At 46.0% G+C, this 63,864-nt stretch overlaps 2 protein-coding genes and 1 gene segment (V, D, J or C); 2 read left to right on the forward strand and 1 right to left on the reverse strand.

The window, feature by feature from the left end:
- Window positions 1-8,082, forward strand: part of LOC102993450 (T-cell receptor alpha chain constant-like) — a 369,182-nt gene extending 361,100 nt beyond the window's left edge. The window contains 4 exon segments of the C gene segment in view: window positions 3,919-4,173; window positions 5,723-5,767; window positions 6,642-6,749; window positions 7,573-8,082. Coding sequence covers window positions 3,919-4,173; window positions 5,723-5,767; window positions 6,642-6,748 — 407 coding nt within the window.
- Window positions 8,083-20,203: 12,121 nt separating this feature from the next.
- DAD1 (defender against cell death 1) lies at window positions 20,204-45,139 on the reverse strand. The gene is made up of 3 exons (XM_007100495.4): window positions 44,822-45,139; window positions 33,158-33,332; window positions 20,204-20,445 (listed from the first exon to the last, which is right to left on the reverse strand). Exons 1-2 carry the CDS (start codon window positions 45,030-45,032, stop codon window positions 33,202-33,204), a joined length of 342 nt encoding a protein of 113 aa, XP_007100557.1. The 5' UTR covers window positions 45,033-45,139; the 3' UTR covers window positions 20,204-20,445; window positions 33,158-33,201.
- A 10,363-nt stretch (window positions 45,140-55,502) lies between these two features.
- The window catches only part of ABHD4 (abhydrolase domain containing 4, N-acyl phospholipase B), a 49,946-nt gene continuing 41,584 nt past the window's right edge, over window positions 55,503-63,864 (forward strand). For 5 of the 9 annotated variants that reach the window (XM_028495609.2, XM_028495605.2, XM_028495607.2 and 2 more), the window contains exons 1-6: window positions 55,503-55,571; window positions 59,283-59,371; window positions 60,555-60,927; window positions 61,080-61,234; window positions 61,577-61,735; window positions 63,290-63,401. In XM_028495609.2, the coding sequence (XP_028351410.1) occupies window positions 55,510-55,571; window positions 59,283-59,371; window positions 60,555-60,927; window positions 61,080-61,234; window positions 61,577-61,735; window positions 63,290-63,401 (950 nt within the window). In that variant the 5' untranslated portion in view covers window positions 55,503-55,509. The other 4 variants (XM_028495606.2, XM_007100493.4, XM_028495610.2 and 1 more) reach the window with 3 other exon arrangements.

Genomic DNA, 63,864 nt, shown 5'->3' on the forward strand with positions numbered 1-63,864 from the left:
GCTGAGCCTGCGCGTCCGGAGCCTGTGCTACGCAACGGGAGAGGCCACAGCGGTGAGAGGCCCGCTACCGCATAAAAAAAAAAAAAAAAAAAAGTTGGCCTAGATGGAGAAGGTTTGATGCAGTAGAAAGGATTCGTTGAGTCTGAAGGATAGAGTAAGATCTGTTTGGGCAAAGCAAGGAGAGGAGGGGACTTCCAGGCATAAGGAACACCAAGAAAGAAGGCATGATCTTGGGAATGAACAAGGCACATGATTTTGGCCAAGTAAACACATCTAATGATGAAGTTAGATGGAGAGAAAGCCAAAGATAACTTTATAAACAATGGAGAAAAGGAATACTAGAGCCTTCAAGAGAATACAGTATTGATCACAAAACTTGGTATATAGTAAATAATAATAGATCATATATAGTACTTTTATTATTATTTTTAAAATAGCATATATTTCTCTGAAATGGTAAACTGAATAAATACAAAGTTGCTTCAAAGCCTTAAAAAAAAAAGAGAGAGAGAGAGAGAGAGAGAGAGAGAGAGAGAGAGAGAGAGAACAGACAGTTAGGGCCAGGACCAGCCACTAGGAAACTGGGAATCCAATTCAGAAATGCAGACCAGAGGTGAAGGTGAGAGGGGCCAGCTCTTTCCATGGACGGCTTGTGGCCTAGACCTCCCCCTTCTTGCTCAGTGGGCTGTAAGAGCCCATCCCTCAGAGAAGGGGAAACCTAGGCTCTCTGTAATGGAGACATTCAGAGTGGTATGGAGGTACTGCCTCCCAGACGCAATTTGGTAAGGGGAACCAGAGTTTCCATTACTCCCGGTAAGTCTGCGCAGGCTCACTGCTTCCTGACGCTCACCAGAGCCTCAGTGGAACTCAGACTCAGAGTCAGTGCTGCTAACTCACATTTTGGGTTCCTGGTGCCGAACTACCAAGAACAGATTTAGTGGTAAAGGGAGCTTTCAGTCACTGCTCTGCCCCCTGGGGATCTAATGCAGTAGAGTCTTCGGACATGGGCTTCTGCCGTTAGTTCTGAATTTAAATGAACAGTTAGGAACTAGAATAGGTGACCTCCACACTGAAAACTTGATCCAGTCTTGCTAAGGCTGCCTTCTGAGATGTCATCAGTGGTAGGAGGCGTTTATCTTGCTAAGGTGAAACAGGATGTCTCTCCTCCCAGGGCTCTGGCAGATGGACCCCTAAGGCCCTCCAAATTAACAGTGCCTCGTTCTTTGTTTTCAGACAAAAAGGTCGCACTAGAGGTACCTGGGGTGTAAAAGTAAAAGGGGGCTTTAAAGAGTCAAGTTTAGGGATCAGTATCCAGCTTTTTTGACCAAAAGGCCTAATTAGCAGAAATTCTGCAAATCCGGTGATCACTAGGCCACTTGTTTATCCAACAATTATTTCTTGAGCCCCTAGTATATGGCAGAGACCAGGGACACAGCAGTAATCTAGGGACAGGCCTTTGCTGTCACAGAGCTTACATTCCAGGGAGCCAGTGTGAAGAGTCTGGTGTAGCTGTACTCATATAGGGAATGTAAAGGATTTGAGAGAGGAAAGTCAAGCTCTCCAGATCATGGCAGCCCCTGAATGTCATGCCAGGAAGTGTGGGCATCATCCTATAGGCAATAGGGAGTCTCTGAATTATTCTGAACAAAAGAGTGACCCGATCAGCTCCATGTTTTAGACAAGTCGTTTGGATGATGAGCTCAAATAAGAGATTGAAGGGTGGGGAGCAGGAGAGGGTGAGTAAGAGAGGAAATCAGGGGTAGGGAAGCCGGACAGGAGAAACAACAGCCAAAATGCACATAGGAAAGCCCAAAGGGTATCAACTGGTAAAAACAAGACTTGAAAGAGGCTAAAAATCACCTCAGTTCTTCTGACTTCACTAACCGCTCTTTCATTTTGATCTCTCACTAGCAAAGCTGAGCTACAATTGGCCTGGCCCGGTATCACCCCTCACAGAACTCAAGTTGGCTTTAAGTCTCACCCTCAGCCCCTGGTGCCTCTCCTCATGGTCCGTGGCATTGCTCACTCCAGACTAATGCTGTCCGATAGAACTTTCAATGACAATGGAAATATTCTGTCATTCTGCACTGTCCTATACAGTAGGCATCAGCCACATGTAGCTACTGAGCTCTTAAAATGAAGGTTTATGGTTAATTGAATTTTTAATTTTACTTGATTTTGGTTGATTTCAGTAGCCACAAGTAGCTAAAGACGATCACATTGGACAGTGTGGTCTAGACCTTCTCCAGCCTGACACCCGCCTGGCGCTAGGACTTGAGTGAGAGTTTAACCAGGACTCAAAGTTGGGCATCTGGCCCCCAGAGTAACCCCGTTCCCCCTCTAAGGCCAACCTGTGTCTGGTGGCAGCTTAGCCTCTGCCTTCTTCTTGAGGCCACGTCCTCTCAGCACCTCCACACCCTTCCATGTCCCCCTCCCCAGTCCCACCCATGACCCCCGCTGATGACTAACAAATCCACTGGCCTGTGGTATTGGTTAATGGCTTCCCGTCTCTCCCCTCCCAGGAAGAGATTTACACCATAGATCCTTAACCCACAGTGATGTCAGCCCCACAGGTAGACGGAGATTAGAGGGGAGCAGGCAGAATCCTTTGAAGCCAGAGGTTTGGAATGTCGCTCACATGTGACCATGGACCCACCCCTGCTCTGCTGCTCCAGGGACAGCCCCAGCACAGACAGCTCTGCCTTGACTCACCATCCCAAGGCCATGCCAAGGGCTGATGCCCCTGGTTTGGTGTCAAGCTGGATATCTGCATTGCCAAGGCCACCCTTGCTGGCTCAGCTAGTGGGGTGCAAAACTTTGCATGCGTGGTGAGGAGCTGGGGGAGCAGAGAACCACAGGGGCAGGAAGCTGTTGTCCCAACCCTGCTGTAAACTCTCTGGGTGGCCCCAAAGTGTTAATCCTCCAGGCAAAGCCCTGCTTCCTCCTCCAAGGGCCTGAGGTCTGAAAGAATAAACACTGAGGGTTGCGTTAAAAACACAAAATTCTATGAAAATACTGAAGAGTCATTCTCAGCACTAAAGAAAAGCCTCCAGCAACTCCTGCTTCCTGGGGGGTGAAGAGTAGAAACTGTGTATTACTCGGTAGCACATTATTATGGCAGTCTCCTGGTAGTATCAAGAGCTACAATTAATAAAATTATTTCAGTGTTTCACAGTTTATTAAATATAATTTATATGGAGAAACTCTCATGGCTTCTCAGAATAGCCTGGTTAGGAAAGTGGATGAGGCAACATCCGCATTTGACAGATGAAATCCCTGAGACTCAAGGAGCTAGTGTGAATTGCTCAAGGCCTTGTATCTCGTAAATGGTAGAGCCAGGGCTTGGATGCAGATGTTCTGATTTAGCATCTAAAACTTTTATCAGTGAGAGAAATCTCCTGGTGATGCGACCCATCTTCCAACTTCATGCCAGCCTATCATAAAGCTCACATTCCTGTCAGTGCCCAACCTTAGTGGGGGAGACCACCCCAGATCCTAAGACGTATGGTTTGCTTTGCTGGACATCTTTTCTACTCTCGCTTTGTCCTGCCAGAACTATGTTGTTGCTTACGGTGCCTACTGAGCTTCGAAGAAGTTCCCTTAAGCAGAAGAGTGGGTAGTATCCTTAAGTAGCCCTGCATTTCTGGTTGCCTTGAATGGCAGGCAGGGCCTGGCAGAGGGCATTCACTAAGAGCCTGGCCTCTTGGCCAGGACTCGTGGTTTGTGCCTGTCCCTGAGTCCCGTCTGTTGCAAGCTGCTTGGTGTCTACAATGTTCTTTCCCATCTAAAGCCTGACAAATGTGACTTGTCAGCCCTACAGAGCCCCACTCTTGCCCATCACTGGCATCTGGACTCAGGCCTGGGTTGGGGCAAGGAGGGAAACGAACGTCTCCTAACCCGTGTCTTTTGGGTCCACAGATATCCAGAACCCCGACCCTGCCGTGTACCAGCTGAGAAGCCCCAAATCCAGCAACACCTCCGTCTGCTTATACACCGATTTTGAATCTCAAGCCAACGTGTCACAAGTCACGAGGCCCGTGGTGTTCGGCTCAGACAGCACGGTGCTAGACATGGGAGCCTTGGGTTCCAAGAGCAACGGGGTCGTGGCCTGGGGCAGCGGGACCGATTTGGGATGCGCAGACACCTTCAACCAGACCTTCTACTCCAGCTTAGGTGAGTGCAGCCTTGGTGCCGGTCTAAGCTGAGTCTCCTCCTTCGAGAGGCCTGGTTGTGCTTGGGGCTCGGGTCCTTGGTATCTAAAAGCTGCTCTGATTGGTGGTCTCAGCCTCATCGATTGTCAGCAAAGCCCCCTCCCCTCTCTTCACTGAGCACCAGTGAATCCCATGCCAGCAGGCCACAGAACGTCCTGGGCAAAGAGCAGAGGGGGAGAGGCGAGGGGCACGCTGGCCCTGAGGCTCACCCACTCTGAGTCCCCATCCCCCTGGCTCCGCTCAGCCCCTTACTGCTCCTCCAGGCCCTGCCCTGATGGACTTCTCCAAGATCCCTCCCCTTATTTCTCCCTCTCTGCCAAAGGTCTCTCCCAGCTCCTAACCTCACTCATTCATTCATTCATTCACTCAGCGATCACTGATGGTGCATGTACAACATGCCAGTTGCTGCCGTGGAGGAGCAAACACATCAGATGAGGGGTCTGTCCTGAGCAAGCCCCATTCCCGCTGGGGGAGACCAACCATCAGCAGGTGGAAATCTAAAGAACTCCAGATTGTAATACGTGCTTTAACTTGGAGTTGGGGAAACAGCCACCTTCGGGACAAAAGTCGCAGAAGGGCTCTCTGGGGAAATGCTGTTTGAGCTGAGATTTCAAGGCTAAGAAGGTACCAGCCATGCCAAAGGCAGAGAAAGGACCCTATAGAGGCCTGAGCCAGGAGCTCAGTGAGAAAGGAGAAGGACAGGAGGAAATAAGATGGAAGAGGTAGGCAAGGGCCACATCACAGGGCCTCGCCCGTCATGAGAGGGAGACACTGTTCTAGGTACAAGGAGAAGCTTTTGATTGGCTATAAACAGGGGAATGACATCCAATTTACTTTTTTTAAAAATCACTGACCACTGAGTGGAAAATGGATTGTAGGAGCCAAGAGTAGAAGCAGAAAAGAAGCCCTTGCAGCAGAGAGATGATGGAGGCCAAGACGGGCTTGTGGCAGGGGAGTTAAATGCCACGCCCAACACTATTTGGGATCCAAAGGTAGAACCATGCAGGGATGAGAAGGAAAAGAGGGCATCAAGGAAGGTGGCTGGATTTTATTTCTGAGCAGCTGTGTCAATGGTAATGCTGTTTACTGAGTCAGAGAAAACAAACAAACAAATTTGGGATGCAGGGGTCAAAACTTTGTGGAACACGTGAAAGCGTCTATACCCCTCATGGCACTTGTCACTGTGTCTGTCTTACTTCCTCTATCAGACTCCAGACTGGAACTCGCCCAAGGGTAGGGTCTAACAGCTCCTTAGGGCCTTGCGTCATATAACATGCGTTTAGCACAACCAGTGTTCATTAAGTGAATAAAATGGTGCCCAGAAGCCAGGGTGTTGGTCCTTCAGGGGTCAGTGGCTCATCCCAGCAGGTGCCCATATGGGACAGGTTCTCTCCAGATCTCTGCACAAGGAAGAATGGAGAGGCTGGAGACATTCAGCAGCCCAGCTTCTGGGGTGGGAGAGTCAGCACGCTCGGGACCCTAAGAAAAATGTCTTTGTTTGTTCCTTTTAGGAATCCCCTGTGATGCCAAGATAGCAGAGAAAAGCTTTGAAACAGGTAAGGCAGGGGTCTATCCTGGCTTCTCACAGGTCTGTGGAGGCGGTGAACCCACAATTACTGGGACGGGATGGAGGTGATGAGAAGGAATGCGTGGGTCTAGCAACGAGGTTCTGAGGAACAAGAACAGCAGTCCGAGCCCTGGTCAGAGCTGCCTGGGGACGTTCTTAAATCCCTAGATTCCTCTCACCATCTCTAATTCTCTTTTCCACTCTAAGTACTTTGAGGATGAGTCTAGTTTTGCTAGACCCGTGACTCACTCCTAGGCCTCTGTATTCCTTTCAGTAGCTCCACTGTCAGCACAGCTCAAGAGAGCTTCTGGGTGGCCCAGGTGTGAAATCTCTGACCAGCTTTTGTGTAGCCCTAGACTAACCAGGTCACCCTGAAGGCATCTTCCCTCCAGAGCCAGGGGGTTTTGCCTTCTTTCAAGAAGACCAGCAGAATTCATGTAGGCGGTGACCTTGTCTCTCAAAGATCCCCACTACTCCTCACCGCCTACCCTGGGCCCATATTCATTGCCATTTGAGCCATTTGTACCGAGTCATCTGTCTTGTGGTTCAGCCACTAGATTCTCACGAAGGGGCCCAGACCCAGGGGGCTGCGTGTGATAAGTTCTGAGCACCCACCATCCCCATCCACGGAGGGGCTCAGAAATGAAACAAAGGGTAAATGCAGTCAGTGTTTCCCTTTGGAAATGAAATGCTGTTGACCCTGGAGGGAGGTACAAATATGTTCATGAGGGGATGTGCACCAAAGCTCAAAGGGAGAGGCAGATCCAGGCGCCGAAGCCCGCCCCACTCCCCACCCTGCTTTCGGTGTCACGGGGGCTGTGCAGACCTGTGCCCATGACCGCTGTGGCCCCTTGGTTTTGCAGATATGAACCTAAACTTCCAAAACTTGTCAGTGATCGGGTTCCGCGTCCTCCTCCTGAAAGTGGTCGGGTACAACCTGCTCATGACGCTGCGGCTGTGGTCCAGCTGAGGTGAGCCAGCATCTCAGCCGGGCGGTGGGGTCTGGAGGGTCTGGGGGTGGGTCCCCAAAGCTAACATCCCCCAGGCTCTTGCTTTTAGGTCCTAAGTCTGGGCCCACCAGACTCCTCCTTTTTTTTCCTGTTAGGAGTTCCCCTTGTTAATAGCAATGGCCCAAAACCCTTGATAAACACAGTACACTCCTCAGGTGACATTAGTCACCTCGCTTGAGACATGTCTCCCCTACAAAGTATGAGGAACAGTTGTTATTATCCTCATTTTGGAAATGAAGAAACTGAGGCCAAGTAATATCAAGGGCCACACAGCTAATGAGGGAAACTTAGGAGAAACTTAGGACCCAGACTCATTCATACCCACACCTTCTATCATATCCCTTTTGCTGCAGATCCTAAAAGGGCGGCCCCCAACTCCTTTCCTCGGGCCCTCTGACCCCAATATGGCGAGACGGTATTGTATTCATTATCCACCCTAATCCTGGCTAGAGTCTCCAGACCCTTCGCCCCCAGTACCCCAGGTCATCCCACTGACAAGAGCATCCCATCAGAAAGAACCCGGGGGGCTTCCCTGCTAGCACAGTGGTTAAGAATCCGCCTGCCAATGCAGGGGACACGGGTTCAAGCCCTGGTCCGGGAAGATCCCACATGCCGCGGAGCAACTAAGCCCGTGCGCCACAACTACTGAGCCCGCGCGCCACAACTACTGAAGCCAGGACCCATTTGCTCCTAGAACTCTACAAACAGAGGCATCCCCATCACATCCCTAACTGTCCTGCATCTCCTCAGTATGCAGCCTGACTTCTGTTCTTTCTCCTCCCAGGTCTCCAAGAACGTGCTCCCTCTCCCCTTGTTCCTTGTCGCCCCTCCTCTCCCTCTTCAAGCAGAGAGGTGCACTCTCTGCCCCCGTGGACAGGAAGCCTCCCTCCGCCTCTCTGGCCCCACTAGCAATACCACCAACTGGATCCTACCAGATATTCGTGATCAAGACGCTGAAGAGCTGCCCAGCACTGCTGCCACCCCCTCTGTTCCCTCACTGCTGCTTGTCACTGCCTGGCATTCTCAGCAAAGACGGAGCCCGCTGCAGCCTCTCCTGGCTGTGGGGAAACTCCCTCCCCGCCCCTCCCCTCCCAGCGACTGCCTCTGATGTCCCCCTGAAGGATGGATCCCAGTGGGTTCTCTTGGGCTCTAGCTCCTGGGCAATGTTGTGTGCTGTTTATATTTTTTACACACTGTTCATAAAGAAATACGTATCACCCTTTTTCCCAAGATGTGGGGGAGATTATCTCATGATCTAGGCCCTGCTCTGCTTGTGTATCTGAGCCACGTTGTATATTCTGCTGCCATGGCTTCATTAAAAGCAATTGGGAAGAGCAGAGGCTGTGTTCCTGTCTGATTGATTGGATTTGGTCGGGATCGTCTCCGGCCTGCTGTGGATCACTAGCTGGGCAGAAAGAAACCAAGGCGTTTGTCCATGATGACGTTCAGGGAGCCTAACTCAACAAGCTGCTTCAGTCCACCTCTTCATGGAAAAACCTCTAAAAAATTCCACTTAGAAGGCTGTACTGGGGGCCAGGTGAACCCGCTGAAAAGCTCGGGTCCCTGCTCTTCCACGGGGCCACCCGTAGCAGGAGGCCCATGTACGTGGGTGGTAATGACCTGGAGTTGAAATTTGGCAGACAGGGACCACACAGCAAGTGTCCCCAAAAGGCCACCCACTGTCTCCTGCCCTGAAGGAACATTTCCTTTGCCTTCTCTCTCAGACTGGATTCCCGTTGAAACAGTGCATTGATGGCTGGGAACCACCCACCATTCCAGTGCCTGGGTCCCAACCCAAGGCCCAGCCCATTGGAGTGCCCAGTCTAGGAGTGGGGGAAGCGGGTAGAAGATTTTGACCCTAGCACACTTTCTACTCCCACCACCCTGGATGTGAGAATGAGAAAAGCAGAGATGAGCTCTCTCCCCGCAAGCCCAGGGACTCAGCCAAGGAGAGTAGAAGTCTCAAGCCCGCACCTAGAGCACAGGTGATGGGATCCCCTGGGGCCCCTGGGGTTCTCCTGAGCCTCCTGCTGCCTGAGCATCTTTCCTGGGGTCATGGACGCTGATGGGAACACCCCTCAGAGACCACTCAGCCATCCACTTCACAATTACCGCGATCAAGACCGAAGCCCAGTGCTTAACAATTCCCAGGGCAGTGGTGTGTGTGTGTGGTGGGGGGTGCCCATCCTCAAATACCTGTACAGTTCACCTGTGTGTCTCTGACCACACAGCCAGCAACATGCAAATCCTTCCAGCTACAATTCAGGCCTGCTTCTTATCACAGGGATGGAGCCACCAGCTCGATAGGTAACCTAGGCATGTCCCTCCCCTCTGTGAGCTCCAGGGTCACCACCTGTAAAACCTGTGTCACATAGGACTGGAGGCTGCCTCAACTCCCTGCATCTCTGATTCTCTGGCTTCTATAGAAGTAAAAACCATGTCCATCTCCGGAGCCCTCCCGAGGGTAGTCACAGGAACCCCAGTTCTCTCTGAGCAGCCTCATGTGCAGCCTAAATACAAGTGCCTTTAAAGATCACTAAAGCGAAAGGTCTCAGAGGAAATCCCATCATAGCAGGTCACTCTCACACACAGGAGGACAGGCACCACCTGCGGGGAACTCAAACCTGCCTCCTCATCAGTCTAACACAGTGCTAGAGAGTCCACCATTGGGAATTTCTTTCCATTAAAGCATTCGCTTCCCCATATTAAATGAAAATGCCCCTGGAGGGGGGTTAACAGAGCAAGCCTTTATCAACTGTGAAAAACTCCCAGGCAAATTAGTCTGTCTTTTTGTTCCTCCTCCTAAAATAGTAATTCACTTTGGTCGGTACACAAAAGATCCAGGCAAGGGATGTGTAGGTGACTGGGGAGACAGGTCTGCCCCTGACAGTTGGCTGCAAAGATGCTGAGGATGAAGGGGACATGGGGCTTAGGGCAGGGGACAGGAGCAGGGACCCTGGAAAGCAGTGAAGGGGCCAAAGACAGGCCCCTCCAAGAACCTCAGAGGAGGCCCGGGGCCCTCCACCAGCCCAGGGCCCTCAGGTGGCAGGGCCCCTTGGTCACTGGACCCCTAAAGCTACCCGAGGACCTATGAGGGGATGCGGCAGCAGCGGCTAGGGATCCTCCGAGACCCACGGAGGGAGCAAGGCCTGCTCCTTCCAGGCCCAGCCCAAGCTGAGGGTGACAAGGTCTCAGTCAGGTAAGAGGCCATCTGGAAAGCAGGGTCAGCACCACCCCTGAGCAGTTTCCATCTCAAACCAGAGGCTCCTCAATCCCAGCAAGAACTTTCTCTCGAGTCTGAGGCTGTTACGCCTAAAGCCAACTGGGGCCCAGCCAGAGGGCAGAGCAGGAGCAAGCAGGTGTGTGAGGGTGGTGCAGAGTCCATTCACCTGTGTCCACTCTGTTCTCATGTCTGGCCCAGGCCCCACCGGGGGTATCAGAGTGGATTAAAGTGGCCTTTGTGAGGGGGCCTGGGGAAGGGTGCCTATGCCCACCAGGAGGGTCAGCGCTGGGCTGAGGGCCACTGTAGCAGATCCCTCGGTGCAGTAAGGGACCCGGCATCATTCAGCGTGGACGGAAGAGGCTGCTGAGGAAAACTGGAGACGTGGTCATCAAGTCCCTGAGACTTGCCCAGCCCTGAAGAACCCTAGTCCCCATGAGCAGGGGCCAGCCTCAAGGAGGGAAGGCCATGCCATCCCAGGGGGGAGTGTGTCACCAAGGCCAGCTGTAGAACACATTTCTCTGGACAGACGCCCTACTGCTCCAAAAGGCTTTAAGCACAGGCCAACCCTGGAGGCAGAAGAATGGACCAAATGACTTCTCATGACCCCAGGCCTAAGATTCTAGAACACTCTCTGACACTTCACTCAGAGACCTTCCCTCTGAGTACAACTGAAATCACAGTCCAGTCAAGAGAAGAGCAGGCTAAGCCAGTATGTGCTTCAGGAACACTTGGGTGGGGTCTTCAGCTCCACCAGAGCGACCCCTCTGCCCTGACCCACCATTGGAGAGGCAGCCATCTGAGTCTCAAAGGATTGTTTATCCTCTTGGTTTGCCCATAGAACCCAACTTCCCTGGGGTCACATGTAAAGCGTTTAACAGATATCACCTTAGTTATCAGGTAACATCTCAGCAAAAAAATCCATTCAACTATGTGCTCCTTGGGATGGAAAGTATATCTTGTTCATCTGTGTGTCTGCGACAACTCACACAGTGCCTGGCACACAACCAATGCTTAATATACACTTAAGCAGCAAGTGAACAAATAAATGATTAGTACCATCAGGCACTGGGGAAGGAGCCAAGTTGTATATGTGTGTACGGGTGTGGGGGAGCATAAGAAAAAAGAAAGTGGGGATTAATAGACGAGGTGGCCGGGTGAGCCACTATTTCACAATTTAGCCAAGAGCTAAGAGTAACCAACCTGTCAAGAACTATCAGGAAGGGGCTTCCCTGGTGGCGCAGTGGTTAAGAATCCGTCTGCCAATGCAGGGGACGCGGGTTCGAGCCCTGGTCCGGGAAGATCCCACATGTCGCAGAGCAACTAAGCCCGTGCGCCACCACTACTGAGCCTGTGCTCTAGAGCCCGCGAGCCACAACTACTGAGCCCGCGAGCCACAACTACTGAAGCCCGCGTGCCTAGAGCCCGTGCTCCACAAACAAGAGAAGTCACTGCAATGAGAAGCCCACGCACCGCAACGAAGAGTAGGTGCGCAGCCTGAGCCTGTGCTCTAGAGCCCGCGAGCCACAACTACTGAGCCCGCGAGCCACAACTACTGAAGCCCGCGTGCCTAGAGCCCGTGCTCCACAAACAAGAGAAGTCACTGCAATGAGAAGCCCACGCACCGCAACGAAGAGTAGGTGCGCAGCAAGGAAGACCCAACGCAGCCAAAAATAAATAAATAAAATAAATTTAGAAAAAAAAATAAAATAAAATAACTACCAGGAAAAGCAAAACCTGAATGATGGTCCCTTGGCCAGTGCAGCCCCAGGCGGGCACTCATCCAATAGAGCCTAGAGGATGGTTACTCTGGGAAAGCACGCAGGGTTTCCAGGCGTCAGCCCCCCAGTCACTGAGGCACCATACCAAGGTCCAGGGCTGAAGGCCACATTACCACCCACCTCACTTCCTCCAGTGTCCTATCTTAAAAGTCCTTCTCCAATCATCTACCTCCGGGAGCAATGTGTGGGGAAAAAAAACTTCTAACTGATGGATGGGTCTGGGGAAGGGGAGCAAGCCGTGTGCAGACCCAGTGCGTCACTCTGTTTAAGTACACTGATGAGCCAGGAGACTGCGGCGGCCAGTGCCCTGCCTCTGTGTAAGGCCACCTGCGATTCAGGCATAGTTTCACCCAGACACACACATGCGTAAGGTTTCCTCTGACTATCACACGGAGAGCTATATTTTGAAATTAATAAGCAGGTCAGACATTGAGTCAGTAGCCAGAAGTAGGACAGGAAGTGATAAAAAGTCTACCACTTCCGCGCAGATGTTCTGGGGGCTTGGGGCGGCCCCCCCCCTCCCATTTCCATGACGTCATGGCTGCCCCGAGGGGCAAATGGGGCACCGTTTGAAGCTCTCCCGCAGAAGCCACATCCTCTGGAAAAAAAGACTTTAAAATTCTGAGGAACAGATAGCATCACCCTAGGCCACGTGCTGCCGGGGCCCGGAGGGCTGGGCCGTTACACCACCACGACCGCAGGTGCGACAGGAAGGCCGTGGGCGAGCTGGGAGGGGCTGGCGGGGCCCTGGCAACGGCACCCACGCCCACAGCAGGCCGGGGAGGTGCTGCACACCCCACTGCGAGAAGCAGCCCCGCCCCGCCTCTCCCACCCCCCACCAACCCAGCCCTAAGATCAAAGCTTGATCTCACCCGATCACACCCTTTCGTAATACGGGACAGGCCCTCTTAGGCTATGTCCGGCCCGCCGTGCCCGGGAGCAGTGGGGTCGCATCCGCCCCCCTACACACAGCTGGGGCTGGTTCTCCGAGGAAGGCCCCCGCTCCAGGTCAGCGCTGAAGTGCAGGGTGATGGCCGTGATGGACATCTGCCTCCCAGAGGCCAAGGAGACCAGGATTCAGGAGGCCAGGAGACGGGGAGCCGCAGAAGGACACCCAGAACCTGAGACCCGAAGAACGGCGGTGCTTGGACGTCCTGCTCTGTGGTAGTGTCCCTGGCCAACCACCTGGGGGCAGCAGCACTCCACCAAAGAGGCCTCTTCTCCCTTTTCTGCTTATTTTAAGGAAGGAAAGCCCCCAATGCTTAGGAAAACCTCTTTTCAGAGGAAAATAAAAGGATAGGAGACTTCACTCCAGGAGCCGAGCCCCTGCCCTTTGCCCATCACTGCGTCGGGCTCCAGCCCACATGATCCTGTCACATCCCTTGGAGGAGAGAGGGTTTAGGGTGTCTGGCCGGGCAGACAGCAGGGGGCACTACCTGCCCAGGATCACCAGGCTCCCTCATCCAGAGCCCAAGAAAGGAGTCCCCCGGGAGGGGCTGGGGGAGCCCCCGGGATACTGGCGAGCCCTCTGGATTCCTCAGCAGAGAGCCTGGGCTGGCGGCCGGGATCCACCACTCTAACCGCCCACAGCCTCAGTTTCCCAGTGGGGTCAGTGCTCTCTCACAGGGCAGTTTAAGAACCAAGGCTCCTCTCACAGTGCAGACCTACCAAGTGCCAGACACAGGCCAGGCCCTGGGGATTCAGCCTCTGTACAAAATACATGACTCCGCACAGATGAAGCTCAAGAACAGGCAAAACTAATCACCAGAGATGGAAATGGGAACAGTGGATGACTCTGGGGTTGAAGGACTCACTGGAAAGGGGCACAAGGGAAGCTTCCAGGTGGTGGAAATGTTCTGCATCTTGATTTGGGTACACAGGTACCCAAATGACTCCAACTGCACACGTAAGATTTGCACATTTTAGCATATGTAAATTATATCTCAATAAAGTACTGTTCCCATTAACACACACACACACACTGTTTCAGCTTAGTAAACTGAAATGCAAATATAAGGGAATGCCCAGAAAGGTGAAGAGGTCCTGCGAGTTGAGCTGGATCGAACTGGACCACCACGCTGAGATGAAAGTGGGGCTGCTTCTTCGCTAGGCCGGTGCCCAGGTGAACCTAGGCCTCCCAGCCCCACCAGCGGATGGCCACCTCTCCCCTCACTATGGACCCAGGAGCTTCTGGTTACACCGTCATGTGCATTTTCTTGCTCCCTCCACGGCTTCCAGCTTCCGGGAGAGCTTGATGGAAGGGAAATTGCAGAACTGGGAGGCACTGGCAAGGCTGTAGCCAATTTTCTGACAAAAGCCAACACTCCTGGCCCCAGAGCACTCCAAGTGGCCCAGACTCCTCTCATTGCAACATCACCGAACACTCCCACTTCTTATGGCCCCTCTCACCCTCTGGGGGCCTCTCTGCCTTCAAAAGGGCCCCCTTGAGCCCTAGCTGAACATAAGGTCTGAAGGAATGAAGGCAGACCACCCTCCGGCAGGCAGTTTCTCTGGGCAGCCATCGTCCCAGGCCAGAACACCCTCCATCATTCCAGGGGGGTTTCACCACCTCTGGGAAAAGGTCAGCCCATTCTCCCTGTTTGCTTTGGAAATGCGGGTACACTCCCATTGCAGAGGCAATAGGCTCCAGAAGAGAGAGCCCTGCCATTTTCAAATTCTTTTAAAAATCCCACTGAGACGCAGAAAGGGGGCTTGTCTACCCTCTCCCTGAACCGCCCACATAAAATTCAGCCAAGGAGAAAAAAAGAAACCATTAAGGGAAGAGCATGTGAGACAAGGCTAGCAGGACTTCAGAGAGTTTAAGGAGATGAAGGACTGTGGTTCAGAGAGTGGTCAGCACCTGGTCTCCATTTCATGCTTCCAGCCTTGATGGGAAGAAACTGGGTTAACATGAAACAGGTCTTCTTTCCAGTGGAGACAGCAAGACACTATTTTTAGCAAACTCTAGGGCATCCTTGCTTCTTGCTGGCCCAAGTCATCCCAGTGATTTACCAAGGGACGGGGGTGGGCCGACATCCTTATCTGGAACCTTTATGAAGAATATCATGCATCTGTGCAACACCAAAGCAAACATGATCTGGCTTTGACCTTCACAGGAAAGCTAAGCAGTAGGCAGAGTATGATCACCCCCTTTCACAAATGGGGAAAGAGGTGAAGTGGCTCACTTGCCATCATGGTGAACGAGGCCCACATCAGCACTAGACTCGGTCCCCAGGCTTTCCACCAAGCCCTGTGGACACCCAAGTCCCAGGTGGTTCCAGATGCAGCCATCACAGAGGAAAGAGCAGGAAAAGACAAAGTCTCAGGACCCCCTCCCAAGACTGGTGTCTTATATTCTGCCTGCATAGCCCTTCCCTCTTCCATGACTCTGCCCCTCCTTGATCACTCTTTAGGATTAGAGAAGAATGGCAAAACAGAGGTCGGTACACTTAGGAGACACTCCCTCAGTAAATGTTGATGTTAGTCATCTCCTGAGGCAATACTTTCTGCACACGCAAACTCCACTACTCAATCATAGGGCAACAAGAGTTAGTAAAGTAATACCTAGATACACTCTGGCCAGCCGGTCTGATGGCTGATTCTTACTCAGCTGTCAGATTTCAGCCTAAATGTCTCCTGTTTAGAGAGGCCTTTCCTGACCACTGTGTCTGAGCAGCTCCCTCCCCATCTCCACTCATGATCACTTCGTACAGTTTATGCCCTTCATTCTACTTCATAACAACACGATTCTATTTATGTGCTAATTTGGCGCTCTTCCCAACTCGAATGTAAGGCTCAGAAAGGGAGGTGCCTTGTCTGTTCTGATCACCTCTGCATGGCCAGTGCCTGGCAGAGCAGGTGCACAAATATTTTTTAACTAAATTATGGAGTAATAGAAAGGAGGCGCTTCCCCACCAGATGTCTCTTATTAACACCCTGAAAGTAGATGGGGTAAAACGTCGATGAGGGCTTCCCTGGTGGCGCAGTGGTTAAGAATCTGCCTGCCAATGCAGGGGACATGGGTTCGAGCCCTGGTCTGGGAAGATCCCACATGCCGCGGAGCAACTAAGCCTGTGCGCCATAACTACTGAGCCTGTGCTCTAGAGCCCAAGAGCCACAACTACTGAGCCCGAGTGCCACAACTACTGAAGCCCGCGTGCCTAGAGCCCGTGCTCCGCAACAAGAGAAGCCACAGCAATGAGAAGCCCGCGCACTGCAACAAAGAGTAGCCCCCGCTCGCCGCAACTAGAGAAAAGCCCGTGGGCAGCAACGAAGACACAACGCAGCCAAAAATAAATAAAGAAAATTTTAATAAATAACTAAAACGTCAATGATTGTTGAAGCTGAATGTTGGGTATCTGCGAGTTTATCTCTTGATGTGTGTGTGTGTGTTTGTGTGTGTGTGTGTATGTGTGAAATAAAGAGTTTAAAACAAAGTTGTTCATCCCTGGGATGAAAAAAGGCAGAGCAGATCTGAATAGCAGACCCTAGGGATGTCTCTAGGGACATCTAGGGAGTCCCTCAGTATGTCTCTCTCCAGAGAAAGAGGAAGACCTGACGTTGGCCACCACAGTCCTTTAGCTGAAAGCCAGTAAAAGTGGACATGCAGCTGAGGGAGAAAAGCACTATGTGTGGACAGTTCTCCGTGTTTCTGACAACTGCTCTGAGGGTACATTTGCAGAGCAGTTGCATTAACAAGGTACTTTCACTTACGTTTTGTTGGAACAACAGTGTGAAGTATTATTATTCCCATGCTTGTTATATTATGTATCTCACTCAAAGCCTAATCCAAATGCTTTGGAATCAGACAGAAATAAGATTCAAACCCTAACACTATAGTCTGAGCTTCCATTTCCTCATCTGGAAGAGAACACCACCTCCCTCCTCACGGGATTATAGGGAAACATAAATAACAGGAAGACACTTAATACCATGCCACACATATGGTAGGCACTCAGTGGTAGCTACTCATTCCTGGACCAAGGTTGTGTCTTATCTTTGGTAATCCCACGCACTATGTAGCACGGTGCCTGGGTGCCTAATTATTGGCTAAATTTTAGAGTCAAAACAAAAGGTCCACAGACTATAAGTGGCAGAACAGGTCCTTGAATCAACACCTTCAGGGCAAGCCAAGTGCTTCCAGCAGCAACAGCAACGGGCTGCCTATCTAGAGTCTTGAAGATACACCTCTTTTTCATCCCACTGACAGAAGTTTTGCATAAGCTTGAACCCACCTATTAATTGAAACTAAGCAAATAAAATATTTTCTTTAGTTCCTCAGAAGTCCTCCTTTTTTTCTCATTCCCTTGTCTAAGAGCCTTGCTCTGTGAAGTGTTGTTTCCTCGTGCAGGAAAAAGCCATTTTTAATATGTGCTAAGTTTTTAAAAATTAACTGTAGTTAGAAAGTTATACAGCACTCAAACTTCAGAAGTCCAGAGCCGCAAGCCAAGATGGGAGGACACAGTCACACTGAGTTTGTACACGAGCTCCCCAGCCCCTGGTAACCACCAGTGCTAGTTCACTGAGCCTCCAAAACCAGACAGCAGGCCTCTCTGACCGCCCCAAGTATGTTCAACCATCATAACAAAAGTGTTTTGAAGCCTAAGATGAAAGGATGTGATCAAAGAGGGCAAAGGTATTGGCTGCTAAAAGAAGAAAACACACGAGATGGTTTCCATGTGATGGGGGCAGGAAATGTGTGGGCAGGAGGTGCTGAGGGCCAGGCTTCCAGCCACTGCAAAGAATGGCAGGGAACAGACCATGTACAGTGGTGTGGCAAATGGCCCCCGGCCCCACAAAAAAGCACAGAAAATAAACCCACCCCGTAAAGATGCTGAGCTAGAGGCAGCAGAAAATGCTAGGATATAGCTCACCCCTGTGCCGTAGTACTCAAAATCCACTCTTGCAGCATGCTACACTGGGCACCCAGGTGTAAGGCCCATGGACAGGCACCATCACAACACAGCCGGTGGGTATTAAGAAAGATCCAGACTGGAAGATGCATGGAATGAAAAGATTACCCATCCTGATTCAGTGCCTCTCATCTACCATGTCTTTAGTTACTTCAGCTAAAAATAAACAAAAAACACATAAGAATCAGAAACTCTGGGACTTCCCTGGCCGTCCAGTGGTTAAGACTCCACCCTCCCAATGCAGGGGGCGTGGGTTCGATCCCTGGTTGGGAGCTAAGACCCCGCATGCCACACAGCGCAGCCAAAAAAAAAAAAGAGAATCAGAAACTCAATTGGTGGTTGCGGGGAGGTAGTAATGCATTTTTTAAACTTGAATCGTTTCACAGGTAATTCTCCTACATGTAGAGTTGAGAACCACTGAACAAGTGAACAGAAGACTAAAAACGAGTTGTAAGGAGCTTTTAACTAAATTTAAACTCAAGACTCCAAAAGCTGTCTATAGGCTTCTGCCCTATTGCAAATGGTGAAAAATACCAAAGATGAAGGTTTCCCAGTGGCTTGGGTAAATCACCTCTGAGATAACAGCTAACCCAATTAAGTGGGAGCTTAGTATCTACCCCATGTATCTCAAGATCACTGACATACATTAAAGTTTGTATATTAAAGGCTCTGAAAATTGTAATGTCTTCCTTGACAAAATTATCACTATTATTCCCAGTTTTCCACCCATTTATCTTGAAGTTCAGATGCTTTTCTTATTCAAATTACCTGTTTATCAATCTACACTAAAAATAATTCGGAAGCCTCCTGATAAAGGTACAAATGTGTACATAAGTTTTTTTTATTTACATCTTTATTAGAGTATAACTGCTTTACAATGGTGTGTTAGTTTTCTGCTTTACAAAAAGTGAATGTTATACATATACATATGTCCCCATATCTCTTCCCTCTTGCGCCTCCCTCCCTCCCAGTGACTTTTTTGTTTTGTTTTTTCAGATTCCGTATATATGTGTTAGCAAACGGTATTTGTTTTTCTCTTTCTGACTTACTTCACTCTGTATGACAGACTCTAGGTCCATCCACCTCACTACAAATAACTCAATTTCGTTTCTTTTTATGGCTGAGAAAATGTGTACATAAAAGTTTTAAAGCATATTCAATTAGTCATAGTTTAGTGAACTAGCATCCCTCGGAATGGCAAACCATGGCCCAAGCACCAACAGCTTGCTTTTGTGAATAAAGTTTTACTGGAACACTGCCAGGCCATTCATTTAAGAAAAAGCTTGCCGACTCCTAATCTAGAGCTATTCGCAAACCTTAGTGTGTATCAGAGTTACATGGAGAGCTAAGAAACACAGAGGCCCAAGTTCCCAGGTAATTGTGAGATACACCAAAATTTGAGAACCCCTGCTCTGGATGGGTGCTTCTCAAACTTTAATATGAACATGAATCACCTGCTGACCATGTTAAAACAAAGATTCTGCTTCAGGAGGGTCTGGGGTGGGCTTGAGAGTCTCTTTTGCAAATAAGCTCCTAGGTTATGTCAATACTGCTGGTCAACAGGCTACGTTTTGCATAGCAAGAATCCAGAGCAGCACTTCTCCAATTTGACTGCACGTTAGAATCTCCCGGGTAGTGGTACAAAGTGCAGATGCCACCCCCAAAGATTTGTATTTAATTGGTCTGGGGTGTGCCCTGGGCATTGAGATTTCGTTTTTAGGTTCCCCAAGCGATTCTAACGTGCAGCCAAGTTGGGAATCCTCTAGAGCACAACTCACCATCTCGGCAGTCACAGCTAAATTTAAATAGTGGAATCCTCAACATAGCTTATTTCCTGTATATAGCACCCAAGATGGAAATAGGGCTGCTACCACAACACATATAAATATGTCTAGACTTCAGCCAGCAGACCTATTGTTCCACCCAAGTGTGTCATGAACTCTGATCTTAAGCAAGTTACAAATCGGAGCTTCAATTTCTTCATCTATCTAATGAGGACTGGAACCCCTGAGATAATGGTAAGAACAAAATGAGAGAATATTTGTGAAGGTGGTTTGGAAAGTAGTGTCTCCTATAAGTAAGCATATATACAAACCCCACTTTTGGCACTCTTCTTACACGGTCTAAGAGATACATATTTCCCTTTTCACCGCTAAATCACGTTGAAACAGATATAAATGGGGAAGCACACACTTTTCTCACAAAGTGCTTAATGATGCAGTTCCAGGAAGCATTGTGTCATAAGAGCGGAACCACCCGCAACAATTGAAGGATTAGTAAGGGATTACCAGCTCCAGGGAAAAGACAAAGGACTGTGGTTTCCCAGGGTTGTCAGCCCTGCCTTTTGTCATTAACTTCAAATACACTTAATGAAAACATGGAGGTAGATTCACAGTTGCAAGTTATCAACTCCTAAAGAGCTCTGCACAGAGGATTGAAGGAAAAAAAGGACTTTCATACCAATAAAGAATAAAAACAAAAAACAGAGCCAGAGGCAGAAGAAGGAGTGGCATGGAGCTTTTTAATTTGGAAGGCAAAAAGGTTACACTTCATGGAAGGCAGAGGCTGTTGCTAATAAATGCTCATTACCAAGTTGTTCTGACACGGAAGCCTGCGAACTCTCTGGGCTCTCCAACCGCATCCCAAATCAGTCGGTAGTAAGCATAAATCTGAAGTAAATCCGTGTGTCCAAAAAACTGCCATCTCAAGAGCTCTTCTTATCCAGGGGAAATCAAAAAGTGAACCTTTAAGAAAGAAGCAGAAAGGTAAGAAGAGATACTCAAGGTTTCTAAAAATGTTTTGTGATAAGCTACAGACAGGGTCTCGAATTCTATCTAAATTCTAAACCCGTAAAGACAAAGGCAGTTATGGGGTTCACAAATTCTGGACAGTATTTAAGCCAGGTTAGAACAACCAGAATAAAGCAAATTTTTTCACTGAACATTTTATAGAGATATCCATAAAAATTAATGCTCAAATCTGAATTCCAAGCACACGAAGGCATAACTGACTCAGAACTGTAGCCGTGGGTTCTAACGCCACCTCTGCAATTAATTAGCTGCCTGACTTTACAAAAGTCACTCTGACCTCTCTGATCCACAAACCCTCTTTGTGGTGAGAGGATTGCAACTTAGCCTAAAGAGCTTTTCTGGATTTAGAAAGCTTACAAAGCACTAACTTCCAGTTTGGGGGGCGGCGTAGGGGGAGTGGAAGAAGGCAGAATCCGAAAGAAAGTAGAGAAAGATTCCCAATCTCAGATTTAACGAAGGACCAAAACAGAAGAAATAATTTTGTTTTCATTTAACAGTAAGATTATTTTTGGCAAGAAGGAGGTGGGGAGTAACCCCAAGAGAAGAGGCCACACAGCTGCCAGAGTCAGATGGGACTGACTGTAAGCTGTGAGGTGGAGCCCAGCCCTGCCCTGTAAACACAGGACTTCCCTTCTCACACCTCTAGGAGGGCTGCCCACCTGGTGTGCTCCAACAGTGTGGCCAGAAGGTGACCCCTTGGCCCTAGGGGCCCCAATGTCTCCAACCACAAGCAGCCCATTTTCCTGCAGTGTGCCATAAAAATATTGTCATCTTCTATGTGTGAAGATGAGAAAGGTTGGGAAACACTATGTTGCAGAAGAGCTGGGCTACACCAGTAGGTGAAAGGGCACCACCTTATTTTGTGCATTGGTTCAGGTGACCTGGAGATTCTAGCATCAGAGTTTAGAGGAAAGATCTTAGACTTCTAGCCAGATTGCTTTTATTCCACTAACAATGAAAGAGAAATGCTACATAATTGCAGAACATTCCTGCATCAGTGGAATTATGAGAAATATGTAAAACAAAGAGCAAAAACAGGGAGCAAAAGTGACCACAGTGACAAATAAGAACAAACAGACCTATTAAAACGAACCTATTCACTCCATCAAATGTCTTAAAGCAAACTCTCTGACAACAGACTATGAACTAATACAACACAGTTCTAACGGCCAGGGTGAGAGAGGAATAGAGCACAGGGCCACTTCAGTGAAGAGCCTGACACGATGAGAATTATAAAAGAAATCCTCGTTCAGTACAAAAGTCAAGTTTTGAGAGTATTAGTTCAACTAATACAACACAGTTCTAACGGCCAAGGTGAGAGAGGAATAGAGCACAGGGCCACTTCAGTGAAGAGCCTGACACGATGAGAATTATAAAAGAAATCCTCGTTCAGTACAAAAGTCAAGTTTTGAGATCCTATGACAATAAAACATCTTAATCTAAGGCACTGGGATTGGTCCAACTAAAAGGCAAAAAGTGACTCATGAGAGTAAATCTCTTTGACAATGGTTTTCAGAAAATTCCTATTTACATAGATCTGCTCCTTTCTTTTAAGGCAAAAATATATCTACCAGACAGTACTCTAAAAGCAGAGGTTCTAGGAGTCTTTGAAATATTAGCTCAACACAATTGGACTATTCACCAGCTCAGAAGAATGATTTCAACCGTTAACCAGGGGATAAAGGTTTCAGGAAACTGACAAATAAAATTTCCTCCCCTGATATCAAGACATGCAAAGTGGAAGACACCTACTAAGAAGAGTTAGCATGACTTCTTCAGTCTATTCACCCAAGCAGGAAAGACAGCACCATTCGATCAGCCTGTTCTCATCATCTTAAGAGAAAGCAAGGCACAACACAAAGAACTGTTAAAAAGAATTACTCTCTGTAGAGACACAAAAGATGATGCCAGACAGGGTCATTTCTGTTTGGAATCTGCTTCCCCAGCACCATCTCTATTCAGACACCAGCACTGAGCAGATATGCTCAAATACTGATTTTCCTTAAAATCCATCTCATCCTAGATCCTGGCCACCCAATTAAAACTGCAGTTAGAGAAAATGTGAATCAAAGACCATTCTGCAGAAACTCTAGGTTCAGAACTCAATGTGAATCACTACAATTTCAGAAGGCACGGATCTGAAAATGAAAGGAGCTATAGAGATCAGCTTGTCCAATCCTCTCAGTCTTACAGATGAGGAAACCATCATCTGAGAGTTTGACAGATTTGTCCAGAGCTGTGCTGTCCAACACCACGCCACAGGTGACTATTTAAGCTGAGTTAAAAGTAAATAAAATGAAAAATGCAGTGCCTCACTTAGCCACACTTCAAATGTTCAATAACTACATGTGGCTAGTAGCTACCGTATTTGGCAGTGCAGACTTAGATTTGCAAAATGCAAAGTCCTACTGGACAGCGCCGGCCCAGGGTCACGCTCTCTGGATAAAGTCGGGTCTCCTGATCTGCATTCTCCTCCACTTCTTCCAGATCATACTAAAGATGACCAACTTTGCAGAAACATTTTAGATAGCCTGTCTTCATCCTTTCTTATCAACCTCTCCTAAGTTTTTCCCATTTAAAAAAGAGAAGCAAGTTTAATACTGTTAATGGAAACCTTCTAACAAAATGTATATATTCATCATCCAAAAGTCTTTGAACATAATAGAGAGGAAAGAATATAAAAGTGTGAAGTCAAAGTATCTGTTATTGAGTTCCCACCCAGTCACTTATTAGTTCCAGGCCCTGGACAAGTCAACTTAAAATTTCACCAAGCTTTAATTACCTCATGTACAGAACGGTAACACTACTATTTGTCTACCTCCATCACAGGGTGGGCCGTGAGGATGACGTGGGTTGATGTGTGTAAAAGTGTATGTGGGGACTTCCCTGGTGGCACAGTGGTTAAGAATCCACCCGCCAATGCAGGGGACACGGGTTCAAGCCCTGGTCCGGGAAGATCCCACATGCCGCAGAGCAACTAAGCGTGTGCGCCACAACTACCAAGCCTGCATTCTAGAGCCGCGAGCCACAACTACTGAAGCTCACGCGCCGCAACAAAAAGTAGCCCCCACTCGCCACAACTAGAGAAAGCGCGTGCACAGCAACGAAAACCCAACGCAGCCGTAAAAAAATAAATAATTTTTTTTTCTAAAAGTGCATGTGGAGTGTGAGTCCTGCAAGCCTGGTTATGTGATAACTGTAAAACATTTGATAAATGTTGTCTAATTTTGTAAAAGGCCTTATACAAACACCATGCATTTTGTTACAGACAATCGCACTTTTGATGGATGATGAAAACCTGGTAATATAGATAAAAAGCAACAACTGAAGGTAAAAAGCAAGAAGAAAAAAAAAAGCAAAGCTCAATTGAGGATCCACACAAACAGCATGATCCTCCTCAAACACAATGGGACTATCATGAATACTATTAATCAGAGGCTTTAACAGCTGCCAAGAGACTCTAATGACCATCCAGGCCAATCCCCTCCCTGTGCACATAGGGAAATTAGGGCTCAACGACAAGCTGATTTCTCCATTCAACTAGTTAACAACACAGCAAAGTCTACAACACAGGTCTTCCGACTTCTAGCCTCACGCTCGTGCCCCACTCCACCGTTCCTCGTGTGAATTGTTCCCTTGGCATCTTTCTTCCCCAGCACTTTCCTCGTATCTTAGCATCCACATCACTAATGATACAGCTATTTTATACAGCACTTTGTTGCAGCTGAAAATGATTTACTCATTCATACACTCATTCAACAAACATGCACTGTGACCGTTAGCCCTGTGCTAAGCTCTGAGGTCCCCACCCTCTGGGAATTTAACAGTCCAGTGGGAGAGACAGGAAAATGAATGGTTTCATAACCATGTGGTAAGTGCAGCGTTAGGGGCATGCACAGTGGACCATGAAGGCCCCAAGAAGAGGGTCTTATGCAACCTGGGGGCAGGATGACTTGCAGTCGGAATCATCTGAGCTGCAAGGCTAGAGAAACTAAGGCAGGGAATGAACTTCATAAATACAAATCTATGGGAATTCCCTGGCGGTCCAGTGGTTAGGACTCAGCACTTTCACTGCTGGGGCCCGGGTTCCATCCCTGGTCAAGGAACTAGGAACCTGCAAAATGCAAAGCTTGGCCAAATTAAAAAAAAAAAACAAATCTACTCGATATTCTCTTTTATTCTTTTTCTCTCTCTCTCTTTTTTTCTTTTTGGTAGTTTTAAATGAACCAAATACCAAATAGAGCACAATCACCAATTCAAGAATCATCAATTATTTGGGTTTTTTGTAAATAAAATAAACAGATTCAAGGTTTTAAGAATAAGTAAAGAATCTCACCCTCCAACCAGGAAAAAAAAGGGGGTTGAGAAAAGATTATGCTAACTCAAAATACCTTCTACAAATTTAGAGTAGTTCCCTTTTTGAGAACTTATCTGGCGGCTAAACCTAATTCAATATAAGGTGAAATGTCACAGAGAAAATGAAATGGAAACTAACCCCCCCATCCCCCAAAATTAAAGATGACTGCCAGCAGGAGGTCATGCTGAGAGCAAAAACAGGTCTACAAGAAACCGGAAAGAGAGCTCTCGAACTAACAGATCAGAAAAGGAAATAAAAGGTCAATCTCTGGGTCACCGTGCACTTGGTCTTCCCTAGGTGACAAAGGTTGCATGCCCTTTTGAGCCTGACACCGCCCACCTCTGGCCAGAATGTAAAGCAAGCCCCACCCAACACCTAGGCCCGCTTGGACCTCTGCTGCCCTCCTGTGACTGGAAAGAAACTAGGTTTTATCACAAAGGTATCTGTGGTTTCTTCCCCCAAACTCAGCTTCTCTTGGGCTTTGTAGTACCTTCTCTCAGCAATGAAATGTACAAGCCACTGGGTGGCAGTAGCACCTAAGAAATAACATTTAGATCCCCTTCCAGAGGTAACTTTCTAGATTACTACAGTACTTTACTGATGAATTCAAAAAGCCAACGGCAACTGCTTGTTTGAAATAAGTCTTTGAACATAATAGAGAGGCAAGAATATAAAAGTATGAAGTCAAAGTATCTGTTATTGAGTTCCCACCCAGTCACTTATTAGTTCCAGGCCCTGGACAAGTCAACTTAAAATTTCACCAAGCTTTAATTACCTCATGTACAGAACGGTAACACTACTATTTGTCTACCTCCATCACAGGGTGGGCCGTGAGGATGACGTGGGTTGATGTGTGTAAAAGTGTATGTGGGGACTTCCCTGGTGGCACAGTGGTTAAGAATCCACCCGCCAATGCAGGGGACACGGGTTCAAGCCCTGGTCCGGGAAGATCCCACATGCCGCAGAGCAACTAAGCGTGTGCGCCACAACTACCAAGCCTGCATTCTAGAGCCGCGAGCCACAACTACTGAAGCTCACGCGCCGCAACAAAAAGTAGCCCCCACTCGCCACAACTAGAGAAAGCGCGTGCACAGCAACGAAAACCCAACGCAGCCATAAATAAATAAATAATTTTTTTTTCTAAAAGTGCATGTGGAGTGTGAGTCCTGCAAGCCTGGTTATGTGATAACTGTAAAACATTTGATAAATGTTGTCTAATTTTGTAAAAGGCCTTATACAAACACCATGCATTTTGTTACAGACAATCGCACTTTTGATGGATGATGAAAACCTGGTAATATAGATAAAAAGCAACAACTGAAGGTAAAAAGCAAGAAGAAAAAAAAAAGCAAAGCTCAATTGAGGATCCACACAAACAGCATGATCCTCCTCAAACACAATGGGACTATCATGAATACTATTAATCAGAGGCTTTAACAGCTGCCAAGAGACTCTAATGACCATCCAGGCCAATCCCCTCCCTGTGCACATAGGGAAATTAGGGCTCAACGACAAGCTGATTTCTCCATTCAACTAGTTAACAACACAGCAAAGTCTACAACACAGGTCTTCCGACTTCTAGCCTCACGCTCGTGCCCCACTCCACCGTTCCTCGTGTGAATTGTTCCCTTGGCATCTTTCTTCCCCAGCACTTTCCTCGTATCTTAGCATCCACATCACTAATGATACAGCTATTTTATACAGCACTTTGTTGCAGCTGAAAATGATTTACTCATTCATACACTCATTCAACAAACATGCACTGTGACCGTTAGCCCTGTGCTAAGCTCTGAGGTCCCCACCCTCTGGGAATTTAACAGTCCAGTGGGAGAGACAGGAAAATGAATGGTTTCATAACCATGTGGTAAGTGCAGCGTTAGGGGCATGCACAGTGGACCATGAAGGCCCCAAGAAGAGGGTCTTATGCAACCTGGGGGCAGGATGACTTGCAGTCGGAATCATCTGAGCTGCAAGGCTAGAGAAACTAAGGCAGGGAATGAACTTCATAAATACAAATCTATGGGAATTCCCTGGCGGTCCAGTGGTTAGGACTCAGCACTTTCACTGCTGGGGCCCGGGTTCCATCCCTGGTCAAGGAACTAGGAACCTGCAAAATGCAAAGCTTGGCCAAATTTAAAAAAAAAAACAAATCTACTCGATATTCTCTTTTATTCTTTTTCTCTCTCTCTTTTTCTTTTTGGTAGTTTTAAATGAACCAAATACCAAATAGAGCACAATCACCAATTCAAGAGTCATCAATTATTTGGGTTTTTTGTAAATAAAATAAACAGATTCAAGGTTTTAAGAATAAGTAAAGAATCTCACCCGCACAATCACCAATTCAAGAATCATCAATTATTTGGGTTTTTTGTAAATAAAATAAACAGATTCAAGGTTTTAAGAATAAGTAAAGAATCTCACCCTCCAACCAGGAAAAAAAAGGGGGTTGAGAAAAGATTATGCTAACTCAAAATACCTTCTACAAATTTAGAGTAGTTCCCTTTTTGAGAACTTATCTGGCGGCTAAACCTAATTCAATATAAGGTGAAATGTCACAGAGAAAATGAAATGGAAACTAACCCCCCCATCCCCCAAAATTAAAGATGACTGCCAGCAGGAGGTCATGCTGAGAGCAAAAACAGGTCTACAAGAAACCGGAAAGAGAGCTCTCGAACTAACAGATCAGAAAAGGAAATAAAAGGTCAATCTCTGGGTCACCGTGCACTTGGTCTTCCCTAGGTGACAAAGGTTGCATGCCCTTTTGAGCCTGACACCGCCCACCTCTGGCCAGAATGTAAAGCAAGCCCCACCCAACACCTAGGCCCGCTTGGACCTCTGCTGCCCTCCTGTGACTGGAAAGAAACTAGGTTTTATCACAAAGGTATCTGTGGTTTCTTCCCCCAAACTCAGCTTCTCTTGGGCTTTGTAGTACCTTCTCTCAGCAATGAAATGTACAAGCCACTGGGTGGCAGTAGCACCTAAGAAATAACATTTAGATCCCCTTCCAGAGGTAACTTTCTAGATTACTACAGTACTTTACTGATGAATTCAAAAAGCCAACGGCAACTGCTTGTTTGAAATAGTACTGTTTGTCAGTTATGTTCTGCCCAGCCCTGTAGCGCCCTCGCTCCAGCCGGGATTAAACACTACGAATTTTTAAAGATCTGTGGGAGAACAGCCTCCACCATAAAAACAAAGCAACACTAACAAGGTTTCAGCACAACCTGGTGGCAAACAATCGCCCTCAGGCTGAGCATACTTCCAAGCTCAGGTCTGTCCCCTTGTCAAAGCCCTGTTCACTTCTCCCTCTGATCCAGGGCCCAGTCATCAGGAACTTTCCTTCCCAAGCTGTGACCCAATGTAGCTAAGTCCCTCTTTTCTTCAATTCCCTTCAGAACACCTGAGATAGGCTGACATTTTCTGAAAAGAATTTCACAAGGAGACATGAAAAAACAAAACAGGAAATATTTACAGATAGTATGTAAATCTTTAAATATTTAAACCTACTGAACTTCTATATAATGCATTCATTCAAAACAGATTACTGCCACCTAAGTGCCAAACACTGATCATCACTTTAGGTGTGCATGGATTCTCCCAACTCAGAAGCTCACTAGGAGCATTTTTCACTTTTGCATTTTCATTTTTTTTAATAAATTGATTTATTTATTTTAGTTTTGGCTGCGTTAGGTCTTTGCTGCGCACAGGCTTTCTTTAACTGCGGCAAGCAGGGGCTACTCTTCGTTGCAGTGCGTGGGCTTCTCGTTGCGGTGGCTTCTCTTGTTGCAGAGCAGCGGCTGTAGGCGCAAGGGCTTCAGTAGCTGTGGCTCACGGGCTCTAGAGCACAGGCTCAGTAGCTGTGACGCACAGGCTTTAGTTGCTCCGCGTCATGTGGGATCTTCCCGGACCAGGGCTCGAACCCGTGTCCCCTGCCTTGGCAAGCGGATTCTTTTTTTTTTTTTTTTTTTAGCTCAGCAGCCATGGCTCACGGGCCTAGCCGCTCCACGGCATGTGGGATCTTCCTGGACCGGGGAACGAACCCGTGTCCCCTGCATCGGCAGGCGGACTCTCAACCACTGCGCCACCAGGGAAGCCCTGCATTTTCATTTTTTTCTGAATTTTATTTTATTGTTTTTATACAGCAGGTTCTTATTAGTTATCTATTTGCATTTTCATTTTTATGATAATCTAAAAAACATTATGAGTCTATTCTTTTCTCTTTTTTTATTATTTATTTTTTTTGGCTATGTTGGGTCTTCGTTGCTGCACACGAGCTTTCTCTAGTTGCAGCGAGCAGGGGCTACTCTTCGTTGCAGTGCGCGGGCTTCTCATTGTGGTGGCTTCTCTTGTTGCAGAGCACGGGCTCTAGGAGTGCGGGCTTCAGTAGTTGTGGTGCACGGGCTTCAGTAGTTATGGCTCGCAGGCTCTAGAGTGCAGGCTCAGTAGTTGTGGTGCAACGGGCTTAGCTGCTCCGCGGCATGTGGGATCTTCCCGGACCAGGGCTCAAACCAGTGTCCCCTGCATTGGCAGGCAGACTCTTAACCACTGCACCACCGGGAAAGCCCCTATGAGTCTATTCTTGACCACTGGCATAGTCACTTATACCAGTGCTGCCAACTGAACAGCTAACTTTTACCACAGGTTTCTCACACTGCCATCTCTGGACACGTTTTCAGGAGGCCACAAAAGTCTGAAGTTTGGAAAAGGCTGTGTTAACAGATGTAGGTTTTACAATAGTCCTAGCTGAACAAAACTGCCATGAAGACGGTCAAGCCTTACAGCAGAGGGAAGGAATGGGGACTGGAGGGATTCAAAGGAACTTCAGCTCAATCTACAATGCTTAATCTGTTCAAAACCTGTTCATTCCAGGTGGTGGATACACGGCGGTGTTTTTTATATTCTTCTCTGTACTTTTCTGTATTTTTTAAATTGTCATACAAGCAAAGAAAGTAAGTAATAAAGGAAAGGATGGTGATAAAAATAACTGTGGTAACTTTTTTTCTTTTTTGATGTGGACCATTTTTAAAGTCTTTACTGAATTTGTTACAATATTGTTTCTGTTTTACGTTTTGGTTCTTTGGCTGCGAGGCATGTAGGATCCTAGCTCCCTGATCAGGGATCAAACCAGCACCCCCTGCATTGGAAGGCAAAGTCCTAACCACTGGACTGCCAGGGAAGTCCCTGTGGTAACTTTTTAAACACATTTCTTTAACTCTGCAATTGTCAAATACTTTATAATAAGCAACTTTAAGCAAAAACAGATATTAAAATAATTTTTTGACATCAGACTGGATTATTAGAGTTAAAAGATCTCCAGCAAGGTTCTTTGAACCTCAGTTTCTCATCTGTAAGTGGAATTACCAAGACTATCCTCATAAGGTTGTTTTGAAAATAAAATAAAACTTAAAGCCTGGCCCACGTGAGCACTATCTGTTAACTTCCTTACTTCTCCTGGAATAAATTTCTTTAACTCAGTGACATTTTCTTTTGATATGCTTTTTCACAGTAGCTGCTGGTTTTAAATGTCACCCCCAAATTCACACAAGAGCAGTAAGCTATAGATGTTTATTCTTTTTATACCTAACTCTCAACATACTTGTCAAATATGGAGACTATTCAATCTGTTTTGTTCTACCTTCTGAGTTGATATTGAAAACTCACTCGAAAACCTTTTTTTTTTTTTTTTTTTTTTTTTTTTTGCGGTACACAGGCCTCTCACTGTTGTGGCCTCTCCCGCTGCGGAGCACAGGCTCCAGATGCGCAGGCTCAGTGGCCATGGCTCACGAGCCTAGCCGCTCCGCGGCATGTGGGATCTTCCCGGACCGGGGCACGAACCCATGTCCCCTGCATCGGCAGGCGGACTCTCAACCACTGTGCCACCAGGGAAGCCCTCGAAAACCATTTTAAAAGTGTTTTAGCACACTGCACATAGAACTGAGTAAGAAGCACAGAAAAAGGGCAAATAAATGTATACTTGAAAATTGAGGGCAGGACGGTACGGTATATGTCAAATTGTGATCATTTCACAAATGATCTCTATGAAAAACCCCCGGGGAGTCCCCCACAGAAGAATTTCACTACGAATATACTCTCTATAGAATGATTTAACAATGCAATCTGAGATTGGAAGATTGTGCTATACCTTGGGCCCATAATTCCCAGTTGAGCAGGTGGCCCTAGATCGTTAATAGGGTCTGCAGTATGCAGTTTCTGCTGAGCCTGCTTTTTTGTCTCTGTTTTTGTCATGATTTTGAAATACTAGCCTCTCTGCTGCAGAGTCCTCCTCTAATCACAACAGCCCTAGGAAATTATTTTTCATGATTTGGTATCTCCCTGATCCTAGAGAACAAACATCCTTGAACCGTTTGCTCTGTCCCCTTGTTAAAGCATACAACATGACTCATCTAGAAAAAGTTAACTAAAAATTTAGAGTAGGGCAATCAGAAGACTTATGACCTTTCCAGCAAGGTTACTATCAGAGCCCAAGGGTTACTCAGGATGTTCGCAGGTCAATGCTGGTGGGTGAAATTTCTAGCTGTACTCAAGAAGCTGTCATTGGTCAGGCACGTTGTCTGCGGCCTCTGCTCCCAGATGGCATGGCGGCCCAGTTCTCTGGACCACCACAGCACTTTGTTCAGGTCTTTAGCGTGGCTCTAACTGCTGTGTTTACATGCCCTTCTCCCCTTCTAGACTGTTCACTGCTTGAAGGCAGCCACATTTTACTTTTCTTTGTGTTCCCAGGATCAAGGCATTGACTAGCACATGGGGGAACAACTCAAGTCCCGATTGGGTCTCCAAAACGTTCAACTGTATTAAGATAGTAGAAAGAAGTGGTTCACAACCTCCTTCACTGATATAAACCACCTCTGTCAACTTACTGCCAAAAATGAAACCTTACCTGAACAGTACTGTTTTTGAGACAATATCTATGGAAAGGATTTATGTAATATATTAAGTAACTGATTCATGCTAGAAACTGAAGTAAAGTCCTTGTCATATTATTGCATTCACTTTGTCCATGGTTGCTCTCTTATGTTAGATTTCTGATTAGTACAAAAATGATAGCTTTCCAAGCTGTGATAGAAAGAGGTTGGTCCTGGGATATCCTTCCCCCAAAGAGTGTAAATTTCCTAAGGTTCTCATTTCTCTACCCCAGTAATAGCAACATTTAATTTTGTAGGAGAAAGGCAAAGAATAGAGTGCATTCATTCATCAGTGAGCAACACGGGATACTGAAAGAGCACTAGGCCAAGAGCACCACTGGACTAAAGCACTACGCTGCTTCCACTTAGCTATGTGGCCAGGGAAAGCCAGTGGATTGTTCTGGACCTCTGTAATAAGTTTTAAGATAGAGTCAAGGGACTTCCCGGTGGTCCAGTAGGTAAGACTCCGCACTTCCAAGGCAGGGGACATGGGTTCCATCCTTGGTCAGGGAACTAGGATACTGCATGCCGTGCAGCACGGCCAAATAAATAAATAAATAAATAATATATATATATACATACACACACAGACAGAGAGAGAGTCAAGTACTTCTCAGAGCTTTTAGGATTCTGCTTAGGAGGGAAGGATGGAGGGGAGAGCATACCACACATGGAGAGCCCAAGCAAAGAGGGCTTTTCAACTTCTGTCAATCAGAACAACTCAGCTCCACTGCTGAGATTCTATATGAGTTTACTTAAAAAAAAAAAAAAAAGAGCTATATTGCTAAAAAAAGAAAACTGGCAAATGACCAAATGGCATCTCATCCTATATGTTAAAGTGTTCTCCCAAGCTAATCCAATTCTCCCATTAATTTTTAATTTAGTACATATATAAGCAAGCAGCCATCGTCATTCATTCAGCATATGCTGGATGTCTATCAGGTGTAAGCACTATACTAGGTACTATGGGGACAATGGCCCAGCATTTGAAGTCATCCGAGATCAAAATCAGAAAAAAAATTATAGAGCTAATCTAAAAGCAAAACCTACAATTTACGTCTCTTCCAAGATCTCAGAGTTATTTTCATGGAGTTATTGGTGCAGAAATTAATGTATTAGCTACAAGCAAACTCTCATTTTCTGTCATCTTAATGATTTGCAGAATAGTGAGAAGAGAAGGCAACGACCAAGAGCAGCAGCACTGATGAATCATTATGTTAACACATACTTTGTAGACCAATATGGAAAATTCTGCAAACATCTTATCAACAATATGGGAACTCTGACAACCATGATCAAAACCAGCCCCTCTGATTTCTGTTTCTAAAACCAACACTATGTGACAAGCACTAAGATCATCACTTACATTCTTCTAGTCTCCTACGCCTCAATTAAGTAAATGGGAATGATTCAGCCAACGAAGTTCATGACAACAAGGTGCAGGATGGTGCTGGCAAAGAGAAAATCAGCAAAGGCTCGCTCCGGGGAGATGCCTTGGAAATCCGCTTTGTTTTGTGGGTTGATCTGTATTCTCAGACAAACTGTACAAGAAGAAAAACACAAAAGTGATTATCAAGAAGTATGAAACAAGTATGACTAATGCACACACACATACCCTCTGACCCAACAATTCTGTTCCAGCAGAAATGATACGTAAGTCCATCAAAAGGCACATACAGGAATGATACCCATGGTGGCCCCCAACTTGAAGCAATCTAATGTCTATCAACAGTAAAATGGGGAGAATTCCCTGGCGGTCCAGTCGTTAGGACTCGGCGCTTTCACTGACAGGGGCCCGGGTTAATTCCTGGTTGGGGAACTGAGATCCCACAAGCCAAAAAAAACAGTAAAATGGGTAAATTATGGCATATGCATACAATAGAATACCATATAGCAATGAAAAAGAACTTCACAACATGGATGAATTCGGCAAATATCATGATGAGCAACATAATCCAGATGCCAAAAAATACATGCTTTATGATTCTACTTATATAAAGCTTAAAACTGGCCAAAACCAATCTACAGTAATACAAATCAGGACAGTGGTTTTTATCGTTCACAGGAGATGACTGGGAAGGCAGGAGGAGAGGCCTCTAGGGTACTGATAATGTTCTATATCCTAATCTGGTGGTGGCTAAAAGGGTGAATTTAAAAGTTCATCAAGTTGTACACAAATTTTATGCTGTTAATTGTTTAAGGGAACAATACGACTTCTCAGAGTTAGGCTAAAAACCAAAGGCTTACTTAGAAAAAAAAAATATTGATATAAAACCAAAAAATCTTTAGCACTCTCTTATCTCCCGAATTAAGTTTATAATTATACCTAGATCAAGATGTAGTTGAGGCAGTAACAAAGGGGCTAGGCTGAATGACCAAAAGTTATAAAATTGTGAATTATTTCCAATAGAATGTGTATATTAGACAGCAGAGATGCTTATCCATGAGGACCTCACAACTGTAGATAATCTTTGATCTCAAAGTTCTTGTCTTGAGAAAGACAAGAACTTTGTCTCAAAAAAGGCAAGAGATCTAAGTTACATGACTTTGACAGAGAACTCTCCACTACCACACTCTGTACCCTTGAAGATTCCAACCTGATACCATAGCCACAGTCACCATTTGACATGAAAAGAAAGCTCTAGGAATACACTTTTCCAAAATACCTTTATACCTGTGACAAATGATTACACTACTTAACGCGAATTTGCTTCAGGCTAGCATCCATTCCATCACTAACCAAGAAAAGGCAACAGACTGAGATCTAACCCAAAGGTCAGAGAACTACCAGACTGGGCTTCCCTGGTGGCACAGTGGTTAAGAATCCGCCTGCCAATGCAGGGGACATGGGTTCGAGCCCCGGTCCAGGAAGATCCCACATGCTGCAGAGCAACTAAACTCGTGCACCACAACTACTGAGCCTGCGCTCTAGAGCCCGCAAGCCACAACTACTGAGCCCACATGCTACAACTACTGAAGCCCGTGAACCTAGAGCCCGTGCTCTGCAACAAGAGAAGCCACCGCAATGAGAAGCCCGCGCACCACAATGAAGAGTAGCCCCCGCTCACCACTAGAAAGCCCGCACGCGACAACGAAAAACCAATGCTGCCAAAAATAAATAAATAAAAAATAAACAAATTTTTTTTTAAAAACTACCAGACTACTTCTCCAGAGTCCATCGCCATGGCAAGAGAATCTTCATTATGCTTAAACATGCAAACACTGTGGAAAAACCCTGGATCTTTTCAGGCACCTGAACCCTTCAAAATATGAAGGACACTGACTGAAGCAAGGGCGACCAGTTAAAATCCCACTGTGGTGAGTATAGCTTGCTTGGTTCACCCATTTGGGAGAGCAACTGGCAACATCTATTATATTTTAAATGTCTTTTGAGTAAAGAATTTATCTTAGAGAACAAAGGCATTCTAACAGCATGTTCGTAAAGTTGAAAAAAAAAAAGTGAAAACAGTCCAAATGACATCAAGGGGATTACTTAAATAAATTACACGACAGACATGCAATAAAATCCCATGCAATTATTCAAAAGAATGAGATTAATTCTATACACTGCTATACATTGACAGTAAAGATGTCTAAGATACATTAAGTGAAAAAAAGCCAAAAATATTATTCCCTTTCAGATTTCTCTTAAACTGCATACATACACACACACACACACACACACACACACACACACACACACACACACACACACACAGGAGAAAGGTATCAAACACGATTAACAGCAGCTATTGGGGTGGAAGATGGGAGTAGAGTAGTGCTTCGAGAAATATGAGGGGACAAAAGGAAAGAGAAGCTCCCCATGAAGGTAGACAAAGAAATGAATTGATGTGTTATCATTATCATAATCATAGTAACCCAAGTTGCTTCAATGACAACATAAGAATCAGAATCGCACAGAGATGCAAAGGACCCTGAAGGTCCTAAAGACCAACACCCCATCTAATGCACAAAATACCCAAGAGGTGGCAGATATGGGCATGCCAGGGGAGGCTGCATGAATCAGCTGGGAATAGTTCCAAAGTATACTCACCATATCCAGAATCTGGTAAGTCATCCTCAGGTGCAGAATTACAAACCATCCAGAGACTGTGTTACTGACAGTCAGCAAATCCCTCAGATGCAGGGATATGCCGCCTCTATCAGTAACACAGGCTCTGGACAGTTTGTAATTCTCAAAAAAGGCAAAGAACACCTGTTGAAAAAGCTCCTCCACAAAAGATCCTTCAGTCCTTCCTGAGCACTTCCAAAGATGGAAATGTACTACCTCCTAAGGCAGCTTGCTCCATTTTAGCAGTTCTAATTTTTCTCCTTAAATATTCACTTAGTCAGCAAAATATTTACTGAGCATCTACTATGCGCCATGCACTGTCCCAGGTGCTAGGACTATGGCACAGAACAAGGCAGACAAGAGTCTGGCTCCCAGGGAACTTACACTCTAATGGAGAGAAACATAATAAATGAGAAAACAACAAGGAAATATGAGGTAGTGATATGCACTATGAAGAAAAGCAAGGTAATAAAAGAGTGACTGGGAAGCTATTTCTTATTTGGTGGTCACAGAAGGCTTCTCTAAGAAGGTGCTATTTAAGACCAAAATTTGAAAGACAGGAGCCAACCATGCAAAGATATAGGGGCAGAGCATTCCAGATAGCAAGAACAATCTTGGTCAGACTGACCAGACTGCAGGGATCAAGGGCAAGAGGGAGACAAGGGCCAAATCAGTGGGGCTTTGTAAGCTTCAGTAAAGAGTCTGGATGTAGTTCTAAGTACAATGGAGCAATATTTCAAAGTTTTGAGCAGATGAGTAAAATAACCTGATCTAAAATTTTTAAGGATGGTAGAACTGCAATGCGGAGAATGGTTTGCAAAGTTCAAGAAGCCGAAGAGTCATGCAGGAGCCAAAGAGCTCAGGTAATGGTAGTCAAAAGGGAGAGAAGTGGGCTTCCCTGGTGGCTCAGTGGTTGAGAATCCGCCTGCCGATGCAGGGGATACGGGTTTGTGCCCCGGTCCGGGAAGATCCCACATGCCGCGGAGCAGATGGGCCCGTGAGCCATGGCCGCTGAGCCTGCGCGTCCGGAGCCTGTTAGAATCTCTGGGGCCCTGGCATCAGTAATTTTCAAGTTTCCCAGATGATTTTTATGTATAACTCTGGTTAAGAGCTATATTCTAAGACTCTGATTTGCTCAACCTCTTTGGTTTAACAAATAGGTAGGCTGCTGCTGCAGGCTTGTGACACCTAACTCCTTCCTAGAATTTGGAGATTTTTTCAGTGACATAGAGTTTCTGCAGACTGGTCATTAGGTACACACACACACACACACACACACACACAGGAGAAAGGTATCAAACACGATTAACAGCAGCTATTGGGGTGGAAGATGGGAGTAGAGTAGTGCTTCGAGAAATATGAGGGGACAAAAGGAAAGAGAAGCTCCCCATGAAGGTAGACAAAGAAATGAATTGATGTGTTATCATTATCATAATCATAGTAACCCAAGTTGCTTCAATGACAACATAAGAATCAGAATTGCACAGAGATGCAAAGGACCCTGAAGGTCCTAAAGACCAACACCCCATCTAATGCACAAAATACCCAAGAGGTGGCAGATATGGGCATGCCAGGGGAGGCTGCATGAATCAGCTGGGAATAGTTCCAAAGTATACTCACCATATCCAGAATCTGGTAAGTCATCCTCAGGTGCAGAAATACAAACCATCCAGAGACTGTGTTACTGACAGTCAGCAAATCCCTCAGATGCAGGGATATGCCGCCTCTATCAGTAACACAGGCTCTGGACAGTTTGTAATTCTCAAAAAAGGCAAAGAACACCTGTTGAAAAAGCTCCTCCACAAAAGATCCTTCAGTCCTTCCTGAGCACTTCCAAAGATGGAAATGTACTACCTCCTAAGGCAGCTTGCTCCATTTTAGCAGTTCTAATTTTTCTCCTTAAATATTCACTTAGTCAGCAAAATATTTACTGAGCATCTACTATGCGCCATGCACTGTCCCAGGTGCTAGGACTATGGCACAGAACAAGGCAGACAAGAGTCTGGCTCCCAGGGAACTTACACTCTAATGGAGAGAAACATAATAAATGAGAAAACAACAAGGAAATATGAGGCAGTGATATGCGCTATGAAGAAAAGCAAGGTAATAAAAGAGTGACTGGGAAGCTATTTCTTATTTGGTGGTCACAGAAGGCTTCTCTAAGAAGGTGCTATTTAAGACCAAAATTTGAAAGACAGGAGCCAACCATGCAAAGATATAGGGGCAGAGCATTCCAGATAGCAAGAACAATCTTGGTCAGACTGACCAGACTGCAGGGATCAAGGGCAAGAGGGAGACAAGGGCCAAATCAGTGGGACTTTGTAAGCTTCAGTAAAGAGTCTGGATGTAGTTCTAAGTACAATGGAGCAATATTTCAAAGTTTTGAGCAGATGAGTAAAATAACCTGATCTAAAATTTTTAAGGATGGTAGAACTGCAATGCGGAGAATGGTTTGCAAAGTTCAAGAAGCCGAAGAGTCATGCAGGAGCCAAAGAGCTCAGGTAATGGTAGTCAAAAGGGAGAGAAGTGGGCTTCCCTGGTGGCTCAGTGGTTGAGAATCCGCCTGCCAATGCAGGGGATATGGGTTTGTGCCCCGGTCCGGGAAGATCCCACATGCCGCGGAGCGGCTGGGCCCGTGAGGGGAGAGGCCACAACAGTGAGGGGCCCGCGTACCACAAAAAAAAAAAAGGGACAGAACTCAAGAGATACAGGCTGTATTTTGGAGAAGACAGGGCTTGCTGATGTAATGGATGTGGGAGATAAGAGAAATCAAGGAATCAAGAAAACCTTCTAGGGAATTCCCAGGCAGTCCAGTGGTTAGGACTCTGAGCTTTCACTGCCGAGGGCCCGGGTTCAATTCAATCCCTGGTCGGGGAACTAGGATCCCACGGGCCGAGCAGCCAAAAAAAACAAAACCTTCTAAATTTGTGGCTTCAACAACTTAACCGAAGTTGACACCATGTACTGACCAGTGAAGAGGCAGATGGCTAGGCCGGAAGGTTCAATCTGGAGTTGTGTGTTAGACATCAAGTGAAGATGTCAAGTAGGCAACTGGACTTACTAATTTGGAATTCAGGGAATAGGTCAAAACTGAAAATATAAATGTGGTAGTTGTAGTTATATAGACATTATTTAAATTCACATATGGGAAAGAAACACAGAGAAGAGGTCTAGAACCATGCCCTCAGACCAAAAAGCACCTAGCACAAACAGTAGGAAGGAAAAACCAATGAGGTGAGAAGGAACAAGCAGTAAAGTGTAGCGTTGCAAAAGCTTTGAGAAGAAAGTACTTCACTCACTCAGAAGGAAGCAGCCAACTATGTTAAGTGCTAAATGTTGCTGAGCATTCAGGCAAGGTGAGGTACATGGTCATTAGATCTGGCAAGATGGCAAGAGCAGTTTCACTGTAGTGGTGGGGACAGACCACCACCAAGAGGTTAAGGAATGAATGGACAGTGAGAAAGCAGAAACAGCAACTAGACAACTATTCTTTCAAGGAATTCTGTGATGATGGAGCAGAAAGACATGGAATAGTAGCTGAAGGGGTATCTGAAGTCAAATTAATTTTTTTAATTGGACGATATTAGAGCATGTATGTATGACGGGAATGATCCAGTAGAGAGAAATTAATGATGCAGAATGGAGGGATGATTACAGAAGCTGAGTCCCTGAGTGAGCAAGAGAAGACTGGATCCTCTGCACAAGTGAAGAAGCTGACCTCTGCTAGGAAAGGGATATATCATCCACCATTACAAGAAATAAGTCAAAGAGCAGGGGGTCCATGTGTAGGTGGGTTGCTATGATTCCTTGGTAGAAAGATGAAAGGATTTCTTTTTTAGCAAAAAAAAAAATAAAGCAAGATCATCAACTGAGAATAAAGGAAAAGAGAAAATATAGATAAAAGTGAAGGGAGAAAATATGAAGCATATTTTGGAAAAGCAACCATATCAGGGAAGTATTACAGGACCACTGGGCAGGGGTGAGTGCCTACTTGTGTTCCTATTCTCACCAATACTTCTCCATCACAGCACTATATCCAGGTTTACTTGTCAGCATCTCCCACTAGATTATAAACTCTGTGGGAGTAGAGATCATGTCTGCGCGTTCCACAGTTAAATCCTCAGTACCCTGGCAGGGAACCTGGCACATAATAGCTCAATATTCCTTAACTTATTATAGGTATGCTCACAATTTAACATAGTGTTAAGCACTGAGGATGCAGAGATGAAAAGAGCACTACACCACTACAGTGTAGTGAAATAGGAATACAGGAGAAAGACCTAAATCTGAAGAGCCAGGGAAGGGTTCAAATGGAAGCAGCACTTGAGCTGAGATGGCTGAGAAGTGAAGGAATTTTCTGGGCAGTCAAACAAAGGTAAAATAGCTTAAGACATCTCGGCACGTTCAGGGAATAACAAGTAACTCAATAATGCCGGAATATAAAGTACAGAGGAGGCGGAGATGAGATGAAGCTGGAGATGTGGCCGGGACCGGATTATCAAAGACCCTCTATGCCATTAAAATTTTTTTAAATTTCTCTTTGGGTACAGACAAATTTTATGTGGGGAGTAGCACAATCAGATTTGCAAGTCAAATCAAGCCTGCAAACATAGTGGAAGATGGACTGGAGGGAGAGAGATGAGAGTGTGGGAGATCAATAAGGAAGATTACTCAGGGAATAACAAGTAACTCAATAATGCTGGAATATAAAGTACAGAGGAGGCAGAGATGAGATGAAGCTGGAGATGTGGCCGGGACCGGATTATCAAAGACTCTCTATGCCATTAAAATTTTTTTAAATTTCTCTTTGGGTACAGACAAATTTTATGTGGGGAGTAGCACAATCAGATTTGCAAGTCAAACCAAGCCTGCAAACATAGTGGAAGATGGACTGGAGGGAGAGAGATGAGAGTGTGGGAGATCAATAAGGAAGATTACAGTAGTCCAGATAAGAGATATTGAGAGTCTGAGTGACAGAGAGTGTAGTGAAATAGGAATACAGGAGAAAGACCTAAATCTGAAGAGCCAGGGAAGGGTTCAAATGGAAGCAGCACTTGAGCTGAGATGGCTGAGAAGTGAAGGAATTTTCTGGGCAGTCAAACAAAGGTAAAATAGCTTAAGACATCTCGGCACGTTCAGGGAATAACAAGTAACTCAATAATGCTGGAATATAAAGTACAGAGGAGGCAGAGATGAGATGAAGCTGGAGATGTGGCCGGGACCGGATTATCAAAGACCCTCTATGCCATTAAAATTTTTTTAAATTTCTCTTTGGGTACAGACAAATTTTATGTGGGGAGTAGCACAATCAGATTTGCAAGTCAAATCAAGCCTGCAAACATAGTGGAAGATGGACTGGAGGGAGAGAGATGAGAGTGTGAGAGATCAATAAGGAAGATTACAGTAGTCCAGATAAGAGATATTGAGAGTCTGAGTGACAGAGGATGAAAAGGTAGCAATGGATATGAAAGTGGTTTAGAAACAGGACTGTCAGGCATAAGGCTGGCAAACTTCCAATCTCCTGGATAAGTTATGGGCCCAGAAATCTAATAGATAATTTCCAAAGAAATGCTGGACCCCACCCAGTCCACACAGCCCAAGATCTCCCAGGTTTAGAAACAGGACTGTCAGGCATAAGGCTGGCAAACTTCCAATCTCCTGGATAAGTTATGGGCCCAGAAATCTAATAGATAATTTCCAAAGAAATGCTGGACCCCAGTCCACACAGCCCAAGATCTCCTGTGAGATAGAAAACACTCTGAATTAGGACCCCTTGCCTTTCAGATTCAAACTGTTTTTGGATCTGTAAACTAGGGGGAACAAAACTACTTTTTTTAATCCGTAAATATTTCATACAGATTAGAAAATAGAATAGATCAAAGTTGTGAAATGACTTAAAAACTGATTTCAAGATCAAAGATTTATTCTAAGGACAGTCTTATTGTTTTCCACTCATCCCTCCAAAATAGCACTTTAAATGAGCAAAAAGAGGGATTTCAGTTAGGTAAAAAAGGAAACTAGAAGGGCTGCCAACAGTGACACGCTACTCTGAAAAGGGACAGATGTCCTCCTCTAGAGAGATTTAACCACAAGATAAACAGTCAGCTGCTGAGGATGTTTAAAATCTGTCTGAAAGAAGAAAAATATTCTACCTCTGAAGTCCTTTCAAAGCCTACTATACTGTAAACTGTTGATCCAAAAAAAAAAAAAGACTTCTCAATGGCAATTTTCTACCTCTGTCTCCTTGAAACTATGGTTAAGTTTCCTGGTCATGAGGGAAGAGAAGAAAACAGACCATTTTCATCAGGCCCAAATAACACCAGGCTTTTAAAAAAATGTGACAGTATCCTATATCGGTTTAAAAGGTACTAATCAATTTCCAAAGAACATATGCTACATAACACATGCAGAAGGAATGGAAGAGAACAGACTGCCAAAAAAGAAATTAAGAACTTTTCCCTCCAATTCATCCTACACATTAACACCAATTTAAATCGCTCCTTTACTTAAATCTAAAACTATTTAAAAAAATTTTTTAATCCTTAGATGCATTCCTATTACCTACAGGATAAAACTCCTTGGCCTGGCACTCAAAGCTCTAGCATCCAGCACTACCTAATCCTTCAACGTAATCGCCTACAATTCCCTTTCTCAGCCAAACTGGCCTCCTCCGTTCTCTTCCAATAGGAAACACAACTCGGGGAAGTTAGAAACCTCAGCACTATAAATAAGTACAAGCCTTCCCTTCCCAACAACCAGAACAAAGGATAAACTCCAAATTTAAAACTTCCCATTAAAACCAGTATCCAGGGCTTCCCTGGTGGTGCAGTGGTTAAGAATCCACCTGCCAATGCAGGGGACACAGGTTCAAGCCCTGGTCCGGGAAGATCCCACATGCCGCGGAGCAACTAGGCCCGCGCGCCACAACTACCAAAGCCCACGCACCTACAGCCCATGCTCCGCAACAAGAGAAGCCACCGCAATGAGAAGCCCACACACCACAACAAAGACCCAAAACAGCCAAAACTTTTTTAAAAAAACAGTATCCAGCTGAGCATCTGAGCTAACAAATGGCAGCAGTGGATTTAGTAAGGTCAAGTCTGTCAAAAGAAATGCAAATGATACCCTTCCACAGCAACTCTGAATTGTCTTGAATCCTGTCTTTTCCTGAAGCAACTTGCATTTCCCTGGCCCAATTACCAATTATCCAACACCTATGGACATCAGACTCCCCCAAAAGGACCTCACTATTAAAGTGCCCTTTCACTAGGCATTCTGTTCAATGACAGGCCATCAACTTCTCATTGAGGAGGAGAGTAGGGGGTCTGCCAATTCAACTTCAGCCACAACAGCCTCAAAAAAAAAGACTTGGCACTGGAAAAATTATCTGCTAAAAAAAATCTTCTGACTTTTATCACACCAATAATCTGCAACTCCAGTCCACATCCACTCTTCTGCAATCCACTCTTCCACATAGCCCTGAGAAGTCATTCTTAACCCTAGAAGCTTATGAAGCCAGGGTGACTTCAGCACAGAGAAGGCTGGTTTTTTTAATAACCTTTTAGGCCCCGCCCTATTCCTACTCTTTCCAGACCTGGAAAACAAAATCAGACATTCTCAAGATTCCTTCTCCTGGGACTTCCCTGGCAGTCCAGTGGTTAAGATGCTGTGCTTCCAATGCAGGGGGCGCGGGTTCAATCCCTGGTCAGGGAACTAAGATCCCACATGCCACATGGTAGCCAAAGAAATAAAAAATAAATAAATAGATTCCTTCTCCCGTCTGGCTAATAAAATTCTTAGTCATGAACAGTATTTTAGGGGAGGAAGGAGGAGTCTAGAGCAAAGAGGGTAGTATATCTGATGATGATAACATATAAACTCCTGCAGACCAGGATGCTGCTACAAAGAACCAGGTCTTGGTCATCTAAGCCAAAATTCAAAGATGTACAGGCTTAACTCTGCAACTCCAGGCCAGGCTTACTGAACTAGTCCTTAAGTCCTTAGACTTATCTTAACTTGAGAAACAGAGTAGAAGGCAGAGTATCTCTGGCATGAGTCTGAACTAGCAATTTGAATGTGTAATAAGCATGCTATAGGTTTCTAACTTTAAGCTGTAATTAAGACTCCACTGTAAATGAAGTCTCCAGACAATTCTAACACTGTATTTCGTCTATGCCCCAATTACACTGTAAACTCGTTGAGGACAAGAAACATATACCAGGTGTATCCCCAAAGCTTTTACCATACCTTGTATGAAATTCAAAATACAATTTACAATGTGACTGTTGATGATCACACGTGGGAAAAAAAAAAACATGAATTTTGGCATGTTTTCCAAGTCATGCAGCAGGTGATACCATGACTGGAAAAGTTCATGTGGTAGCCACCTATAAACTGTACTGGCCAACACTCCCTGGGCCAAGCCTGGACTCAGTATTCAGTGAATCCCTGTTGAGCAAGAAAGGTCAGATTCTGGCAAAAATATATGGGGACAGTCAGCTCTCGTTAAATATGGCAGTCTACAAGGTATCAAATTTGCTGGGATTCAGAATAATAAAGCTAAAATAGACCTATGTGAGTGAAAACTGACTTCAGGATAGTGAAATGACAGCTTCACAGTTGGGTTTTCCATTTTAAAAGTTTACCAACTTCAAAGTTGTGTTAAAGCTAAGTGAAAGTTGGGAGTTTTCCATGGACCAATATGAAGTGAAGTGGATCACCAGGTTGAACAGCAACATGAAGGTGTTTCCAGATTTAATCCCACCTCCTCGGCGGCTCTTTGGTATTAGGCACGACAACCTGAATGTGCCTCAATTTCCCCATTCACAAAAAGAGGGCAATGCAGGTTCCTCTCAACTTCACGAGGCGGTGGTCTCATATAGAGAGACGAGTACTGTGGGAATAAAAGCACGCATCAAAGTAACACATTATAACTGACAGCACTTATAGAATCATTACCCGCTAGGATAAAACTCCCCACACAGGAGATGAAGCCCGAGAGGAAAGAGTTGAAGGGGAAGGTCCCCACGAGGAGACAATAACCGAATTGCAGCGCCCCGGTCAGCAGTATATACAGGAGGTACGCGTCCAACAACTTCAGACGCTGAGGAGTGGAGCTCAAGTACTCTTCTAAGAACCGCGAGATGACCGACAACACCGACGCCGACATGACTACACGCTCGATATTCCGGCCGGCGTACCCCAAACTCCTAGCGGACCCGACGACCACACCGGATGTAGTGTCGGCGCATGCGCACCGCTAGTAGCCCAGCTCCGCCCTCCCCAGTTTGCTACTTTGCGCAGGCGTATAGGCCGGCCAAGGCACGAAACAAGTAATGCGCAGACGCAGAATATATCTACAGAATGAGAACTACAGCCAGAGGACGCTAATGCGCCTGCGCAACGGATCTGTCCGTGAGCTGGAGACGTGTATCTTTTTGTGCTATTTCCGCCGTCATGTTGGTGACGCCCACAGTTGCTCCAGCAACAAGATAGTGTGGGAGAAAGAGGGGAAGAAGTTTTTCAGCAGACAGCGTTCTCTTTGGTCCACCAGCGTCCTCAAAGATGAACTATTTGGATCTGCTTTAAGGCAATGTCTGGCTTTTCCTGGTTCGGTACCCGCTCGGTCCTAATTCTGTTGAGGGCGCTATCTGCAGATGCCTGTCCCAGATCATTAGAGCAAGTCAAGTTGCCCCGCAGTGAGAACCACCGCGGCCGGTCACTGAGCAGGCATCAGTTTAGACTTGGTTACTGGAGGAGGGAAGTGCGGAGCGGGGTTGGGGAGCTCGACCTCTACCCGGGCCTGAGCTCGATTTGCGATCTGGTCCTTGGGGACGCTTACGAATAAGCGCGGTGGAACCTAAGCCCGCAGGTGTTCATTCATTCAGCAGACATTTATTGGGTGCTTCCTCGGGCCCACGTTTTGCTAAATTGTAGTTCGTTATGCTAGAGTGTAGGTATTCTCAGGGGAATCTGATATAGTCGTAAAAGAGCTGGTGATGGGCAGGGGCGGGGAGAAAGTCCATTAAAGTGCATAGAGTATATGATCAAGTTTAGCAGCCTCCTACTCCCAAGCTGACATCTTGAACCCGTCGTACTATCCCAGGATGTCAGCGCTAAAAGACCTCTGCAAGAGCATTGCCTGGTGCCTGGTTCAAGCCCTACCCTAGCCAATTTATTTTGCAGAGGAAACTAAAGGTTTGAGGTTTTGCATTTTTACAAGTGGGATTAACTATTTATACTTAGCGCTTTAACTTTTTTGAAAAATAAGATCCACCTTAGTTTCTGGCTCTTGCTGCCTGTAGGTATCCTCAGGGGAATCTGATATAGTCGTAAAAGAGCTGGTGATGGGCAGGGGCGGAGAGAAAGTCCATTAAAGTGCATAGAGTATATGATCAAGTTTAGCAGCCTCCTACTCCCAAGCTGACATCTTGAACCCGTCGTACTATCCCAGGATGGCAGCGCTAAAAGACCTCTGCAAGAGCATTGCCTGGTGCCTGGTTCAAGCCCTACCCTAGCCAATTTATCTTGCAGAGGAAACTAAAGGTTTGAGGTTTTGTATTTTAACAAGTGGGATTAACTATTTATACTTAGCGTTTTAACTTTTTTGAAAAATAAGATCCACCTTAGTTTCTGGCTCTTGCTGCCCTTTTAATTTAACATGAATCTGACCTTCCAGACCTAGTTCATCTCACTGTCAGCTGCAGGTCGTACATAAACCAGGTACTTTTTCAGCTTATTAATAATTTTGAACTATCCTAGGTACTGAAGCAAAATTCCTAAAACAGCAAGTAAACGACAACCTTCCTTCATTTTCACTTCTTATTTGTGTTTAAACTGGAACCAAATCAGCATCAACAAATGTACTGATTATCAGTCATGAGCAAAACCTTGCTTAGTTCTACAAAGAAGAGAAATAATCCATGTCCTCAGAAAGATTTACAATCTATTTAAAAAGATATATTCATATTCACACCCACGGAGATTTGCACTGTTATGAGAACTTAAGTTCAGTCTAAGCTCTTTTATGTTGCTGAGAGGAAAAAAAAATGTGGATAACCAGACCAGTTCCTATTTCAATATAATAAGGCAAGAAGCATCAATTTCTCTGAAAAGCTGAACCTTTCTCCCTGTCTCATCAGTAAGTAGGAGGGTAGCTTCCTCACCTGTATTCAACTTCAAACTTTAAAGGCTAGGCTGATGCTTTTTAATCATTTAGGAGTGGATTCCTCAGGCTCCTTCCCGTAGTCTCTTCCTTATGTTTTGTCTGCCTTTCATCCATGTCAACTATTATCATAACATCTCCACCGGAACTCCCAAGGGGAAAAGCAGAAGAGATGAAAAATTCAGGGGAAAAAAAAAAATGTGGATAACCAGACCAGTTCCTATTTCAATATAATAAGGCAAGAAGCATCAATTTCTCTGAAAAGCTGAACCTTTCTCCCTGTCTCATCAGTAAGTAGGAGGGTAGCTTCCTCACCTGTATTCAACTTCAAACTTTAAAGGCTAGGCTGATGCTTTTTAATCATTTAGGAGTGGATTCCTCAGGCTCCTTCCCGTAGTCTCTTCCTTATGTTTTGTCTGCCTTTCATCCATGTCAACTATTATCATAACATCTCCACCGGAACTCCCAAGGGGAAAAGCAGAAGAGATGAAAAATTCACTTACTGAATGCATCCTTTTCTGAGATCTGCAAAGTCAAACACGAATATAATGACCTAAAGCTTTCTGGACTACTTAAAACAGCAAGAAGAGGTCTTCTGTGTTCAGTTTATGATTCTATAATCACTGAAACATTTTTTGACTGATCTCTCAGTGGGAAATTGCTAACATAATGTTGGTTTCAATATTTTAAATCAGCACTTTAACATATGTAAAAAGTCATGTCCTGAGTAGTGGACATGCTCTAGAGTCAGACAATCCTGGGTTTCTGCTCTTTGCTAGTTATCTAATCCAGGACAAGTTAGTCTGACAGCCTCATTTTCCTTTTCTTTAAAATGGAAATAAGAATACCTGGCTTATTGGGTTGTCGACTTAAGTAGAAACGTGCAACATGAGAGCTGTGAGTTTCAGTTTTACTTGGGTCTTACTGAGAACTAGAGCTCAGTAGACAGTGCCCACGTAGCTCTGAGGAACTGCTCTGAAGAGGTCGGGGGGAGGTGATTTGGGATAAGTGCCTGTATGTGATTTTGGGATAAGTGCAATCAAGCGCACATCTTGGTAGAGGGCTACTGCTAGTCATGAGGCACAAATATCTTAGTTAATGATTTTAGTGCTTTTCTAAGTATGGGAAAATGCGAGAAATTGTGTTGCAGGAAAATGGGGCACGAGAAGATGGTCACCTCCCAGGTCTTGGGAGAGTCCCTGGGATGGGGCACCAAGTGAGGGTCCTTGGCTTCCTGCAGGAAAGAATTCCAGAGCTAGCTGAAATAGAGTGAAAACAGATTTATTCAGGGAGTTACACACTCCAAAGACAGAATGTGGGTCATCTCAGGAGAGAGGCCCCAGAGTACGAGGTCGTTAGTTTTTATGGGCTGGGTAATTTCATAATCTAACAAGTGGGAGGATTATTCCAAATATTTGGGGGAAGGGGTGGAGATTTCCAGGAGCTGGGCCACTGCCCACTTTTTGGCCTTTTTTGGCCAGCCTCAGAACTGTCATGGTGCTGGTGGGTGTGTCATTTGGCACGTACATGTATCACAGTGAGCTTATAATGAGGCTCAAGGTCTACTGGAATTCGAATCTCCTCCCATCTTGGGCCTAGTTGATTCTAACCAGTATTTGTCCTATCCTCTACGGCTGTGTCATTCTTTTTTTTGTGGGGGGGGCCAGGCCACATGGCTTGTGGGATCTTAGTTCCCTGACCAGGGATTGAACCAGTGCCCCTTCAGTGAAAGCATCAAGTCTTAACCACTGGACCGCCAGGAAATTCCCCTGTGTGTCATTCTTTTAAAGGTTGTGTCCTGCCCCCCGTCCCTCCTGTCTCAATTGGATTCATAAAATTTTCTCCTGAAAATATCTATCTGAAGGCCTGTTCTGCCAGTTTTCCCAAAGCACAGAGTGCCTCATTCCTGACCTCTGCCCTGAACTCCTTTCAGGGTATACTGAAGGTCAGCAACCACAGCAGCTAATGACTCAATCCTTTTAGAGTTGGATGGCGAGAGTGACCTTCTTTAGTTGGCAGGTTGTGGGGATTAAATGAGATAATGTTAACATTAAGCATTTAACATAGCACTTGACACAGAGTAAATGTTCAGGATATATTTGCTCTTATCAACTATCAGTAACCCTGGTAATTAACTATGTCTGCTTCCCTATTTTTCTGAATAATTAGAAGTTGGCAAAGCACAGAGCCCTAATATTTTGGGCATGCAAAATATTGGGTACTGGAGGGACTTCAACCCAGTTGGCTCTCAGAGGGCAAATCAAATTTATAAGTTGAAGCTGCAGTCAGAGTAGACCTTAGTTGTTTTGTTACTAAAACACTGAGAAGAAAAACTGTTTCCCTCTACTCAGGTTCATTGGCCCTATAATTTAGACTGACAAAAAACAGATTAACAAGAGAAAAACAAACAATTTTCCTAACATATGCATCGCACATACACAGGGGAGCAGTCAGTTACAAGTAACTCAAAAGGGTGGTTAGAACTTGGGCTTATATAATGTTAACAAGCAAGATTCAACTCAGTAAAATTTAAAGATTTTATTGGCTTTATTCAACAACTCATGAGTTGGGCAGCATCCAACCAGCACATAGAAAGGCACTCTGAGGAGCTATCTAAAATAAGAGACTTTTATAGGCAGAAGGGAGAGGGAACAATTAGATTATACTAGGCAAAAAAGCAGATTGGTTATGGCAAGGTCACTTTCCTTTAGCGGATAGCAGGGGTCTATTAGGCAGATTACCTAACTAGTACTGATCAGGCAATCCCTGATTGACTGGTTTAAGATTCCATTTCTGGGAGAGCTGAAATTGTAATTAAGTTAGCATAAGTGACTCCATTTTGAGCCTGTTGTCTTGTTTTTAACAATAGCATCTTAACAAAAAGAGCAATAAATTTTTAGAGAATTAATAAGACAGAGAAAAAGAACTTTGAGTTTCTAGAGCAGCAAATTGTGAGAAAGTAAATATATGAAGCATTAATGAAAAATAAGGGCTAATTAGTGACGTTTGTTATGTAGATTCCTCTGGTGCCCTCTCTGGGCTGGTAAGGATCTAGAGTTCTGTCCTTCCTGGTAGAGAGAGGAGGGGAGACATCTTTCTGTCCTGCTTTTAGGCAAGTAAGAGGAGGGCAGAGAGCTGTCCTTGTATCTGCTTCCCAGTTGCCTTCAGCTCAAAATAATCCTTATGCTAAGGTGGCATATTTTGGGGTGGAATATTCTGCTACCCTTCAACACTCAACATCATAAAACAATGGGAAGGTAGAAGGGCAAGAAGGTCCCCTTATAAACAAAGGCCATGATTTTACAATGTATCTCTCTACAGTAAGAAATGACATTCTTTATCAAAAGAAACACAACTCCTCCAAAGAAGAGGACTCTTCTACAGAAAATCTCTGCATGAGAGTCTGTTTTCCAATTCTTTTCCCTTGTATTTTCACTTTCTCCTTCAGATCCCTCCTTTTGCTTCTCTCTGCTATTGCATGTAACAGCTCCATCTTTTAAACTTTGGCCCTAGTGTGGCCAAAACCCCCTTTCCTTGTATGACAGTGTGATATAACCAGAAATATACATTTGTTCTTCATCTCCGGTTCCTGGCACAGAACTCCTTAAACCCTCATTATTTCCTAAGTGGTAAGAGCAATAGGAACATCTTTTGTTATAATACTTGTTTTTGTCCCCAGTTTCGCAAATAGCTCCAGAGCAAATAAAGGTAGAAGGAATGTCTTTTGTTATTCGTAACAAACCCCTTTCAACCACACTGGAGTTTATGTTAATGAAGTGACTTTTGGGAAGTCCCTAAGGATGGGGGCTAGATGCCAGGGGAATGATTGCCACATGATTCCAAGGTTGGAACTTTCAGTTCCTCCTCAAGGTCGAGGAAGGGGAGAGGGGCTGGAGATTGAATTCATCACCAATGACCAATTATATAATCAATCATGCTTATGTAATGAAGCCTCCATTAAAAAAACGCTAACCAAAAGGGTTCCAAGAACTTATAAGTTGCTGATCACATCCAGATCCAGATGCTGGGAGGGTCACCCATCCCGAGAGGGAATGGAAGCTCTTTGCCTCTTCCCCAGTATCTCAACCTGTGCATCTCTTCTTTAGGGCTGTCTCTTTTCTTCTCTTTTCTTTTCTTTTCTGTCTTTATTTTTGGCTGCACTGGGTCTTCGTTGCTGCGCACAGGCCTTCTCTAGTTGCGGCGAGCAGGGCTACTCTTCGTTGCGGTGCACCGGCTTCTCATTGCGGTGGCAGCACAGGGATCAAACCTGCGCCCCCTGTATTGGGAGGCGGATTCTTACCCACTGGACCACCAGGGAAGTCTGGTTATTGCTTTTTAAATTTCAGTTATTATCCCCAGAGGAGTGCACCAGTCCTGGAGATACTGTAATACCAGATCAATGAGTGAAGTGGATGGAGCAAGCTCCTACTCCAACTTCCTTTGTTACCTGAGGCAGGCCATTGTGTATAGACAGTATCCTTTTAGTGAACAAAAGCAACCGTAATCAAAGGTTAAAGTAAAAGAAACAGATCCAACACGTAGTCAGATTTGGCTCTTCCCTGTTACAAAATCGCATATGTTGGAGGTACAAGACACACTTGCACATAGTGTATCTTACCTTGAAGCTAAGGAGAATTAAGAACCTTACGTTTCTCCTCAGAGGCCTGTCTAGAGCAGGCCTGAGAGTCTTCTCCACTCTATAATTCTAACAGATCCAGCCTAATCCTGAGATATCCCAGCTCTGGGGATGAAACCAAGCAGAACCCTGCAGGACCCTCCCTGGTACAAAAGCCCCTCTGGGTCCCCTGTTTCTTATTTGTAGAAAAAGGCTTTGGTCTCCTAGGCCTTCCCTGAGTGCCAAAGAGCAGACTCAAGCAGTTACTAATTAGGGAGGTGAAGGAACACAGAAACAGAGGCAAAGCAGTCAAGAAACAATTGTTCAATGATAAACCAGCCCAAGTTCCTCCTCAAAGGATATGCATAATGATCTGACATATATCTTTGAGTTGTTCTGCAGAAACTAACATCCCCACCCAGGTGGAGGATGGTGGCTCTATGCTGAGCACAAGCACATAGACCCCAGACTGGTTGGAACCAGAAGGTTGATTAAAATTCCTGAAACACCACCCTGTTACCTCACCACCAACCAATCAGAAGAAAGTCATGCCCCTTGCAACCCTAACTTCAAATGTTGCATTTAAGAATATATATATATATATATATATATATATATATAACTGAATCACTTTGCTGTACAGCAGAAATTAACACAGCACTGTAAATCAACTATACTTCAATTAAAAAAACTTTGATTAAAATTTTTGTAATAAATAAATAATTTTTTTAAAAAAAGAAAAAATAATAACCCTTTCCTGAAAGCCATCGGGGATTTCCAGTCTTTTGAGCACAAGCCACCTGTACTCCTGGCCAGGCCCTGCAATAACTACTATACTTTCCTTCACCACAACCCAGTGTCAGTAAATTAGCTTTGCTGTGTGGTGAGCAGACACAAGTTCAGTTCAGTGACAGGGACGCCTTAAGGGATCTATTAACTTTGGTTGTAAAAGGCATTTTCCATATGTTCAAGTTTCCTACTTCTCTCCAACCTCTACTGTAGAGCTGGGTTGGCACACAGAAACAAAATACAAATGCTTCTGTGCACTGCCACAAGAGATGAGGTCTAGAGAGATCTAATACCAGTTCCAGCCAGGTCATCCTTGCCCCCAAAAGTTCTACATCTTACAGGTTTTCAGAAAAGTGGGAGATTTTGTTGCCCTGTCTCGGAGTGATGTAGCCTGGCATTTCCTATATGGTATAGCTTCCAAAAGCCCTTGACACTGATGATCAGAGAAAAATGAACAAACTAAAAGTTGAGAGTTAAGTTTTATTTGGGGACCTTACTGAGGACTGCAGCCTGGGAGACAGCCTCTCAGATAGCTCTGAGGAAGTGCTCCGAAGAGGAGCCAGGATATACAGTTTTTGCTTAAAAAGAAACAAAAACAAAAACGTAGTCGAACATGGAAATATTACTGCTTATCACAAAAAGCAGACATCTCAATTTAATTTTAGTGCTTTACTATGTATGGGGAAGATGCAAACATCTGGGGCTCACTGAAATTATTCCTTAGTTATGCATCTTAACTATCTAGGGCCAGTATCCGGAGCACAGAATGTTTCCTGTTTCTCTCCATCCTGACTTCCCCTCAGGGCGCACCATGGGGTGGGAGGGTGCAGGGGGAGACTGCACTGGCTGATGACCTGATGGCGGGCAACATTCATTGTTTACTGGAATGGCAGGTCACATTCTTTGTTTACTGGAATGACAGGCAACATTCCCTTTCCATAACACTTAGCACATTGTTTTTTAGGTTCTTGTTTATACATATACCACCTCACTAGACCTTTCATCCATTTCTTTCTCCAGTAAGGACTGACTGTACTCTGTGCCACACTCTGTCCTAGGGGCTGGCAGCAAAGCTGAGAACAAAACAGACAAGGTCCTCCAGGAAACTTGGGCTCTAGTGGAGGGTAAACGATAATAAATGAGTCCACAAATATGCACGATAATTTAATAAAATAGAGTCATGTGATAGAGTGACTGGGCATCTCTTTTAGACCCTGTTGTCACAGCAAAGGCCTCAGAAGAGGGGAGGTTTGAGCTGAGCTCCCAAAACAAAGTTGCCAACTCTGCAAAAGGACAAATAGCCTAGGGTGGCAAAAGATAGAAAGCCTATGTTTATCACTAGAGCAGCCTGTTTCTTTACTTTTTTTTTTGAGTGGGATCTTAGTTTCCCGCCCGGAGATTGAATCCGGGCCCTCTGCAGTGAAAGCACAGAGTCCTAACCACTGGACTGCCAGGGAATTCCTTGTGTTTCTTTACTTTTGATAATGGTGTTCTTAGTGCCTAACATAATGCTTGGCTTTGAAAAGGTATGTATATAATAATAACAGTGGTAACTTTTTAGCCTAAACAAATGTACTAAATGTTTATTTGAATTATCTTGGTTAATTCTTACAAGACAGAAGAAGAAAATTAAAGAGATGCTCAATAATTTACCCACAAGCATGCAGTAGAGAAGTGGTAAAACCAAAATTGACCTGCACCCAGAATTCATTGAACTTCAGCATCTGAAGTGCTTCCTAAAATTGCAGCTTTTAGCATCAAACCAAACCAAATGAAGTAGAATCTCAGTGGGTAGGGATTTGGAAACCTGAATTTTTAACAAGCCAGCCAGATGATTGTAATGCCCCCTGAGGTTTAGGACCACTCTGCTTTGTCGTAAGAATGAATGAGAGACAGGTCCTCTGCTATTTGTACTACTTTGCCCCACGTCTTACAAGTTCCTAGACCCCTAAAGTCTCTAAATGTCTATTCTCTTAAACTTCAGTCCCTTGTAATGCTAATCAGATCAGTTAAACACTGTGTTACAAGAAAGAAGAAATCTCAGAATCTCCTGAGTCCTGCAGGAAGGCTCAACAAACCACCTTGACAAACCCCTACCACCAGCATTCTCCCACCCACCATCCACTATCTCTAGTCTGGTTTTAACCTAATCAAGAGGATGACCACTCCAGGGACATCAGGCCCTGTTTACCAGTTCAGGTCAGTTCTGGAGTCAGCCTTAAGATCTGACTCCTCTGCTGAGCAAGCCAATCAGGACCTCTCTCTCTCTCTCCAGCCCCCATCCCAGCTGCCTAAAGCAGACCCACCTATGTAGGCTAGTCCTTCAACTGCTCCCCCTGGGGAAGGGGAGGCGGGGATCCCAAACTGACGGAGACCTAGGGTTGAGCCACCTTGTCCCTGGGAACCAGGCTGGGGCCAAAGACAACCCCAGAGCAGAGGAACGCTCATCTTGGCATGCGTGGCTTAGGTTTAGGGTGGCCAGATAAAGTACAGGATGCCCGTTTATGTCCTAAATATTGCATGGGACATGCTTACTCCAAAAAAGTATTTGCTGTTTATCTGCAATTCAACTTTAACTAGGCGTCCTGGTTTTTATTTGTGAAATTTGGTAGTCTACTTGGGCCACAGGCTCTCAGACCCTTTGTAGGAGCGTTCAACGGTTGGTAGTGTCTCCACAAACATCTTGAGCATCTGATTAGAAGGAACACTAAGGGGTGGACTTGAGGGCATGGGGTGGCTATAATAGGGAAGCCCAATGGGTGTTGTGGGAGCGTGCAGGGGTAGTTAAGTCACTTTTTAATTATCAGAGAGTAGAGGTTTGATGGAGCTCCTGTGAGGGACTCGGTAGTTTCAGTACTACTTATCTCCCTCACTGTCCCCAAATGTGTGACCAGAACTACTGTCCTAGTTTGTGACGCTCTCGGAGACATCTCATGTGTCCCAGCTGTCCCAGCCGGCTGGGTTCAGAGCCCCAGCCCGCGTCCTGATGCCCCTCCTCCCCGTTCGCGGCGCTGGCCACGCCCCACTTTGCTATCCTACCCTTTTCTGGGTCAGCTGGTGCTGGCGTCAGGCGGAGGGATGGGCTGGCTCAGCTCGACCCGGCAGGGCTTGTTTACTATGGCTGATGATCTGGAGCAGCAGTGAGTTAATCCTGTCTCTTTATCTATCTCTATCTCTGGGCCATGAACCTGGGACTGTCTGTGGCTGAGGAACAGTTTTAGACACATTCCAGACTTTCCTTTTTCAGGTCGGCTTCAGGGGAGGGCTGGGGGTTGCGTTTGGTTGCTTTCCTTTTGCCCAGAAGATGTGGCAGCAGAGCCAGGGGAGCGATGGAAGAGAACGATTTCTACAGCCCAGCGGTTCTGACTTTCCACTTTAGTGTTCGCGTTCATTCCTTGCTCCCCTCTAGTCTATGTACCCTGGGATTAGATTTAGTGGTGATGTCTCAGATCCCCCAAAGCAAGCGTGTGGACGCGGGTGCGGGGGTAACAGCCAGGTCTGCTCGTCTGGATTTGCTCCAGGAAGGGAGGCAGGGGTGTGGGAAGAGCCTCGCTTAGTCCAGCCCAGCACGGGTAAGGCGTGGCAAGCGGAGAGCGGGCTCCACTGCGCTGGGACTGGTCTGGGTTAATAGGCTTGCAAGTTTCTTTCGCTCTCGCCAACGGAGACGCTTAGTCGCTGGCAATCCTTGTTGATAGTTTTTAATCATCATAACAATATCCTTAATGCTGCGGTTTCAGAATTAGAGCTTTTGGAATTTGTTAACACCGTCTCAAGGGACATCAAGTTTGGGATGCCACCTGTAGGTGGTGTGACAAGCAGTTCACAGTCTGACAGGAGCAAGGAAAAGTTGCTTGGAGAATGACTCAGCTTCCAGCCAAGCGGGGTGGTGGGGGTGCGGGGGTGGGCGTGTTCACCAAAACTGGGCCTTTCCTGGATCTCATGTTGCCCCTTGTTCCCCGCTTTTCAGAGCTGCTTGCAAAACTAATTAACGTTATGACAATAATAGCTTCCTGGGCTTGAAGGAACTGCCCAGGAGAATGGTGTTTTTCCAAAATGATGCTTCCAAGAGGAGATTTACAATAGCTACGATGACTTAGAGAAATCGAATATTAGAGCTGGTAGAGATTCAGGTAGTTCAGTTCCTTTTTACAAATGAAGAATCCAGTGCCCAAAGAAGTTAGGAGACCTCAACATCACAGAGGTCTAGAACAGTCTTCTCACCCAGCACAGAACCCCTTCTGCCTCACCCACCATCAGGATAAAGGCACCCTAAAGGGAAGAGACAACCCCAGCCAGGCTAAGTTCATGGCTAAGTGGCTGCTCTGCTTCTTGCCTCAATTCCCCAGCCCAGGCCTCATCTCCCCAGTGGTATGGAGCAGATAGTGTGCCAGGGACTACTTCCAGTGCTTTACCGGTAGCATTTTTGGTGAAGAAGAGAGGAAAAGCTCTCCCTGAAGAGTATCTGCAGAGCAGCCCTTGATGCTGTTCCTTGGAACATTTCTCCTGAGTGCTGCTTTGGGCAGATATAAGGCAATGTGGGGTCCAGATGACATGCCCTGACTTGTCACAGTCTCTGTTGGGTGGAGAGAAGGTTTGTCTCTTAAGACTGGCAACATTCTGCGGTCTTGGTGCCCGTGCTTCAAGCCTATAAGGAATTCCAGTGGAATATTCGAAGGGTTCTGCATCTTCGTAGGACTGGATTGATTGAGAGTGACAGCTCTCATCTGGCTAAAGCCATTGATGGACCAGTTTCAGCTGCAACCTCAGTATTTCTTTCAAACCTCAGTCACTGAGATTTGCTACTTGCAAAACACTGGGAATATAGATAGCTTATGATTTAGCTGGGGAAAAGAACATTTATTGGGGGTTTATCTTGTGCTAGTGTGATGTCTCTGTGCATTCATTCATTTGATCTTTATAACAACCCTATGAGGTAGATACTATTATTACCTCCCTTTAAAGATTAGGACACTGACAGAGAAGGCTAAATAATGTGTCCAAAGACACATTGCTGCTGAGTGGCAATGCCAGGATTAGAACTTCAGCCTCTGGCCTTAGGTCACACGTCCTTTCAGAAAACAGACAAGTGTGAAACCGTGCTTGTATAATGTGAGTATTCGTGTGTGGCCTTGAAAAAATAAGGCGAAACCTGGATTTGAGATCCAGGTTCTAGTTCTGCTTCTTTTTCTAACTCGCTGTATAACCTCTTCGGGCATCGCTTTGCTCATCTGTAAAAGAAAGAGGCTGGACTAGATTTCTAAGGAACTATTCTAATCTAAAATCCTGCACTTCAAATGATGTAGCAAGATGCCCAATGTGTGCCAAGGGGGGGTTGGTAATAGTTCCCCTCGCTCCCCCGCAGAATGCCCCTGCTTGACTGTTCTGACGTTTACAGGCCCTTTCTGTAACTGGTGGTGTGGATCCTGAAATCCACTTCATCCAGACAGAGTTCAAGAAAAAAGAAATATCATATGGGATGGAAAAGGAATAATAAAATCTCATTCAGTGAGCATCTGTTTTGTCCCAGACACCTTATGACATCCCTTCCATATCTAGATGCTCCAAGACAGGTTATTTTACAGGCCAACACCATTCTGCTTGTAAATGATATTACTGTGACTTAGATCCAGGGTGTTTTGGGTTTTTTTTAAGCATTTTTGGGGGGTTTTGTTTGTTTGTTTGTTTGTTTGTTTTTGGCTGCATTGGGTCTTCGTTGCTGCATGTGGGTTTTCTCTAGTTGCGGCGAGCAGGGGCTACTCTTCGTTGCGGCGCACGGGCTTCTCGTTGCGGTGGCTTCTCTTGTTGCAGAGCACAGGCTCTAGGTGCGCAGGCTTCAGTAGTTGTGGCACGTGGGCTCAGTAGTTGTGGCTCGCGGGCTCTAGAGTGCAGGCCCAGTAGTTGTGGCACACGGGCTTAGTTGCTCCCCGGCATGTGGGATCTTCCTGGACCAGGGCTCTATCCCGTGTCCCCTGCATTGGCAGGCGGATTCTAAACTACTGTACCACCAGGGAAGTCCCTAGATCCAGAATTTTTAAAAATTATTCCACAACTGCTACTTTCAACCTCCACCCTGCAATGACTTAAAGTTCCCTGGGTATAAAGTAGAAAGCAAGATAGGTTATCTTATCTGTTTTACTGCCTGCCACTGGAGGTGATGACATATGTGAGCTTTCTACTCATTTTATAAACTGGAAACAAGGCCAAGGGCAACCTTTGTCCTGTCAGGGAATCACAGCAGGACTTGAACCCAGGTCTCCCTCATCCTACTCCCTGCCTCTCCCATCATGTCATTCAAGGCTGGACTGATTGATAGCCTGAGAGCCCAACTGGGCACTGACACAGTGCTCTGTACTTCCAGGGGCTTGGAAGAGGGCACACACGAACCCTGGTGCCCTGCCAGGAGGGCAGGTGGCATGGGAATTTGCCCTACTCTAAAGGAACATACAGTCCTAGGAATGGCAAAGGAGAACTGAAACATTAGTTAAAAGTTGGCTTTTCCCCCCCTTGTAACCTCCTTGAACAATATAATAACCAGTAACAAAGTGGAGTGGTAAAGCTCAAATGAGATAAAAAAAAATGTGAAAGGGCTTTGTAAACTGTGAAGTGCTGTGCACATGGTATTCTGAGTATCTGTTGAAACAAAGGGCATGTTGTTGTTAATAACCATTTACCAGAGAAGAGTAACAGTCTATCAGGCAGCCAGGGAATTGCTGACTGCCATAGGGGCAGGTTTCCTGAGCCTGGAAACAGCCTGCACCCTGATAACTCTTTTGTAACTAACTGCCAGCAAGGCTGAGAGCATCAGTGTTTCCAGCTTTGCTAGTGAGTGTCTCTGTGTCTCCCTGTCCCAGGCCTCAAGGCTGGCTGAGCAGCTGGCTGCCCACTTGGCGCCCCACTTCCATGTCTCAGCTGAAGAACGTGGAAGCCAGGATCCTCCAGTGTAAGTAGAAGGGACACTCGTCCCACCTCCCTCGGGAGGCCCAGGATACAGGATCTTCCCAGAGCCTGGCACACTGAGCCCACTGATTCCTGACTGACAATGCTTGGGGTGGGAGGAAGGGATGTCTGTGACTGGAGGGAAAAGATTTGCCCAGAGGACACACATTCCATGATAGTGGTTCCTTGACATCTCCCTCCCTGTCCATCATGCTGGTTTCTGTCACATCCCACAACTTCACCTCAAACCCTGTACTAGCTGTTAACATACAACATGTACAAATGTACACATTCTCTCCTTTACTTCTTCCTTCTCCTATTCTTTTCTTTTGCCATCTCTCCCTTTCTCATCAAACACACAAGCACTTCTTAGATTTACCATCTTCCTACCCAAGGACCAGCAGTCCTGTATCCTCTAATATTACTATTCCTTGTGTTCTGCACAATTAGTGCCACCCCACCCCCACCCCGCCGTCCAGTTACCAGAGTAGTTGGGGATTCCCACAGACCAGCTCTAGTGGGCAGTGTTCTGCTGGGGTAAGGCATCCCAGGAACATCAGCAGCCACCGACTCAAACAAGATCCTTGGGCCACATCTCCCCATATTCCTCATATGATCTTCCCCGCCCTATAGCCACTGCCCCAGCCGTGGCTACCCTCTCTCTTTTGGGCTGGGATAAGTACAACCACAGAACAGCCACAGTTTTCAAGCCTTTCAAGCTGTCTGGGATCCAGGTGACTTCCCCCCAGCAGCTCTGTCATGTGACTGCCTTCACACCAGCAGAGCAAGCATTGCCCGCCTTGGTCTGTCCCTAAGAGGGACCTGGGTCAACCCTCCCAGATACCCTCAGTGAGGACACTACTGTCCATGGGTCAAGCCCCAAGTACATACAGGTACAAGAGTGATAGATGCTGAAGCTCTGTGGGGTCAGTGGGGTCACTGCCACCGTGGACCCAAAGGGACCCAAGAATAAGATGGCCCCTCTTAATACCTACAGACTAGACGGTCTACAAATTGTACTTGGAGTTGAACTCTTAGGATGTACGGTCAGAGAGTTGTGAAAGGAAAGGCGAGGGAGGTCAGGAAGGGTTTGGGGATGAGAGAGAGCTGAAGAGTGGGAGTCCAAGCAAAAGGATGATGCTGTCAGCACACAGTCTTATCGCTCTGCCCTGGACCCCTCTCCCCAGGCCTCCAGAACAAGTTCCTGGCCCGGTATGTGTCCCTCCCAAACCAGAACAAGATCTGGACGGTGACAGTGAGCCCTGAGCTCAGGGACCGCACCCCCCTGGTGATGGTGCATGGCTTTGGGGGCGGCGTGGGCCTCTGGATCCTCAACATGGATTCACTGAGCACCCGCCGCACCCTGCATACCTTCGATCTGCTCGGCTTTGGGCGAAGCTCTAGGCCAACGTTCCCGAGGGACCCAGAGGGGGCCGAGGACGAGTTTGTGACCTCGATAGAGACGTGGCGGGAGACCATGGGGATCCCCAGTATGATCCTCCTGGGGCACAGTCTGGGAGGATTCCTGGCCACTTCCTACTCAATCAAGTACCCTGACAGGTAAGGAGGAGCCACCCATCTCCATCACGACAACTCCTCGCCTTGCTGGGAAACTTCCGGTATTTGTTTCCGATAGTTCTCTTCCTGGGTGATTTAAGGGCTGTGATACCTTCAAGCAAAGACAACTTGACTCCTCCTTTTTCCTCCTTTAGAGTTAAACACCTCATCCTGGTGGACCCGTGGGGCTTTCCCCTCCGACCAACTGACCCCAGTCAGATCCGTGCACCCCCGACCTGGGTCAAGGCTGTGGCCTCTGTCCTAGGGCGTTCCAATCCACTGGCTGTTCTTCGAGTAGCTGGGCCCTGGGGTGAGTAGCCTGTAGGTGGAAAACTATCTCCTCAAACCACGGCTGTCCCATTCTAGAAGCCCCACTGCACCTGGACTCTCACCATCCCCTCTTGTTCATGGAAAGTGGGAACAGGCCTAACATTGTTATGTAAAGCTGTTAATCTGGACCAGGTGTCCTTGTCTGCAGTTTCAGAAGGTTCTTTTTTTCCTTCATCTGCATGGAAAAAGCTTTTCCATGCAAGAGACAGATGGAGCAGAACTGCTACTCTGTGCCCCAGAGAGAGAAAAAGGGGCCGTGAGGTGACTCTTCCTCTGTTGAGTTTCTGTGCTACATGTTTATGGCAGCTTGTTGGTGTTTCAGCATGGTCACCACTGCTGGATCCCATCCCTGCAGCTCACCCAGCACGTGTTGCCAGGAGAGGTCAGGACCAGAGCCTCCAGCCTAGCCCACAGTGGCAGGCAAGCTCCTGCCCCAGTCAGACACCACGTCTTCACCACTTAGTAGCTGTCAGCAAATCCTGTGAGTGAAGGGAGGGAAGGAGGGGGGAGCCAGCCAGAGTAAGTGGGATCAATATGCCCCAGCCTTCTGACCTCGCACTGCTAGCACCCTCCCTATCTGGGGAGCCTTTTACTCTGATAAAGCGAAAAGCAGATTCCCTTTATGGAAAAGATTGGTGGCCATCTATTTTGCACTGATGGCTTATATATACACAGTCATGTTCAATAGCCAATTATTATGAATTAATTGCTAATGGCTGAATAAGAGTTGTCTCTCTAGGCCCTTCAAGAGAAACAGAATGGCTCTGGATAAAAGAGAAAAATGAGCACTTGAGCAGAAGGTAGGAGTTTAGGGAGAAAGGAAGGAAAGCAAGAGACTCAGGTGCCAAAGGATACTAAATGCGCAGAGGGCTGACCTTCTTAGGGCACCCAGCACTGTGCACACCAGGAGACCTTCTATAATCCTTTTCCAGGGAGAAGCCCTGCTCTAACCACTCTCCCCATTTCTGGACTTGCCTCTGGCCAGGTCCATGCATGGGCATCAGAGCCGTTATGGTTGGGGAGGTTGGCTGGCAGCCATGCAGGAGGACCAGGGCCCGGGGGATCCCAGCTTTGCTTCCCTCTCACCCCTTGCTTCTCACACAGAGAGAGCAGACCAGAAGAGAGAGGTCAGAAGCTGATCATTCATTAGGCCCACATTTTTTTTTTAATTATTTATTTATTTATTTTGGGGTGTGTTGGGTCTTCGTTTCTGTGCGAGGGCTTTCTCTAGTTGCGGCGAGTGGGGGCTACTCCTCATTGCGGTGCGTGGGCCTCTCACTGTCGCGGCCTCTTATTGGGGAGCACAGGCTCCAGACGCGCAGGCTCAGTAGTTGTAGCGCATGGGCCTAGTTGCTCCACGGCATGTGGGATCTTCCCAGACCAGGGCTCGAAGCCGTGTCCCCTGCATTGGCAGGCAGATTCTCAACCACTGCGCCACCAGGGAAGCCCTAGGCCCAATTTTTACAGTGTGTTTCAAGTGCCCTACTGCTTGTGTATGTACTATTTAAAGAAAGGTGAAGGGAACAGATTGCTCTAAAACTGTGCCCCGAGTCTGAGATGCCAGCATTAGGTTTACCTCTTCACTCGTATTCTATTACAGGCCTGAACGTGAGAGGTCTCTTGGGAGGTGGTCTGGTTTCATCCACTACCTTCAGAAGATTAAACGGCCATAAAGGGTCTCGGGGAGAAAGAGAACATAGCTCAGACTGTAAAAGCAAAGCATCTCAACCATGGACTCCTGTGGGGCTTGTGATCCTTGGAGAGAAAGATCTTGGGACTTCATTGAGCTGCAGATAATCTGGTTCCCAGTGACATTAGACTGTCTAAATTCTTTGGCAACTAACTGACTCTCATTTGTAGTCACCTGGAGCTTCCCCAAAGACTTGCATGCTCTGTCTGCCACTATAACATTAAGTGTACAAAGCAAACAAACCCTTAGGAGAAATAATGTTTGGTTAAAGTTGTTAACATATACAAAGGCAGGAGTCTTTCCTCCCTATTCAAATCGGCCTCTCCACGTTCTGTCCCCTCCCAGGGCCCAGCCTGGTACAGCGATTCCGACCAGACTTCAAGCGCAAGTTTGCAGACTTCTTTGATGATGATACTATATCGGAGTATATCTACCACTGCAATGCCCAGAATCCCAGGTGAGGGCAGCTTCCATAGTCAGCTCAGGTCGATGGGTTGGCAGCTAAAACTCCAGCTGCTGGAAAACTCCAGAACGGTCCCAGGATCATTCTGTGCTGTATTTCTTCTTCCACAGAGCTCTCATTCAGTTAGGGGAACATAGGAATTAGCAGGCTTGATGGTTTCCAGAGACTTTCCCAGGGATAGGCACAAAGGGATGGAGAAGATAACAGATTAATTAAACATGCCGCCCATCTCTAGAGGAGAACCCTTACTCTTCCCTGGAGATAGGCAGTTAGCCTGACAGGCAAAAAGACTGGAAAACATTTGCAAAGATCTTTTTTTTTTTAACTGAAAAAGTGATATGAACATGGTATTTTTTAAAAATTTTATTAATTTTTTTATACAGCAGGTTCTTATTAGTCATCCATTTAATACACATCAGTGTATACACGTCAATCCCAATCGCCCAATTCATCACTC

This window comes from Physeter macrocephalus, chromosome 11 (assembly GCF_002837175.3).
Source record: "Physeter macrocephalus isolate SW-GA chromosome 11, ASM283717v5, whole genome shotgun sequence".
NCBI lineage: Eukaryota > Metazoa > Chordata > Mammalia > Artiodactyla > Physeteridae > Physeter > Physeter macrocephalus.

Excerpts from the sequence above, each read along its gene's own strand:
- DAD1 (XM_007100495.4), bottom strand. The coding sequence starts at position 45,032 with ATGTCGGCGTCGGTGTTGTCGGTCATCTCGCGGTTCTTAGAAGAGTAC. Across the intron at positions 33,333-44,821 it reads GGGGAGTTTTATCCTAGCGG|TTTGTCTGAGAATACAGATC; the intron begins GTAATGATTCTA and ends CTTCTTGTACAG.